Raw genomic sequence first — 70,343 nt, 5'->3', positions numbered from 1 at the left:
TAGAATATTTTAGACTTTTAATATATTTAGACTTTTTTACTTTCTATTATAATTGTTTTCGATTAAGATTTTTTCTTTCCTTTTTAATTCTATATAAATGTATGTTTAATTGATGTTAGAGAAATTTTTTTAGATAAATAATATAGTGTCATTTGTTTTTTTATTCTTAATATTTTTCTTAGAATCAATAATTTATAGAAGATTATTTTCGATATTCGTTCGTGAATTAGCTAATTTAATAATTCATAGAATAATTATCCTATCAGATGATACTTTTCCACTGATTTAATAATACAATTTTTGTTTAAATTTATTTTTTCTGGGTGATCAGTTGATTATTATTATTATTTTTAAGTGAAAGTTTTTGACCTACCGAAAGTCAGCAAAACGTTTTTCCAATTTGGCGTATTGATTTTTGTCGATGGCTTTGACTATCTTTGCTTAACTCGCGCGCAAACCTTTTCAACTGTACAAAGATAAAGAGAAAGAGAAAGAAACAGGAAAAAAAACACACAATTCAAAGATTAATTTATGGATCCAAAGTGATGCTCGATATGTAGTTGATGTTGGAGATAGAAGAAAAGAGAAATAAAATTCTGAGAAGATTCAAATCTATTTTCCTAACTTTGGATCTTTTTCATTAATTATACCAACAAATATGCAGTACAGAGAAATGCTTAAGAATTACATTGATAGCATAGAAAATATAAGCCGCAGCTAAAATCAATTACAAACTATCATCCCAATTAATATTTATTATATGTGTTTGATCTCTATATATCTCCTCTCACTCTTCTCCTACTTGGAGAGTTGTCCTCCTTACAGTAGCTATTCAGAAAATTAATACATATACATGCACCTGGGAATCCTCCCTGGCGATTAACTTGAGCATCGGAGGACTATCGTCGATGAACCTTTCTCAGGCTTGACACTAACGATTTGTAATTGCAGGCTTAGCTCGTTGGAGGTCTACATTATCTTCAGCCTACATCCAGTCAACTTGAGCGTCATCTCCCCAATGTCTGTCAACTCGACTCTTGGACATGATCATCAAGTATACGACCAATTTAATTTCATCGACTACAAGTGCTCGTAGTCTATTAATTTAGTCCCGAAATTATGATATAGTGAAAGAATGTCTAATTATTACCCAATCAGTTAGTGTTTAATTCTCTAATGACCATTTAAAAATTTTAATGAAGTCAAATCAACCATCGAGATTCAATATTAATTAATCATGTTTTTTCTAGTCCAATAATTCATTGTTGAAAAGTCTTAAAATTCATATACTTATGATATAGGACTTATGAGTCGTGCCCAGTGAGCTCTTGTCCTTGGTGGCGCCCACTGGACCACAGTGAATGAGTGTAAAACTCACGTGCAGTCCTTTCTTTCGGATTCTCCGCGAGGAATCGTTTAGAAGAATGACATATGGATTTGCATTTTCTATACTAATTCTAATGCACCCAATTTTATTTATTTATTATTATATTTTACTATTGGTAAAATCATGCAGTTCTATTAATAAAGTGTTATTGTTCTATCTCACAGCATGCCTAAGCCAAAGATAGGAAGGAGAAGGGACCATTCCCCATTTTAAATACTTCAACCCACCAGAGAAGAAGAAGCGCCAATGCCTCCATGAATGTGCACCATTTTTCAAAGCGTGATTTGTCATTTGTCGGCAAGAAACTCCAAGTTTTATTCGAAGACGAGTAGATCGTAGCATTTTTAAAACGTGATTGTCAATTTTCCGAAATAGAATTAATAATAATAATAATAATAATAATTGATACGGTACATAAACGTAAGGGCCGATAAGACCAGACAGTCAAAGATAGACTAAGGTCATGGGACGTAGTGGTCAGAAGTCAAGGTGACATGACAGTCAGAAGTCAAAGGAATGTGATAGTCAACGGTTAAGAGAAAGAATGAGTTAGACCGCCTCATGTCACCAACTCAATAATTTCCGGTCAGGTACAGACAGAGCAAGATCTCATATCTGATACATAAAACACAGCCTGGAGTAATACCTAACCTCCCCCGACTGGTCGGGTTTCTTTAACCCGGGCCGCATAGTTAGGCTTGGTACTTTCAGTAAGACAACTCTTGGTCAGCCCTTCAGCGATCTAGGAGTGACAGACGGGATTCTCGTCATAGCTCGTCTCCCTCATCAAGACTCAAGTCAGGTGGCTCATCCGAACGGTCATCCCGAGCTATTTGTAACTAAACCCGAGCGGGATAAAAAGCACTAGGTGATAACAATGTCAGAGAATCATAATCTCCTGTTAGGGGATAACTGTCATACGTCAAGGAATATTCCAATGATTCACTATCATCTACGAATGGAACCTTCCTTCAACCCACGAGAGGGCACCACATGTCCTCCATCACCCGATATTCTCTGACATAAGTCAGGTTCCAGAGGTACGCATTGTTATATAAAAAGGAAGGTCCTCTCCTTTAGCCAGGTACACGCACTACGCACTACGCACTCGTCTTCCACAATTCTTTTTTCCTTCGTACACTGTTCTTCTGGGAAAAAAGTACCTGACTTGATTGACGCCGGAGACTTTTTCTCTGATTTCTGGTCTCTAACGTTTTGTGTGCTTCTCTAAATGTGCGCAAAGCCTAAATACTGCCAATTTCATCACCATCGTCCTTCAATTCCACGTGGGGATCAGTTTTACGATGCATATACGCGAGGTCTGCCCAAATCACCTCTCTGTCAATACCGACGCTGTCTCAACCGATCTTCGTCTTACTCATATTTCAGACAGTAATAATAATAATAATAATAATAATAATAATAATAATAATAATAATAATAATGTCTGAATTCCAAATAATTGCGACGTCTTCTTAACTTCGACCCTTTTACGTCTCACAGGAATCTCATCGTCTAGTGTCCTGCCAACCAACAGTCTTCCGGCGGTCAAATCTCTGCTTTCTTTCCCACTGCCCTAACTGAGGCTTTTATCAAGTAGATGTGCAGAGTGAAGAGAAGAGGAAGAACAAGAGATCAATGGTTGTTTCCAGTTCATCGAGCCATTCTGTGGGTCCAATTAGGAGACGGATTGTTTTTATAGTAGTATTCTAAGCCAACTTGACACAAAAGCACAGAATTCAAAGCTTAAGTATGTGTACTACTCCTCCTCCATTCGGCTTCACGCGGAGCAGCAGGCTGCCGGAAAAGATGGGGAAGAAATTGAGATGGTCGGAGTGCCGTAGCTTTGCAATAGGGTTCATCTTCGGTTGCTTGCTGGTCTCCATGACTTACCTTTCCATGTTCAAGAACGACATGGACCTTCTCTCCAATTTCTGTGAATCTCTTTTTCACTTCGACTCTGTTTTTTTGTTCTCGATCTTAATTCTAATAAATAGCTAAAGCTTTGATGGATAATCTCTCTGTCTCTCTTGTCGATTAATTAATTCGCAGTGAAATCGTCGGCATGGCCGTCGTCGGCTGCAGCTCCGGCGAACCAGAGCCTGGCGCTGTTGCTTCCTAAGTTGAGCGAGAGGACCAGTCTGATGGCAGCAGAGAGGAAGCGTCAAGCCTTATGCGACCTTTCTGCGTACAGAACGGACGTCTGCGACATCCACGGCGATGTTAGAATCGTCGGCAAAGGTTCCTCCACTGTGCTGGTCGTTTCTCCCTCCGGCGAGAACCAATCTTTCGAGATCAAGCCTTACGCCCGCAAGGCTGACCACGTCGTCGTCCGCCGGGTTCCGACGGTTCACGTTCATTCTCTGACGCCGCACCGCGACGCGCCCCCGCCCTGCGTGGTCACCCACGATGTCCCCGGCGTTGTCTTCGCCACCACCGGGTACTGCGGTAACATCTTCCACGACATATCCGACCTGCTCCTCCCCCTCTTCCAAACCACCCGCCGGTTCCGTGGCCGAGTCCAGCTTCTGGCGGTCAAAAACGAGACGTGGTGGCTCTACAAGTACCGACACATCATCGCCAAGCTATCGGACTTCCCCGTCATCAACTACGACTACGACGACCGCGTGCACTGCTTCCGCCATGCCATCGTCGGCCTGCGCGCCGACAACGACCTCACCATCGACGCGTCCAAGTCGGCCGAGGGGGTGACCATGGTCGACTTCGTCGCCTTCCTGCGCACCGCGTACTCGCTGCCTCACGCCCGGCCGTCGGGGGGCGGCCCCGGACGCCGGCCGAGGCTGCTGTTCATCTCGCGGGGTGGGTCGAGGCGGTTCGTGAACCTGGACGAGGTGGTGCCGGTGGCGGAGGAGGTGGGGTTCGAAGTGGTGATCGCAGAGCCGAGCTTCATGGACGTGGCGGCGTTCGCGGAGACGGTGAACTCGTGCGACGTGATGGTGGGGGTGCACGGCGCTGGGCTGACCAACATGGTGTTCCTCCCCACCGGCGCAGTGCTGATCCAAGTGTTGCCGCTGGCGAAGCTGGACTGGATCGCGGCCAACTACTACGCGAAGCCCGCCATGGGCATGCAGCTGAAGTACCTGCAGTACGACATCCTGGAAGAAGAAAGCACCTTGATCGATCACTACCCGCGTGATCACGCAGTGTTCAAGGATCCAGACGCGATACACAAGCAGGGATGGCAAACGATGGGGCAGATCTACCTGGTGGAGCAAAACGTGAGGCTCCGTAAGGATCGATTCAGAGGAGTGCTGGAACAGGCCAGGGAGCTTCTCGAACAGTAAAACAGAGTACGTAGGTAGGTAGGTAGGTTGGTTAATTGAATGCTAGATTTTTATTTTTCCATTTTGCCGGATGAATAATTCTTTGTTGTTTATAATATATATATATAATTCTGTATGTATGTATGTATGTTTTACTGCTGCATCATGTACACCTGAATGGAAGGGGGAAATCATTAAAATGTCCTCGTCATTTTCAACGTCAATGAATCCACAATCTGCAAAGATAAATGAAACCTTTTTTTATTTTTATTTTATCTTTTTTTCTTGCCCGTCGAATTTGACTCCAGTGTTGGACTCATTGAGGATTATTTATTGTTTGAATGTTGGACAGCAAGTATAGTCATAGATAGATAGATATGCATGGACGAAGCTTGTTTCTTGTTTGACGTTTTATTTTGTTTCAGGAAGAGTCCTTATCTAAATATATTATATATACCTTCGTAATCAAGTAAAATACGATTCATCAGTTTCAAACTCTCTCATCCGGTTTCGTAATATAATGTCTTTGCTTTTATACATAAAAATGCTATGGCAAGTCAGCAGCTCAATCATTCAATAATTTAGTTTCCACGACAACGAGAATCTCTTATTTTTATTTTATTATTATTCCTTTTAAAAGAATAAATAAATAAATAAAAAGAGGGGCGGCCGTGAGGATTAATGTGGTGCCTGCATGGTGGTCCTGTCTCATGTTACGTCGCGTGAATGAGGCATCAACCAACGACTTGCAAACAGAATATTGCTTCAATAATGGTGCTTTCAGAAAATAGTTATTCTATTCACTAGGAATTTATTCACAAGACAAGATCACTTCGATCGTTCGCCCGACCCACTTGCTTCAATAAACAAATCTGTCTCACCCGATTAATCGATGGATCAATTTGATTGACTTTCCTAATATGTCTAAATCATCCAATTAACCTACCGAGTGCGCTAGCAAGATGCTTGATGTGGCGATAGAAGGAGATTCATCTAGTATGAAATCAACTCTTAAGGTGATGGTCAAAATTAAGATGATAATATCCAAGTGTCAAAAAGCCGAATCGAGGACAATTATAATGGTCAATTGGGGCAGTCAATGCTCGACCAATGGGAGGCATGTTTGAGCAGACCATACGTCCAGCTCGGGATGATACGTAAGATAGTCGACACTCGATACAGAGCAGCAGGACGTCGAAGGAGATCATATAACTTGTCCGAATGGGGGAGGGCATATTACTACACAATCACCGCACGGAAGAGCAACTGAGGTTGACAGAGCGGAGGGTCCCGGCCAAGCGACTACCCCGCTCGGCCAAGCAGCGGGACCTGACCATGGATGGAGTGAAGTCCCAGCCGAGCGGCTATCCCGCTCGGCCAAGCAACAAAACCACTGTAGTATCTCTCAACATCCTTTTGGGAGATAGTACCACTAACATGAGACATGGTCGATAGGCGGATCGTACGACAGAAGCTTCTAATATCTTGTCAGAGATATACATGTCCTGTTAAGATATGTTGTCAGAGGTACTTTCCTGACAGGTCCTTTCATAGGATATATTGGAGAACACGTCCACACCTTGAGAAGTGTGCACGTCGTCCACTAGGGCTCTATATAAAGAAGGGTCCATCACCGGCGGAGGTACGTGTTACTACTATTTGGTGCTAGTTCTTTTGTTGCTCTGCTTCTTCTACAGTTCCGGTGATTGACTTGTGCATCGGAGGGCCAACGCTGGGGACCTCTTCCCTGGCTCGGCACTGACATTACTAGTTTTGAAGAGCGGAGTGAGATCTACAGCGGGTCAGTGAAACCACCACATCCCCAGTTTTCCATCATCCCGCTTTCAGACAGGATCATTTTGGCGTCGTTTGTGGGAACGTAGCCTACATCCGAACGAGAAGATGGAGGACGCTAGATGATTCGCCACGATGATGTTGGCACAAGAGGAGCTCGACATACTGATACAAGCCCGAGATGCCAAGATAGTGGAGCAGCAACAACAACAGGTGTTGGCCGATCGCCAAGCGCAAGAACCTGTAGCATCAGTCGTTGGTCGACCTACTGAACGAGGTAACCGAGCGGACCAAATATCCACTCGAGGGAATAACAAGAAGCCAACCGACATGTATAGGGAAGTGCACAATGCACTTATCTCCTTCCACCGAGCGTTGTTCAGGACCCCATCGGAGGAATGGGGTTGAGCTGACAAGGAGCGGGGATCTTCATCGGACGATGTACCCGTTCGGGACGCAAGAAAAGGGAAGGTGCCGAGGGACGATGATTTGCCGTAGCAGATCAATCGACAATTTAGCAAGGGATTCTGGACGATCCCATGCCCCGGTACTACACTTCGTTGGCGATCGGAAAGTACAACGAAACCACCGACCCGGATGACCATCTGGCCAAATTTGATAACGCGACCATACTTCACCAGTACACCGACAGGGTGAAATGTTGGGTCTTCTTCACCACCCTCTCTGGATCAGTGCAACGTTGGTTCAAGAGACTATCGATCTGCTCCATCCACAACTTCAAGGATCCTGGACGGCGTTCCTACATCATTTCTCCAGCAGTCATCACCAACAAAAGACGAGCGTAAACTTGTTCTCACCGAAGCAAGGGGTCCAGGGAAGCATTGAGGGCCTACATCCAGCATTTTAATCAGGTGGCAATGGGCATCCCCGCAGTCTCCTTAGATGTATTGGTGATCACTTTCACCCAGGGGCTCACCGAAGGGGAGTTCTTTCGATCGCTCATTCGGAAGCTATCGAGGGGACTTCGACCACTTGCAAAGGAAGACCACAAAGTACATAAACGTAGAAGAAGCTCAAGTGGCCAGAAGAAGAGAGGTGTCGGCCGAACCCGCAACAGTGCCTGAGCGGCGTTCATCGAGAAGCCATCAGCCTCGTAAGGGGCCTCGATCGGGGGGAGGGTAGCCATACGAGCCCAGGACACATGTCGTGCAGCATGTGGCGGTCAGTCGCCCAAAGGTTGCAAAAGGCAAAGTGTGGATGCCAATATTCTATTCGTTCCACTAGTCAGTGACACACGACACATGGGACAGCTACCACTTGACGCCAGTTGCTAGCAGGTCGGCTCTGCCGGGATATCGCAGCCAATCCCCATCTCCTGATCAGCGACATAGGCGTCCATCAACTGAGAGAAGGGAGGTGGAAAGGACGACAATCGAACCATGCCCTCATCAATCGCAGAGGAGGAACAACCAGAGTCCAGCTCGAGCCTCTGCTGAGTGGAGAAGACCTTCAACTCGAGAGGAGGAGAACAAGAGTAACATTGCTCGAGGAGAAATAGGAATGATCGCTCCCCCCAGACCGACAGTGATTCCAACCAGGCGAAGAAGTTGCATGCTTGGCGATTTGAGATCCATGCCATGGACTACAGCAAGGAGAGGGTCGAAGGACCCGAGATAAGTTTCAGCCCGAGGGACTTAGAGGGAGTGGAGATCCCTCATGACGACGCGTTGATCATCCGAGCGGTAATTGTTAACTACGTTATTCATTGAATCTTTGTTGACACAGGAAGCTCGGTGAATATCATATTCAAGAAGGCGTTCGATTAGCTGCAAATCGACTGGAGCAATTTGCTGCCCATGATGACTCCACTCTACAGATTCACAAGCAACAAAATGTTGCCAATCGATCAAGTCCGCCTTGCCGTCTCGCCCAGGGAGGAGCTGCTAAAGAGGACAAGGTCCACAAATTTTATTGTGATGGACGCGCCGTCGGACTACAATGTCATATTGGACCGACCAACACTCAATGAGTTCCGAGCAGTGGTATTCACCTTCTGCCAGAAGATCAAATTCTCGATGGACGATAAGGTAGGCAAAGTCAAGAGCGACTAGTTGGTGGCTCGACGATGCTACGTTGAGATGGTTAAATCCGAAGCAAGAGTTGTTCGGAAGAACCCGCGCTTGGAGGTGAACGCTATCACAGAGAAACTTCCTACGCTAGTCTATGATGAAAAGGAGGAGGTGCAGATTCACCCAAGCCAGTAGGAGGCAACTACCTTTGTCGTCGCCGACTTGGAAAGTGAGAAGAAGATAGCGTTGGTTGCCTGCCTCAGACAAAATCACGACGTGTTCGCCTGGTCGACACATGTGGTCTCTTGGATTTCGCTGAGCATGGCTCAGCACGAGCTTTATGTCCGATCGGACGCTAGGCCCATGAAGCAAAAAAAGAGGGACTTCGGTGTGGAGTAGAACTTGATCATCCGGGCGGAGATTGAAAAATTTCTGGAGGCCGGACACATCCAGGAAGTCCAATTCTCGAGCTGGCTCGCTAATGTCATGCTAGTCTCCAAGCCAGGCAACAAGTGGAGGGTTTGCATCGACTTCCGCGACTTGAATAAGGCGTGCCCGAAGGATTTCTACCCGCTGCCAAGGATCGATCATATGGTGGACTCTATGACAGGCTGTGAGCTAATTTGCATGATCGACGCATACCAAGGATACCACCAAGTGTTGCTGGATCAAGAGAAGGTCAGCTTCATCATGACCGACGAACGTATTGCTAAATAAAGTATTTCATCGGCAGATCGACCTTAACATGGAGGTATATATCGATAACATATTGATCATGTCTGAGTGATGAGTGGATGGACGCTGGGAACGTGGTGCTCTCCGCTGTCTCCGGCTGATGATGTGGATCTCCGTCGCTACCTGCAAAGAAGTCGGGCCGGGAGGAGTTTCCCGACGACGACCCTCCGACGCTCAAGTCAGGCAAGAGGCAAGCGTAAAAGTGGCTCCCAAGATGATAGATTGCGTACCTCCGGTGAAGTTGGTGGGCTCTTATATAGAGCTCTAGGGAGGCTTGTGCACACCTGTCGAGGCGTGCACGTGTCCTTTACCATACCTCAGTATGGGCTTACCAGAGGAGCATGCCTGACACCATACTGCTACAGTCTGAGCACCTCTTTGATGGGATAGCAGAACCTTCCGTCGTAGGATTCTGCGTATGGCCTGGTCACCAAACATGCCTGTTGTCAGAAGATGTTCCCCAATGTTCCCTTGTCCTTGTCTCTTTTTTCCCCTAGCCAAGCGTCCATTCGCTCGGCAGAAATTGGTCCGACCGGGAAGATTCCACTCCATCGCGTGCTCGGCTGAGATTGTTCCTTCACAGTATTGCTGTCTTACGCCTCGGATGAGCGGTCTACCTGTTCGGCCCGGTGACCCTGTTCGCCATGAGCGTCGGAAACTCAACTCCCCGCCGGGTTGTCTTTGATTTCGCTCGGACTCGCTAGGCCGGTCGGCCGATCGGCCAGACCTTAGGTTGACCATTTTGCCCTTTGACCTCCACGTGGCGTTGACTCCCCTCAAAGGGGGTCCTCCGTCCTTACCGTCGAATCACTTGCCTCCCTTTCAAATCTAGTCGAAGGAGGCGATTAGTCCGACTGACTGGACCGCTAGTTAAGCCGAGCGGCGTCTCTGTGAAACTATCCTCCGCTCGACCCCCACGGGGGTAGCTATAACGTCAGTCAACGCCAACATTCCTCGGATCTCTTCGAGATTTGTACCAATCTTCGATATTAAGGCCGGGCATGCGCTCATTAAATGCACTCCAGTGGCCGAATGCCACGTGTCACTGCTGCCGTCATCGTACGGCGGTGGCGTCGCGAGAGACGAGATCGAGGCGGTTTTAAATGGACTGCCCGATGCGTGCTTCGGTTCCCGTGACCTGCATCCGACGGCGGAGGCCGCTCGGGCTCAACCCTATAAAGCCTTCGCCTTCTCCCTCTACTCGCCGCATTTGTGCCTTCTCATGCTCCACAGCTTCCTCTGGCGTTTTTGCTCCGGCAGCTTCGGTTCTCCTTTTTCCGGCGATTCCGTGTTCCTCGTCAATCTTCATTCTTCTCTGTAAGGTTCTTCTTTTTTTCTATCTTTGGTTCTTGTGTTTTCTTTGCGTTTCTTTCCCGAGTTTTTGGTCCTCTGGGCACTGTTTCGTTTGTCATCTTCTTCCTTCTATCATCTGCCTTTCTTCGCCTTTTGTGGTTTCGCCCGTTCGGACAATGGCCAAGTCCTCTCAGCCTCAAAACCCAGCCCTCGGCCCGTGGTATACCACCATGGAGTCGCGCTTCGATCGGCGCGACGTCGATATTCTGATGGACAATTTTGACATCCCCTCTGACTTTGAACTTATCTTACCCTCCCCCCTCCGCTCGGCCACACAAACCGTCGCGCGGAGCTATCTGTGTTTTCCGCGACCAGTTCATAGCCGGTCTGCGCTTTCCAGTCCATCCCTTTATCGTAGAAGTCTGTAATTTTTTCGGCATTCCGCTCGGAAGCTTAGTCCCTAACACATTCCGCCTTCTATGTGGGGTTGTTGTCTTGTTCAAAATCCACAACATTCCCCTCCGACCGGAGGTCTTCTACTATTTTTATTATCCTAAACAGTCCGAGCTGGGTACTTACATGTTCCAGGCTCGGCCCGGTTTAGTCTTCTTTAATAAACTGCCCTCTTCCAATAAACATTGGAAAGAGTACTACTTCTATCTTCGTCTTCTCAAGCGGGCCCTTTTTCGAACCCAGTGGCAGGTCGGACCACCAATCTCCCCTGAGCTAAAGACGTTCAAGACCCGACCGGACTATCTTCACCCTGCCAACATGCTAGCCGATCTGAAGTTTGACATCAACAAGTTCTTACCCGAAGGCGTGATGTACATATTCGGCCTGAGTCCGATCCGGACTCCCCTCCCGAGCGGCTTCGGTAAGAATTTTACTTGTGCATTCGCCTTGATTGCTAACTGATTTTCTCCTTTTTCCTTTGCAGCGGACATTGTCATGGAGTCTGTGATGGCCAGGATTTTGAAAAGGAAAGCGGCGGCGCTTGAGGCTGCAGCTGCCAAAGAGATGGAGTCGCTCGGCATTGAGTCGGTCGGCTCACACGAAGGGGAGAGCGAGACGAATGCGGGGGAGTCGGCCGCTCAGGCTTCCCTCCCGGAACCAGCGGTTGACGCAACTTCTGTCCGAGGGCCTTCCGTCCGGGAGGAAGGTTCTATTTAGGAGGAAGAGCGTCCGCTTCGACAAAAGAGGCGTCGAACGGAGACACCACTTCGGTCAATCACTTCCGTGGTCCAGCCGTCCGAACGGACCACCACCGATTCTCGCGGCAAAGCCCCAGAGGTTGAGGTGATCTCGTTCGATCGGACCCCATCCCAACTGGACGCGTTCGCGGACCCCCTCGAGGCCATACCTGTCAGCGCCCTTCCGCCCTCTCCTCGCCGAGTCCAACCCGGCCATTTTGTCCCAGTTTTCTGCACCAGCCTCCGATCCTTCCCCAGCTTCCGCTCAGACGACTCCCGGTCGGCGCCGGACCATCAGGGCCACACTGCATCTCCCCACCGCCACACTGCATCTCCCCACCGAAGAGCTTATGGCCGAGTCCGCTCGGCCAACTGTGCCCGAGCACATGATTACTATGAAGGGACCCCTAGCCGAGATGTGGGCCGATGCTAGGGCTCGGGTGGCCTTGATTCCACTCGGCAACTTGGCCAATAGTCATATGCAGTAGGCCACTGGGGTAAGTGTGTTTTTTTCCGAAGTTTTTTATGCCGTAATTCCGATCGGCTGTTAATATTCCTGCTCATGCCAGAGATGGGTGGAGGAGATTGCTGTCTCCAATCGCTTGGCTATGGCGGAAGAAGAGATAAAGAAGTTGAAGGCTTCGGGCGGCCCGTCCGGCTCCCAAGGCCCCTCATACGCCGAGTACAGAAAGAGCTTAAGAAGACCCAAGATCTGTTGGCGGCTGAGCAAAAGAAGACGGCTGGCCAGGCCCATACTCTAGCCGAACTCGAACGATAGGTCAAATCACTGGACCACAAAATAAGTCTGGCAACCGAGCGGAAGAAAACGGCTATCTCCGATCTGGAGAAGAAAAACGTCGAGGCCCGGGGCCTGGAGCAATGAGTTAAAGAGCTGATGGAGCAGTTGGATGGCGAGAAGGTGAGCCGCTCGGCCAAGACGATTAAACATAAGGATGAACTGAAGACTTTGCAGGAGTCTCTCGAAGCTTCTCAAGTTGCCTTCAAGGAATATCAAGAGGTGGAACCCGGCCGAGTCGCAGCCTTGAGGTTGAAGCACATCTGCTCGACCGAGTTTTCAGAAAAAATATGCGAGCGGATGTATACTGCTTTTGAGCTTGCCATCACCGCCATGACGGACTATCTGAAGTCCAAGGGTCAGCTCCCTGACTCCGCCAGCATCCCAGCTCAAGACTATGCGGCACTCCTTAGCACCATCCCTAAGGACCTTTATGATTTTCTAGAATAGAAGTCTTTATGTAATTCGGTCGTTCGGCCAAAAACATCCTTTTTTGTAATTTGGCTGCTCGACCTTGATTTCTCTAATTTCAATGAAAAATTTATTTTTGTGCAACTTCGTTTTTACTTTGCATGCTTGTGAGTGATTGGTCGGGGCCTATGACACACAACTCGGCCAACTAGGCCTCCCGAACGGGCGTAGGTGGCTTACGACTAGTCACTACTTTCCCTTGTCGCTTATCTTCAAGCGTCTTTCGTTCCGGCCGGGGGATTTATAGTCGCCGGTCCGACTCTCGATATTTAACGTCGGAGCTCGACGGTCTTCCAGCCGGGGGGTTTATAGTCCCCGGTCCGACTCTCGATATTTAACGTCGGAGCTCGACGGTCTTCCGGCCGGGGGGTTTATAGTCGCCGGTCCGACTCTCGATATTTAACGTCGGAGCTCGACGGTCTTCCGGCCGGGGGGTTTATAGTCGCCGGTCCGACTCTCGATATTTAACGTCGGAGCTCGACGGTCTTCCGGCCGGAGGGTTTATAGTCGCCGGTCCGACTCTCGATATTTAACGTCGGAGCTCGCCGGTCTTCCGGCCTCAGGGTGTATAGTGGCCGGTCCGACGCCTGATATTTAACGTCGGAGCTCGATGGTCTTCCGGCCGGAGGGTTTATAGTCGCCGGTCCGACTCTCGATATTTAACGTCGGAGCTCGACGGTCTTCCGGCCGGAGGGGTTATAGTCGCCGGTCCGACTCTCGATATTTAACGTCAGAGCTCGACGGTCTTCCGGCCGGGGGGTTTATAGTCGCCGGTCCGACTCTTGATATTTAACGTCGGAGCTCGATGGTCTTCCGGCCGGAAGGTTTATAGTCGCCGGTCCGACTCTCGATATTTAACGTCGGAGCTCGACGGTTTTCCGGCCGGAGGGTTTATAGTCGCCGGTTCGACTCTCGATATTTAACGTCGGAGCTCGACGGTCTTCCGGCCGGAGGGTTTATAGTCGTCGGTCCGACTCTCGATATTTAACGTCGAAGCTCGACGGTCTTCCGGCCGGAGGGTTTATAGTCGTCGGTTCGACTCTCGATATTTAACGTCGGAGCTCGACAGTCTTCCGGCCGGAGGGTTTATAGTCGCCGGTTCGACTCTCGATATTTAACATCGGAGTTCGACGGTCTTCCGGCCGGAGGGCTTATAGTCGTCGGTCCGACTCTCGATATTTAACGTCGAAGCTCGACGGTCTTCCGGCCGGAGGGTTTATAGTCGCCGGTTCGACTCTCGATATTTAACGTTGGAGCTCGACGGTCTTCTGGCCGGGGGGTTTATAGTCGCCGGTTCGACTCTCGATATTTAACGTCGGAGCTCGACGGTCTTCCGGCCGTGGGGTTTATAGTCGCCGGTCTGACTCTTGATATTTAACGTCGGAGCTTGACGGTCTTCCGGCCGGGGGGTTTATAGTCGCCGGTTTGACTCTCGATATTTAACGTCGGAGCTCGACGGTCTTCCAACCGGAGGGTTTATAGTCGCCGGTCTTCCAGCCGGAGGGTTTATAGTCGCCGGTCCGACTCTCGATATTTAACGTCGGAGCTCGACGGTCTTCCGGCCGGAGGGTTTATAGTCGCCGGTCCGACTCTCGATATTTAACGTCGGAGCTCGACGGTCTTCCGGCCGGAGGGTTTATAGTCGCCGGTTCGACTCGCGATATTTAACGTCGGAGCTCGACGGTCTTCCGGCCGGAGGGTTTATAGTCGCCGGTCCGACTCTCGATATTTAACGTCGGAGCTCGACGGTCTTCCGGCCGAGGGGTTTATAGTCGCCGGTTCGACTCTCGATATTTAACGTCGGAGCTCGACGGTCTTCCGGCCGGAGGGTTTATAGTCGCCGGTCCGACTCTCGATATTTAACGTCGGAGCTCGACGGTCTTCCGGCCGGGGGGTTTATAGTCGCCGGTTCGACTCTCGATATTTAACGTCGGAGCTCGACGGTATTCCGACCGGAGGGTTTATAGTCGCCGGTCCGACTCTCGATATTTAACGTTGGAGCTCGACAGTCTTCCGACCGGGGGGTTTATAGTCGCCGGTCCGACTCTCGATATATAACGTCGAAGCTCGACGGTCTTTCGATTCGGCTGACGATGTCCTATACTTGCGCTAATTTTCTGATTTTTTACTCCTGCATTTCAAGTACACAGCCAAACGGAAAGTATACAGCATACATTACATTGGCGCACCTTTCACCCCGCCCGCTAAGGCTGGAGGTGGTTCGCGCTCCATGGTCGATCCAGTTGTCGTCCGTCTTCATCCTCCAGATAATAGGCACCCGAGCGGAGCTTTTTGATGACTTTGAAGGGGCCTGCCCAAGGAGCCTCTAGCTTGCCAACATCCCCGACCGGCTTTACTTTCTTCTACACTAGGTTGCCGACCTGGAATGCTCTAGGGATTACGCGCCGGTTGTAGTTCTGCTTAATTCTTTGCCGGTAGGCCATCAGCCGGACGGACGCCTTTGCTCGCTCTTCTTCGATCAAGTCCAACTCCATATTCCTCCGCTCGGCATTGTCATCATCATAGTTCTGGATCCGGACGGACTCTACGCCAACTTCAATTGGGATAACTGCTTCGCCGCCGTACACTAAATGGAATGGGGTGACGCCCGTTCCCTCCTTTGGAGTCGTGCGGATAGCCCATAGGACGCCTGGTAGCTCGTCCACCCAGCTTCCTCCCATATGGTCGAGTCGAGCCCGAAGAATGCGAAGGATCTCTAGGTTGGCTACTTCGTCTTGACCATTGCTTTGGGGGTACGCCACGGACGTGAAGTGCAGAACGACGAAGGAGATTAGCTAGCTTGTTCGAACGAGGGAGGGCATGTTGCTACACAGTCATGCATGGAAGAGCAACTGAGGTCGACAGAGTGGAGGGGTCTCGGCCGAGCGGCTACCCCGCTCAGCTAAGCAACGAGACCTGGCCATGGATGGAGCGGAGCCCCAGCTGAGCGGCAATCCCGCTCGGCCAAGCAACGAGACCACTGTAGTATCTCTCAACATCCTTTTGGAAGATAGTGCCGCTGACACGAGGCATAGTCGATAGATAGATCGTACGACGGAAGCTTCTACTGTCTTGTTAGAGATATGTATACCCTGTTAAGGTATGATGCCAGAGGTACTTTCTTGACAGGTCCTTTCATAGGATATATTAGAGAACGCGCCTACGCCTCGAGAAGCATATACGTCGTCCACCAGGGCTCTATATAAAGGGGAGTCCATTACTGGCGGAGGTACGCATTATTACTGTTTGGTGCTAGTTCTACTGGTGTTCCGCTTCTTCTATAGTTCCGATGACTGACTTGAACAACTTGGTACTAACATTACTTATAAAACATTACTTATTTTATAAAGTGAAGCGAGATTTATAATTAATTAGTGAAACCACTGATTATGGCCCAATTTTGTCGCGAATTGGGCATCAAACAATAAAGTACCAAACCCCTCATACGCTAATATAGCATAGGAATGACTCGGGTCGTCCGCCAACGAAAGCAACGATAGGATGATAAACTTAGGATCGAATGTTATTTCTATTTTTGGGATTTTTAATATGAAAATGGGGATTTGAGTTTTGATTCTAAATCTAAGAAATGAAAAGCAGAACAAGAAAGAAACTAATCTAATATTGCAATGAAATCTAACTAGGTGCCAATAATTAATCCACAACGTATTGTCACTCTACGCTATGAGTTAATCATCATCACGATTAATCTAGAGAATGAAATAGCGAAACATCAAATGAAATCTAATCTAAATAATGGAAGACAATGCAAGTAATAAAGCAATGTCTACCCTAACTAACCATTGAAGATTTTCCTACATCGCATTGTCACGCTACGATACAAGAATATCTATCAATGGGAATAACATGAAACATAACAAAGAACTCAAACATGCATAAAGAAAGCAACAATCAAACAAAGACAATTAACTAAACAACTTTGTAGAAATTAAACAAAACCTAATTAGGCATAAAAGTTAAACTTGTACCATATTGTCACACTATAAGACAAGATTAACAATCATGCATAAATGAAATACAAAACTAAACAATCAAACATAGATAAGAAAAGAACACCTAAGTTAAACAAGAAAGTAAACTAAATTAACTGAACATAAAACATTCAAAAGGAAAGTAAACTTAAACTATCCAAACCACTCTCCTGCGATCAACCATCAATCGACTACCTCCGTCGTCACACGGAGACCCAGATCTGGAACGCCATCAATGGTGAACAGCAAACTCAATGACTGATCTATGATCGGATGTAAATTGATACACAACTGAGATGCTAGAGTTTGCTTCTCCTGGAATTGGACACACTGAGATGCTAGAGTTCTGCCCACCTTCGGAACACCGTCCGCGGGAAGTCCACAGCAACATCAGCCTTGGGATTCAGATGGGAAGCTCGCCGGAGAAGTAGAGCAACACGGACAACTCAGCTTCTGTCGGAATTTGATACATTGAATTGCTGGAACTCCTGCCTTCGGAACGCCGTCCACAGGAAGCCACAACACTAATCAGTGATGGAAGAAGAAATTCGCCGGAGAAGAAGAAGGATCGGCCGGCTGTCCCTATTGGAATCTTTTGCTTTCGGAACGTCGTCCACAGGAAGATCCGCTGAGATAGGGATGAAGAAGGACTACCTTGCCGGAGGAGAACACTCCGCCGTCAAGAGAACCCTAGACCCAAAGCCGCTGTCCGCTCAAAGAAGTCGCCGAGGTTGCTGCCGTCGCCGCTTGGAGCAGATTGGAGAAGAGGAGGTTGGGTCGGCCGGCCGGCGGCAAAGGAAGAGAAGAGTAGCCGCCGGCCGGTGGTGAGGAGAAGAAAGGAGAAGGAGGCGCGGTGCCCTAGCTCCGCGCGAGAAAAGGATCGCGAGAGAAGAGGAGGGACTCGGCACTGTGCCGTGCGGGTGAGAAAGAGGAGTTTCTTAACGTGTTTGGATCTTGGATTTTGAGTTGAGAGTTTGAGTGAGATCCGGATCCGGATCCATTAAGAGGATGAAATTGGGCTTTTATAATCGGGCTTTAAGAGTGGCTTGAGAATTGGGTTGGGTTGTTTTGAAATTGGGTTCCTCTCTTATCCAAATTGAATTGAAGCTTTGAATGAACCCTTGGATGCCTTGATCTTTATGAACGGCCCAGATTACTTTAAATCTTGATGGAGGACTGGATGATTAGATCTGAGTGAAGGAGCAGGATCTCACTGGACCAGGATCGACGGCTCATATTAATTCAGCTTGATCTCCTCCGTTTAACCTCCAAATCAAGTCAGATTTGATCCGGCTCAACCCTAATCCATGGCTCTTTGAATTTCCTACAAAACCAAAATAAAAACATGCAATTAAATTCCATAATTGTAGAAAATTTACATTTAAGTCCAAAATAAATCCTACTCACAAAATATAATATAAGCACAAAAATAAGCATATGAGAAGGTAAAAACGCTAAGTATAAGAGCCAAAATAATACACAAAAATACCCATTATCAACTCCCCACACTTATTCTTGCTCGTCTCGAGCATGTAAATAAAACAAGAAAATAACTAAGATGCATTCCCTAGCAATTCTCAACCATATATAGAAAATAGTGAAAGAAAGTTACCTAGGATTGTCCAATTCAAATGACCAAAGCAATCATAGATTCAATTCATACACTAATTAACAAACATGATAACTTCAATCCACAATGAATAAATTGAGAATGATAATAAAATAACCTCACAAGGAAAGTAATGGTGGCTCTCATCTCAAACACATGCAATAGTGGAGCTCACTCAAGCTACTTATGATTCGTGCACTACCATATGCTTGCTTTTCTTCTAATCTCCACCACTATAAACATAAGAGTACATAATAAAATAATAAAGGCATTATTTGAAATGTAAGGGAAACATGAATCAAGCAAATGATAGTATAAGAGAAGAAATAAGGAAGATTAAGCAAGATAAAGGTGGAAGACATGGATATAGTAGAATGTTACATAGATGAGTATAAGAGAACAATGCCCAAAAAGTATCTCATCCAACTTTCAAGCTAACTTTCACAACTCCAATTCAATAAATATGTGAACAATCTCTACTCTAGCATTTCAATAAAAATATCACTCATGATATACAATAAAATCTAAATGTTGCTAAAGTAAAGATTATCACTAACAAAAAAATTCTACCACAAAGACGTATGAAATGACACAATGTCAAAGCACCAAGCTAACTTTTCACAAATCCAATAAATATGTAGACAACCTCTACTATAGCTTTTCAATAAAAATACCACTCATGATATACAATAAAATCTAAATATTGCTACAATAAAGATTGTCTCTCCCAAAAAATTTATCACAAAGGAATATAAAATGACAACATGTCAAAGCCTTTTTTTTGTTTTTTTGTTGTTGTTTTTTTTATTGTTGTTTTTTTTTCTTTTGTTTGCTGATTTTCTCCTTTTTTTTTTCCTTTTTTTTTTCAACATGGTGTGCATCACTATACAACATCAACAATAGCTCAAATAAAAAGATAAATAGCATGGCTCACCTATGGTGATCAAGCATGGTTTACCTATGCTTTCCCTACATTCCACTAAGCTATTTCTCTCTCCCACACTTAAACTTTTGACCGTCTCGGGCAAAACACTCATCATGTAACATCCAAAAATATCCACATCCCAAGAGAGTAAGAGAGTGAAATAAATGGAAGAGAGAAAAAAATGATATGATGGATGATATGGATTTTATTCAAGAAACATGTGATAACAAAAGAAATGAATACAAGAAAGTGAGATAGCCTTCATAAAAATCATGCAAACCTATGATAATGTGGTCTCGAAAGAATTAAGCAAGTTCTAGAGTAGCATTAACCACAAGTGCATCACACATCAATAGGAATAATAAGCTCAAAAATATATCCTCACTAGGTATATCAAAAATTATCATCTCAATCTATCAACATAGAATCCATCATCAAGTTGTAATCACATGCAATCCAAGAATCCAATCATGACAATAAATCATCAAACTTGACAATCAAATTTAACTGGCTTTCACAATTTCTAAAATGATAAAAAGAATGCATAGGAAATTTATTATGAAAACTCGACTAGACAAACTAAAACTGAACTACCAAGCAAAAGCAAACCAAGCTAACAAAGCAAAGAAATATATACAAGCAAAAAGGAAAATAAAAAAATAAGATGGAACAGACTCCCCTGAATTTCTGGCGGTCGGAGCCGATTCAGGTCCAGAAGCCAATCTGGAAGTGGAATGGTTGTAGGTGAAGTGAAGAATGCTTCCTCCACCTTCGTCTCCTTAAAAATTTTCTCCGGTGACCGAAGACAGTTCAGTTGGAGTATCCACTCCAGAAGCTTCATTATTGCATAAAATGTTAGGGCTTTCTTCAAGTAGTAGCATGAATCCTTGAATGATTTATTGCAAATGAAATATCTGTAGAAGTCCTGCACGCTAAAAATAAAAAGATGCATTCCCAGCACACATGCTGTGTGAGAAGGACTAGAAATATTAACAAAATCAACAGAGCATGAATCACAAAATGCATCACATCCACTACAATCAAAATGAACTACCTCCATGGTATTTCCTAAAAATTAAGAAGAAATATCATCCTTACCATTCTGAAAGATACCTGAAGGCTCTAGTATAATGAATGTGGCATCATCTCGATCAGGTAAAGGTACTGGCTCTGGATCAGGTTCAATCAACAGAAGTAATTCTTGAGTTTCCCCTACACTTCCATCGTCACTAGGTACAATAAAAGGCTCAATTGGTGGTAGAATAATCGAAGGAAGTGATTATTATGCCTCCCCTACACTTCCATCATCACTAATAACAAAACCTGCAACATCAAGACTATCTAAAACAACAATATCATCAACAAAAATATTATCAGAATCAACTACAACATCACAATGTAAAAAACTAGAAGAATCATGCAGAGTAGCAGAATCAAAGTCAGGAATATCACAAACTCTACAATCCATCTCCTCGAGAATTAATGTAGTAGGTTGATCTAATAGCAACTGTAACTATGTCGATGAATGTGTTCTTGGCTGAAATTGTGTTTCTTGATGTTGTACAAGTTGTTGTGACTGCCCCCTAAAATCTTGCTCAGGCTGATGCTGAAGATATGACTGATAATGTTGAGGCCACTTAGAAATCCCTTGTTGTGTATTCCCATACCCGAATCCTACAAATGAATTATACCTGTCCTGCTGATGAATCTGATAAGACTGAGGATCAGGCTGAAAATATTGGATCCTGGTAGGGAGTACATTAGCAAAGGAATGAACATCCTCGGTAATCGCCGGTCTAGTCCCATATTGCTGATAATTTAAAGCCATAATCTCGATAAGTTCTCTGGCCTGAGTAGATATCTTGTTAACTAGAGCCCCTCCACTAGCTGCATCAACCATACTCCTGTCCATGGGACACAATCCCTCATAGGAGTACATAATCAGAAGTTGATCGCTTATCTGGTGCTGAGGGCAACTAGCAACAAGCCTTTTAAATCTTTCCCAATATTGTTGAAACGGTTCTCCTATGAATTGTTGGATTCCACAAATACTCCTCCGAATAGCTGCGATCCTAGAAGCAGGAAAGAACCTCGCCAGAAATAATTTCTTCATCTCGAACCAGCTGGTAATAGAGTTGGGTGGGAGACAATACAACCAATCTTTTGCTGAATCTGCTACTGAAAAAGGAAATGCTCTAAGTTTAACATCTTCTTCTGATATGCCATGTGGATTCCATGAAGAACAAACCATCTCCAAATCATGCAGATGTCTGTTAGGATCTTCACCAGAAAGTCCATGAAACTTCGGTAATAAATGTGCAATATGCCATAGCTCGAAGTCTGCCTCTAAATCAGAATATATGATGCAAAATGAATCAGCTGACAAATCTGGTGCCCAAAGCTCTCTGAGAGTCTTTTCAGTGTTCTTCTTCATTTTGCTCATCAAGTCTGAGGTTCTGATCACACTGAAATTCTGGAACTGCTAATGACACACAAGAGATTTTCTGGTCACTCATGCAAATATCATCAAAAGGCACAGGAAAATATACAGGATAGCACACATGCATACAAGAGATGAAATAATTAAGCCCCTAACAATATTTTTGAATTTTTGCAACCACAAAAAATAGAAACAAGAAAAGAGAGAAAATAAAAAAACAATCCTAAGATTACCAAACACCGCTACTTGTTCCCCGGCAACGGCGCCAATTTGATTATGGCCCAATTTTTTCGCGAATTGGGCATCAAACAATAAAGTACCAAACCCCTCCTACGCTATTGTAGCATAGGAATGACTCGGGTTGTCCGCCAACAAAAGCAACGATAGGATGGTAAACTTAGGATCGAATGTTATTTCTATTTTTGGGATTTTTAATATGAAAATGGGGATTTGAGTTTTGATTCTAAATCTAAGAAATGAAAAGCAGAACAAGAAAGAAACTAATCTAATATTGCAATGAAATCTAACTAAGTGTCAATAATTAATCCACAACGTATTGTCACTCTACGCTATAAGTTAATCATCATCACGATTAATTTAGAGAATGAAATAGCGAAACATCAAATGAAATCTAATCTAAATAATGGAAGACAATGCAAGTAATAAAGCTATGTCTACCCTAACTAACCATTGAAGATTTTCCTACATCGCACTGTCACGCTACGATACAAGAATATCTATCAATGGGAATACCATGAAACATAACAAAGAACTCAAACATGCATAAAGAAAGCAACAATCAAACAAAGACAATTAACTAAACAACTTTGTAGAAATTAAACAAAACCTAATTATGCATAAAAGTTAAACTTGTACCATATTGTCACACTATAAGACAAGATTAACAATCATGCATAAATGAAATACAAAACTAAACAATCAAACATAGATAAGAAAAGAACACCTAAGTTAAACAAGAAAGTAAACTAAATTAACTGAACATAAAACATTCAAAAGGAAAGTAAACTTAAATTATCCAAACCATTCTCCTGCGATCAACCATCAATCGACTACCTCCGTCATCACACGGAGACCCAGATCTGGAACGCCATCACTGGTGAACAGCAAACTCAACGACTGATCTATGATCGGATGTAAATTGATACACAACTGAGATGCTAGAGTTTGCTTCTCCCGGAATTGGACACACTGAGATGCTAGAGTTCTGCCCACCTTCGGAACACCGTCCGCGGGAAGTCCACAGCAGCATCAGCCTTGGGATTCAGATGGGAAGCTTGCCGGAGAAGTAGAACAACACGGACAACTCAGCTTCTGCCGAAATTTGATACACTGAATTGCTGGAACTCCTGCCTTCGGAACGCCGTCCACAGGAAGCCACAACACTAATCAGTGATGGAAGAAGAAATTCGCCGGAGAAGAAGAAGGATCGGCCGACTGTCCCTATTGGAATCTTCTGCTTTTGGAACGCCGTCCACAGGAAGATCCGCTGAGATAGGGATGAAGAAGGACTACCTTGCCGGAGGAGAACACTCCGCCGTCAAGAGAACCCTAGACCCAAAGCCGCTGTCCGCTCAAAGAAGTCGCCGAGGTTGCTGCCATCGCCGCTTGGAGCAGATTGGAGAAGAGGAGGTTGGGTGTGGAGGACCGGCCGGCCGGCCAGTGGCAAAGGAAGAGAAGAGTAGCCGCCCGCCGGTGGTGAGGAGAAGAAAAGAGAAGGAGGCGCGGTGCCCTAGCTCCGCGCGAGAAAAGGATCACGAGAGAAGAGGAGGGAGAAAGAGGAGTTTCTTAACGGGTTTGGATCTTGGATTTTGAGTTGAGAGTTTGAGTGAGATCCGGATCCAGATCCATTAAGAGGATGAAATTGGGCTTTTATAATCGGGCTTTAAGAGTGGCTTGAGAATTGGGTTGGGTTGTTTTGAAATTGGGTTCATCTCTTATCCAAATTGAATTGAAGCTTTGAATGAACCCTTGGATGCCTTGATCTTTATGAACGGCCCAGATTACTTTAAATCTTGATGGAGGACTGGATGATTAGATCTGAGTGAAGGAGCAGGATCTCATTGGACCAGGATCGACGGCTCATATTAATTTAGCTTGATCTCCTTCGTTTAACCTCCAAATCAAGTCAGATTTGATCCGGCTCAACCCTAATCCATGGCTCTTTGAATTTCCTACAAAACCAAAATAAAAACATACGATTAAATTCCACAATTATAGGAAATTTACATTTAAGTTCAAAATAAATCCTACTCTCAAAATATAATATAAGCACACAAATAAACATATATAAGAAGATAAAAACACTAAATATAAAAGTTAAAATAATACAAAAAAATACTCATTATCAATCACCCCATTCCAACTTTCCATCCTGCTACTTTCGGACATGAACAATGCTCAATAGATTAGTAAAAAAATGGGATGAAAGATTTGAGACCGGACGAGAAGTCACGCTTTTGTTTGATGGGTGAATCAAGACAAAATAATTAATTATGTAAAGATCTGTACATCTGAATTATATAAAAAAAATCATTTAAAATGTATTTGTTAGCCCACTTTGGGATGCAGTCGACCTAACCAAATAAATGGACTTGTAAGTGAATTGGTAAGATGAATAATTCTATTACTCTCTTGCGGATGAATAAACAAAATAATTTACGGATGAAAAATTAACTGAAAAATGAACCCCCCAAAAAAAAACTTTTGTACTACATTTGATTAACAAACTTTATTTTTGTCACTGTCTCATTTTACTAAAAATTTGAAATAACTTTTTTGTATATTTTCACTTATTTAAATATTATTTTTATTCAATAAGTTTTCCAATGTAGATTAAAATATTACGAGTAAAAAATTAAAAAATGCACCTACTTTCAAAAGTTCCCCTTTTATTTTTATCAAATGATGTCAATTTTTTTTAAAATTTTTTTTTTACTTTGTTAAATATTTTCTACAATTATATTCTATTTATATTATTGAGTTTCTATAAAATTAATTTCTCATAAGTTGAAATTATATTTATTTTATGGGCCCTTTTATTTTTATCAAATGATGTCAATTTTTTTTAAAAAATATATTTTTTACTTTGTTAAATATTTTCTACAATTATATTATATTTATATTATTTAGTTTCTATAAAATTAATTTATCATAAGTTGAAATTATATTTATTTTATGGGCGTGTTTATGTTTTATATTATAAAATTAAGATTGTTCAATCAATCATATATAGGTATCTTAAGAAATTATGTGTGCTTTTGATTAAAAAAACCTTTTTACAACGTGATTATTTTTTATATTGCTAAATAATTTATAAAATTATTTTTTTTACGAATTTAAAATTAATTAATTTTGTATAGATATGAATATTTTATAAAAAGTGATTGCACCACTGTGATAACATGGGCCGGCCTGTTTGACCTTTGAAGAAGCCCAAATCCACTTGCATACAATTGCTCGACCTAACGGTGTACTGCCGGAGGGATCATTCTCTTTTATCGTCGGTCTAATGGCAGGCAAGTTGGCGGCGGCCGCAGTGAAGGCGGTGGCAGTGGCCAAGGGCTACCAGTATACGTGGAGGGAGAAGCTCGCCAAGCACAAGGACGAACTCGCCAAAGGGGTATGGGGCTACTGGGAACTAGGCGCCTGGAAGCCCCTAGCGATCAGTGCCCGCAAGCGAGCACGTCTGCGGAAGGAAGTCCTTATCGCCGGAGAGTTCGTACTCCTTTCTTTTCGCTCCTAAAAGGGGGTTCTTGTGTACTGCTGTTGATTTTTTTTTTTTCCGATTTCGGGGTGTGGTCAGGGATTGGCCTTACGATCCGCCTAGGAAGGAGATGAGGAACAAGAGGAAGGGACACAAATGCGACCGCGTGTCTGCGGAGAAGTGCGCTTCCCTTCGAGATATCCCTATCATATAGTTGTGTTTTCATTGTTTTCGTGATGCTTTATTTCCTATTTTATTTCACCAGGCGGGCGCATACTGCTGAATTGATGAAGAAGATGCCTGACATGCTTCTCGCTTACAAGGTCAGCATTCATACAGAAAATTGGTTTAGTGATTTATTTTGCTTGTCGCAGTCCTACGAGTACCTTTCATTAGTTGCATTGTGAGAAACAAGGATTGAAGTTTTGCTGGTATTGGCTAGCACGAGCTGGACTTTACCGGTGCTTTCATAGATTCATAAGTGCATAAGATGATAATAAACAGCTTCTTTAATCAAACATTTTTTATGCGTGAGAATCTTTGATAAAACTGTTTTAACAAGAGCTTGCTAGAAATGCAAACGAGATTGTGGAGAATTACATAGAAACTCCTCTCTTTCAGTCAAACTACTTTTTTTTTCACAAGAAAAATTAAAACAAATCAAATTCACACCACTAGGTTATACATCTATTTTCGACAATGTTACACTTGCTTCTAATTTATACTAAAAAACACAAGGTGCTTTTTTTTTTCATTATATTGAATGGTAATTAATGATTCTTTAAGGCTGTTTTATGAAATAAGAATGCAGTCTTGGTTAACATTGAAAGTAAAATACTTTATATGCAAATTGCCTTTCAAACAACAAGAAAAGCACTATGTCTGATGATAGATTTACCATCTTCTAACTTGCAACCTCATGGCTAGTGAAATTTACCAAGTCACTGTTTTGAAGCAAGGAAAATCGTTGGTTTCTATAGGGATAGTGCATGGTGAGCTGGTAACAGCCAGTTAGGCAGTTAAAATTTAACTTACAGAGTTGAGTTGTTTGGGCTTCACTTTGTTGGGAGGGTAGAGGCTGTCTACTAGAGGAATGGTTGGGTGAAAATATACATCTTAGTCTGGATGACTGCCTAGGAATTGCTTCTTTATGCTTTATGATTACTTGGTTAATGTTTCAGTCGTGTCTTACATAGAACTCAATGGAGAGATAAGATTCATGTAACTGATCCAAATAGTTGGAAGAAAAATGCCATGATGATGGTGGTGGTAGTGGTGGTGATGGCTAATGTTCCAATCATATAGCTTGCTGAAACTTATACTGTAGTCCCATACTTTTATTGGTGCATGAAGTGTGACGAATTCTAAGGGCTTGCTCACAATAATGTAACTGAAATTGATTCTGTAGTTCCATAGTTCTATTGGTGCTTGAAGTGTGGTGGACTGTAAGGGCTTTCTCATAGTAATCTAATTTTGGATTACCAAGTGAAATCCTTCTATGTTTCCTCAAAAAGAAAGTGAAATAATTTGGTAGGTTACCCAATAACTCTCACTGATCAATTGGCTTAGCTGATTCTTCATAGGAGAATTTCATGATTTTTACCATCGATATTGTGAGTAATGTTTATCCAGTGAAATCATTTGACTAGTGACTTCCTATTGTATAGTCTCAGAGAGTGTTTGACCTTATGTATCTACTGCATTCATATCATTGTATTGAAAACCAAGAGAAACCATATTGCACCTGAGATTGCTCTGTCCTTCCACAATAATGCACAAACCACCGAAGTGGTGCTAATAATCGGACATTGGCACATCACGTGAAAGGTCATCTAGGATTCACATTTACTCTCCTTCCAACTGTGTTGTTAGCCTATCTGCAAAGAGTAGCCAATAATATTTTTAATATATTCTGTGCAAGTTTTTCACTTTATTTGTGATAAATTGATTTATCATGTGCAATTTTTTAATACCCTAGTTGGTCTGCATGACAAGTTGTGAATTAGTTAAGAGGCTTTATAAGCACAGATGAATGCATTACCATTAACTTTGACTGAAGAATTATGGTTCAATATTGAGCCTGACAAAGTTAAGTTCTCTTCTAGAAGAGTTATGTCAAAATGGACTTATTTATAGACGTGGTGAAATGTTTGGCATAGGCTGCATGTGCGATAGCAGAGCCTTTTTTGGGCCTTGTATATGCCTCTGGTTAGAGATAACTTTAAACTATGAGTTGGAGATTGGATTATAATAGGGACAAGACATAAATAATGAGAGATTATGACGCCTAGTTTAAAAAAATTGTGGACTAATAAAAGGGTTCTATATGCTTTAATGAACAAATTACTATTAATTTGGTCCTGGTCCTAGGCATTTTAGTTCAGAAATTGGGTATAACAAAGTTATTCACTGTTATATATTGGTGTGCAATTGTTTTTTGATCTGAAGTAGGGTGTTATAAACTGCACATTCAACGCTTGATGTTGCTGCCAAGATCCAAGTAGAGAATCACTTCCAATCTGCAACATGCAAAGTTCAATGACGCCTCCACCAGTATTATATAGACTATTCTTTCCAAGCACCTTTAGGATAAAATCTGCTCATTATAACTCATCCAAATAAGAAAATACCAACTCGTTAGGCTGACCATTGACTTAAATGCCCAATCTTAAGTTAATTGTAGTTCAATTCTGTAAACCTATAAATCCTCTTCAATGGCTCACATCTGTGTGACCAGACTAGGGTATCCTAAATCTTGTAGAACTTCACTCCCATTATTTCTCAATTTATTTAAGAACTTGCTTCTTGATAGAGAAGTGGTAAGCACATTATACTCGAACAAAGTTGTAGGCAACTGAACTTGCACGCTGTTTCTATTTTGCTTTGAGTTACTTCTAGTAGAAGCAAAGTCCCCTGAATTACTTGACGTCTGAATTTTAGGGCTATTTATCAATGTAGTGGCATAAGCATAAATAATTTTACTCTTCTTATTCTCTTGGGAAGTCATGTAACTGAATTTATGTCAGTGTGGAGCTTTTATGTATGATCACTTGCATATTTGAGCCCAAGGATGTCACAACACAAATGCTTGTAGTGTTGAAAAATCCTTTCATTAAAGAAAGTGTAAGGCCACCACAACTTAGTAGTGGCGGTAGCCATGTCTCTCTTACCACAAAGTGGAATTAACTATTAAGTCCCCACATCTCAGATTTATACGATTTAATGTTTAATGCACTATATAATGCATTTTTTTTTAAAAAAAAAAGATTTTCTTGATCAAATTCTGACCGACCCAAGCTGTTGGGACACAAGTTTTTTTTTTGGGTGTGTTGTGGTGGTTGATATTCTAATCAAATGTTAATCTTTTTTTGTCTTTTTCATTTTGCAGAAGCGTAGATGGGAAAAGAAGATGAAAGAGGAAGAAGAAAATAAGGGAAAGACCGCCTAAAATGCCTTTCCGTGTAAGCTTCTGTCAGGGAATAAAATCGTGTGATCCTCTGCTGCAGCACAATCTCTCAGAATACCTCATCCATGGGAATATTTTAATGGAGTTCTAAGATCACGCAAGAGCTGCTGTCTTTTTAAAAACATTAATTTCCATGTATTGGTTCAGAAAACTTGGCAAATGATCATTCTGTTCATATGCAGAATTAATTACAGAATGTAGAATCGCATTGTTGTGTTATGCTTCCTTAACAAAGTTTTATTTTTACGTCTATGCTTTTTTTTTTTCACACTATTGTATATAAGTTTATGTTCATAGAATTGAACATTTTCACAAAGTGTTATACTTCGCTGCAACAAGTTCAGTCATCGACACTGCATTTAACATCATCGCAAGGATCATAATGTCTTCAACAAGGCACCAATTACCATCTGCTGCATACATTAATAGCAGTATTCATACAAGTAACATGGTATTCGTCTTTTGTCCCTAGCATTTCCGTCAATCCATTTTATGGTCAACACGGAGAAGATAAATCATGGACGGTTACTAGTCTTTGGAATAATGACTAGTACACAAGGGAGATATTTATCTCGATTTTATCGAGATTCGAACCCTAGACCTCATGGTGATAACACTTCATGTGCTAACTATTAGACCCATCCGAGGATACAATAGTAACATGAACTATGCAAAAAGAACATCATTGTAGTCGAAGAGGACCACAAATTATAGAATCAATTCCATCTCTTGCTTTCTTTTTCCTTGCATGTGTCAATTTATGTCACAAAGAAAACATTTACACTTTTTATTCTTCACAAGGTGCTTCTTCTTTTCTATCCTTGCATGCGATGAATGAGATTTCCCTTTGTAAGTTCTGGACTTACGTACACCATATTTTCTTTCCGGTATTTTGTAGTAACCAGGGATAGGGATTTTACTGCAAAAGGATAGATCTTTTAGAGCTCTTTTGAAGGTTGTGTCTTTGCATTCATTCTCCAGATATCTGTAGGCAAATAAAATTCTGGGAATTACTCCAATAGTATTTCCTTGATATTTATTCTCAAAGACTGCTTTGATTCTTCTCCCTAAGTCACCAGACATCTTTGCCCAAAGTTTCTCAGATAATTCAGGGCTTGTGAATAGCCGCCCTGTTTTTGAAGCTAGTCGCCAATAGTCATTCAAAATTTGGAGAATATCTTTAAAGTTGTTGCAAGATAAATGTTCCAGATCCTTATAGGCTTCTTCCTGGATAAGTGTGGATCCATGATATGGATCTTCAAGTATGAAAGCAATCCTTATCTGTGAAATAATATTTTGCGTTCCTGAGGATCCATCAGCATTATTCAGCAGCTCTTGATATTCATTATGGTAAGACATCCGCCATTGGATCCAAGGTAACTTTTCTGCTTCCCCCAATAGGTTCTCTATAAACTCAGCTTTGCTAGTTGTATTAGTGAACCCCTGTAGTGAAACTAGATTTTTTGTAATTGACTCCCATCTCATGAAAACTTCATCAAATTTTCCAAGTTCAGATGAGATTAAGAACATAGCACCAGTTTGGTGCAACGCGGAAGGTAGATTCCATTGTTCCGAATAACCTTTAGATCTGAATTTACCATTCCCTCGATATCCTTCAAAATTTGGTCTTTGCTCAGAGCCTGCCCCTATTTCTACCGCCGGGGGCAATTAGGCGGTCCCATAGTTGTATCAGATGGGGGTCTATATGTTGTAATAACTGAGGAGGAATATATCTGTTATGAGAGCTTTGCCAATTGTGGGTATTCTAGCTCCCAGTTTTCCTCTAACTCTTGACTTGCTGTATAATTTCTGGAATTTCTGGAATAATTTTGGTAGGGTATGGTAATTCCTTCCCACCACCTTCCATTGCGTCTAGGAAATAGGCATTCAGGGAATTCTGGATATTTTCTGCTTCAGAGTTGGAAGTATTCTCAAAGAAGGTTGCTAGAAATTCATTATCCTTTGTCATAGGGTATTCTATGGACCGGTGTACAGAGGGCCCTGGCCTTGTATCACCTGCATAGGTATCATATGTCGCAGGGTGATGACTAGTAACCCCAGAAGGGCAAAGAATTTTGATTATATTATCTGCCAGCTGCTTGCTTTGTGGTGGTGGATTATCATCCCATGAGGGTTCTGGTAGCTGCAAATCCGGTGCCTCTTCTGGTATCGCATAGTTGACATAATAGTCAAACTTTCCACTTGGTTCTCCCAAAGTATCCCATCATTGCTTGTTTTTTATCTTTGGCCATGTATATGTTAGCTGTTGTTGCAATCCCTCCATATGGTCTTTTGATGTGGATCCAAAAGCACCATATCCTCGGGCTGTGTCATCCAAACTTTCTACTTCATATACCTCTGGCGTGGAGATATTTTCTAGGATCAATTGCGCAATACACTCATGTTTCTGCAAAAATATACTTTGGTTAGTGGTATTAAATGCTAGAATTTTGACTTCATCTCTGTAATCAGAGTCTATTATGCTCGCTCCGATTAAAATTCCCTTTTTGAGTGCTGCGCTGGATCGTGCTGCAATTCTTGCATAAGTTCCTCTTGGTGTTTTGATGCTAAGTCCTGTTGTTAATAATGTTCTTCCTTTTGCAAGAATGTCTTGAGCTCTATTTATTGGTAAATCATAGCCAGCCGCTCCTTCAGTTGCTCTTCTGGGTAGTGCTATTGAGGGGTATATTCTTTTAACTAGAAGTCCTTCTTCTTCTATTAAGACTACTACTGTGTGCAACCTTAATTCATCTTCATCACTTTGAACTTCATCATCATTTTTGTTGTAGGTAGCTTCTTGTGGACGTGATGCTGCTTTATAATTTGAAAAGCTAATAGATAATCTTCCATCCAGTAAGTTGCTACTTGATACTTCCCCAGGTTGTAGAGGAACAACTATATTTGTGGGGCGTACCACCCAGTTTAGGCCTTGTAGTTGTCTAGCAGAATATCGTCGTCCTGGAAGGGCAATCACTCCATGACTTGTTAAATAATCAACAACACCGCTTACCTCATAAGCGAAGGCAACATTTGGTGTGTTAGAGAGTCTTCCGATTAATCCTCTGGTAATAAGGAAATTGGCTTCACCATTCTACCATGTTTCATATCCCCTTGTCACTATAGTTAATTGGATATTTCTAAAGAAATCCCCAATTGTCATCATAATATCTGGAATAACATAAATAAGTTGGCTTCCTCTGGCTAGATCTACCTCCATTGTTGCTATTATTGACCTGTCATCTTGCCACCGATTATCTCAGAATAGGACGAGGGTTAGGCTACCTTCTTCTTGTCAGTGAAGGATTTGAATTCGTACCTGAAGGACGCGCCTAGATGAATATACTGCATCCTGCTTCTTTGTAGTTGATGAAAGCTTTCTTCTTGAATAAACGTCCGGTCTATCTGATGATTGTCCGTGCATAAGATTGCTTCCTCTGATCGGTGCACATATACACGATGATTTGCGTCATTTCTTCGAGAATGATATAGCACTTCAGCTGGAGCTATTGCTGCCCTTTCCCTCATGAACAACCTCAGTTGTTCTTGGGGATTTATTTGTTGCTCTAGTGTGTGTTGCGTTGCCACTCCTCCCATTATTCTTTGCCTCATTCGTCGGGACGCTTGTTGTAAGTTGTAAAGACGTCTTTGATTGTGCCTGTACTCCCGTATTTGATCCTCCACCAGGGGTGTAGTGGGTACTTCTTGGGTTACCCTGGTCCTGGTTGACATTTTGTACCTTTTCCTGTTCTTGCTGGAAGATTTTAAGAGGGTCTTTGAATATTAGAAGCTTCCCCTTCGATTCCTTGGGTCTTTCTCCCGGGCCTAAAGATAAATTGGAGAGCTTTGTAATTAATTCTTCAGGTAAAGTGGGTGTACCTTCCTTCTTCCTTTGGTAATTAATGATGCCTTTTAAATCGTCCCGAATTTCTTGGATGCTTTCTGCAATTTGTATAAGTAATTGAAGTTGAAGATTATTTTGCTTGATGACTGCTACCACATTAGCAATGGTGTTTGAGTATTCACTTGGTTTTATGAACCCAAGAGCAGGAGGTTCTAGGGATTCAACGACTCTGATTGCTTCTTTATAGGAATTTGTATTTCTGGATAACGTATAGCTTATCCAAAAATTTGTTTTTCTATTTTTGATAGTAGCTGCTCCACTTGATGCAGTTTCTTCTCCAAGCTTACTGATAGTTTAAGAGTCCTCTCTTCAATGATTTTTGGCTGCTACAGGACTTCAGAGATTAAGCTCCTGACCTCTTGTTGAGTAAAAGGTCTATTGCTGGCCTATAAAATAGTCAAAGCTTGTATCGCTTTTCTAAGTTTTTGCAATTCTTTTTCCAAGGCTTGATTTTGTTCTTGGAGAATTTTTACATTCTTCAAATAGACTTTACTTGCTAAACAAGTTTTCTCATATAGTACAGAAATATTATGAGCTAGTTCCTTGTGAGATGACTTTTCGATTTTTGCTAGATCAAGGTATTTTAGGTTTGAGGTTCGTGAACTAATATACCAATACTGTATTGCTTCCTCCCATCGCTCAGACATAAGAATTGAATATAGTACCTATCGGTTTTCCCTTCTCAAAGGGTTCACACTTCACCTTTTCAGTGATTTTTATAGGAATTCATCCTTTTGTCACCTTACGTCTATTGGCGTTGAATGAGGCTTACACACTTGATAATACAAATTCTATTTGCTTTGCTGCTTTTATGTGCCATACAAGCCATTGTAAAGGAAGAGGAGACAGCCCTACATTCGCATGAAGGTTAGAACTTTCTCCTCTTGGATTTTCTGAAGAATATTTTGAAGGACAAATGGAAGATAAGAAATGAGGTTTTGGGCTTTGATACACTGCAAAGCAGCAACAATAAGGATCAAAATTGTGCTACAACAATCAAACCTATTAAGAACTGGATGACTTACCATAACCTTGTAGTTTCAACTTTGCCTACAAAGTGCAACAGCTTCAAACGTATCAAAATTTTGACCAAACAAAGAATTCACCTACCTCGGCGATTCCATTGCAGAGGTCCTTGAAAGAGAGAGCCAACTGGAATCCCTTGAGCCTGTAGTTCCTCTGCTTCTTCCTGGATCGCGTCGGCGGGCAGACATAGAGAAGAGTTATGTAGTCTCCGCCGTGAATGAATTTGTTGATCGCACACTAGAGGGCCGAGCGGGCGGTGTCGGCCTCCTCCATCACTACCACCACCTTCTAGCTCTCCATGCCAAGTCCAACGCCAAAGGCCGTTCACAGATGAAGTGAGAGACAGTCGAGGTAAGGGTGAGGAGAATGTGACATGACGAATGAGATCGGGTTTAAATTTCATAGCTCCGACCCGATAGTATGAGAACTACATCGCACTGTCAAGTAATTCCATGTCATCTTAACGGAAACGTGTCGACGTATAATTTAGCCGGGAGGACACCGTTCGACGTGGCTCCAATTCCCACGTGGAAGGACCTTAACCTAAACTTAAAGCGAGCACTGTGGGGCATGCGACGACCGTTGTCGCTGAAAGAGATCGCCGTCGTCGGAGACTGACTCGGTTGCTCGATCTCGACTCCTCGCTGCTTCGTCGGGGCATCCTCCGCCTCCTCCTCGACGCCGCGAGACTTGTTCTTCCACCTTTCTCGGAGTCTTCCCTGTTTTTGGTAGCGAAGCTGGTTTCTAGTCCGTATCCTCCTCATGGCCCTCCCTTTCGTCGCCCTTGCCTTCTTCCTCTACCTCACCCTTGAGTTTCCTGCCGGATCTCCTGGCCCAACCGTCGTTGCCACCGCCGAAGAGAGCGTTCAGGTCGGTGGAGTTCTTTTATCCTCTGCTCTAGACGTAGGCATCGGTTTCATGAACAAATTATAATCCTTTTTTCTGCAGATTACATATGGAAGTGTGATTAAGTTGATGCACGAAAGAACAAAGTTTCGGCTGCATTCGCACGACGTGCCCTATGGCTCAGGGAGTGGGCAGTAGTCTGTCACTGGATTCCCCAATGTTGATGATTCAAACAGCTACTGGGTATGTGTGACATTATCGGGTTTATGTCTTTTTTTTTTCATTATTATGCATTTAAGCAAATTTCATGATTTAGATTGTTTTAAAAGAAAAATTAAGGAGGGTGGCATAATAATTTCTACTTTTTAAAATAACACATTGGTGTGTGATCATCGTGAAGAAAATTAAGCTGGATGAAATTTGGATTCATATTAAAGCTGAACTGTTTGAGATTGCTTTAACAGCCGATCCAGATGAACTTGACCAGTGCTTTTGGTGGAAATGTTGTTGCCCCTTCCCTGCTGGCAATTGTGTCAACCACAACATCAACATCCTCAAAGCTTGTGACCTTTCCCTCTGCAAAATTAGGGTAGCAACTGCCAGTGGATAATCAAGTTAGAATTGGTCTAAAAGATAAAACCAACCAAATAGATAGGAATAAGAATTAGTCTTTCAGACTGAGTAGAAAGGAGCATAATTCAAATCCTGATAAGTCTAAATATACATATTGTAATCAATCACTTTACTCTAATAATTTATTCTTTCATGATTTTTAACATGGTATCTCAGCCGCCACCAATCCTTTAGCATTTTATTTTTCCTTTTTTTTTAAAAGAAATCTTTTGGCATTGCTCTTCTTCTCGTTTCCTCTGTCATCTCATTTATTCGTCGCTTTATAGTTCTAAAATAATCCATCACTCTCCACTCATTACCTGAAACCCATTCTCACTTAAGTGAAAGACTTGTAGGTTGATTTTCCCTCTCTATGATCTTGGCCAAAGCCCTAACTTACCTTCTCACCTTCATTGTTACATAGAGATTCACCATCAGATTGCTAACTCCACCACTTCCTACTAGAGGTCCCAACGACTAGCTCTATTGGTGTTCTGCCGCTGTGGCACCTTTATCTTTGATCGCAACCATTCTTTTCACATTGATTGATGCTCTGGACTTGCCAATTGGTTGCTCTTGCCTTTGCCTTGCCAATTGAAGTTGATTGATCACCACCCTTGCTCCACCAAATGATCAAGACCTCTCTTTGTCTTACTGTAAAATGCATATTTCTGATTATTTCTTGGAAGCTAACTCATCATCTTGTAAGATGTGCAGATCGTCTTTAGACAATGTGGGTTTTCTGATGATTGTTATTATTTTGTGTATATATCATTCAAAGCAATTTCATACAGATATCTACATGATTGTTAATCCATTTGAATGTAGATTGCGAAGTCTCCACCTGAGTCTTCTGCAAAACAAGGTGATGTTATCCCGAATGGAACAATCATACGACTGCAGCATATGCGAACTCGAAAATGGTTACACAGCCACTTACATGCTTCACCAATTACTAGTAATTTGGAGGTTAGTATTCATTTGATTTCTTATATGGTCTCTGCATATCGATCCTTACATTAGGCCTTTGTTGCTGAATCTTGCATGTTGCCTGTGCATATTTCTGCTAATGGAAAAATGACTATTGTGTGCTGCTTGTTTTGGAATGCATTGCTTAAAGAACAATATGAATGGATATGTTAAGATAAGGGATTACTTTTGTCAGTTATCTAGCTAAGTCTTTATACACTGTCCTTGCAAGATCAACCATTATATATGCAGCTGCTATGTTGGCTACTGCATTAACAAAGAAGACAACTGAGCAATCACCATCGTATCTGTAGATATCACACTAGTAGATGGGATTCGTCTTGCATCATCAATAGATTATTGAAATTTTCAGTATGATAAGGCTTGTTTATGGCCAAAAAACAAATAAAAGTAAACCATTCTACTGTTATTTTTAAATGTAACTTACATCAAGTTTGTTATGATCGAGTGTTGGTTTATTGATTGATCTCAACAAACCAATATAAATACTATATATATATATATATATATATATATACAGTTTTGATACTGTGCGCGACGCGCACAGTGCGCGACTGTGCGCGTCACGCACAGTATCAACGTTTTTTTTTGTTTTTTTTGTTTTATTTTTTTATTTTTAAATTAAAAAATAATTAAAAAAATTCTTTACGATTTTATTTATAGGGTTCAGGCTTTGGGTATAGTGTTAAAGCTATTTTTTTTTTTAGATTTTACCTATAGGGTTTAGGCTTTCTAATTAGGTTATAGTGTTTGGTTTAAAAAAAAATTAAAATAAAATTAATTTAAGTATTTATTGAGTATTGTAATGTGTTTAGGGGATATATCTATATATTAAATTTTAAATAAGGAAATATTGAATTTTTAAAATTCAAAAAACTAAAAAAAAAATAAAAAGCGCTGATATTGTGCGCGGCGCGCACAATATCAAGACTCTATATATATATATATATATATATATATATATATATATATAATGATTCTTCATATTTGAAATTAAAAAAAAAACAGAAAATATAAAGTGAGGAGACCTTTGGATATCCTTTTGCAAACTTGACCCTTATTGTACCTTAGAATAGAAAGTCTTGCTTATTGTGTCAACAAGGATCAGACATATGGTGGCGGCGGTTCAATTAGCATTGAACCTAACTTTCAAGTACTGTTTAGACGTTGCTTGTAGTTAGCAAGAGCAAAAGCATGAAAGTGTGACCAACAGCGAAGGTTTTCAAGTGATCGATCATAGGACAAATGTGAATCTTTGTTCGTTGCTTCAGTTTTTCCTATGACTACAATGGAATCAAATAGTAATACTCATAAAAGGTTTTCATCTTGTCTTTCCACAATAAAAATTCAACCTTGTTTGGATTGCTGAAACATATGGCTTTTTGAATATTAGACTTGCTGAATTTTCTTGTTTTCTAACCTATAGGTGAGCTGCTTTGGCGGAGAAGAGCAATCTGATACTGGAGACTTTTGGCGGTTAGAACGGCTTTGGAGCTACTTGTCCTACTTTCGCATCTTATGAGCAATACAAGAGTTCTTGATTTTAGCATTCTCTTTATGTTTCAGATTAGAGATTGAGGGAAACGATAAGACATGGAAACCAGGCGAAAGGATAAGGCTGCAACATATCGATACTAGTGGTTACCTACACAATCATGACAAGAAATATACCCGTATAGCTGGAGGACAACAAGAGGTAATCTCAATGTTTATTAACTAACATCCAACCAGAGTTCTCAAGATAAGAAAAAGACATTATAGAAGAATGTTCTACTTAGACCACAACATCTACTAATGCTTAAGTATTGATCCTAAAAATAGAGACTCTAGCTTACATTGTAAGCATTGCCAATACTAAAAAGATGAATCCGACGAGAGATTGCGTTATCTTAGTCTGAAATGTTAACAGTTAAGTTTACTTGTGTGCAGGTTTGTGGAATTCGTGAGAAGCGTCCTGATAACGTTTGGTTAGCAGCAGAGGGTGTCTATCTTCCAGTCAACAATAGCAAGTAATATGTGAGTTCGCAAGCTTTGCATTATATGCTCGACTTCTCTGTAATATTTGTAGTAACCAGATTATTTCGAAGAGACTTATTCATACAACAAGCTGCAAATTTCTATTCTTTTCATGCCATGAAATTAAACTATAGGGAAACTGTAAATCACAATTAAAAATTGCTCAAGCCGGTGGCACAACTGTAACTTTTAAAGATTCCCACTGCCTATGGTGGAGTTAATTATGTCCGGGAAAGCAAAGGCATCTTCCTCTTCAGTGCCTATATGATTGAGTAAAAGATATCTCCACAGCTGCTTGGTTAAAGGGTTGCATCCTTACTATAATGGGATAAAGGATCCATTTCCAACGGATGCATATTCTGGGGAAAAAAAATCTTTCCACCCTCTAATCATTTGGCGGTCGGCTATAAGCTGATCCCATGATTTACCTTTCTTCACATAACTTGAGAACGGACTGTGGGAGACATCTTGGGTGAGCGTAATCACTTGACTAAACATAAAAAAAAAAGATAGTCGGATGGGTCTTTCCAAGAACACAGAGATTGGTCATATGTAAATCCGGCCTTCATAGATTTGCCACTAAGTAAATCTAAGAAGCACAGATGGATTTGACGGGTGATCCGTCATCATGAGTGGTTTGATCATTCTTTCTCAGGAGATTTGATTAGCCCAAACAAAGTAAGAGAAACATAAAAAAATCGCTTAGAAATATTACGTGTAGATCTTAATATATTTCTTGGATGTGAACAGTGTTCGAAAAATCGACTTAGGAGGCAGCCGCCTAGGCGCTAGGCGCCCACTATCCGTACCGAAAACATTCTAGTCGGTCAGCTTAGGCGGCCATGGCGCTTAGGCTAGATTAGGTTGGCCATAGGTGCCGACTAATCGGTCAAATCGTCTAGGCGTCACAAAAATAGTGTAGAGTTGACATGATTTATTTTAGTTGGAGCTTTTAAATTTAATGCTTAATTAAAAAAAATTTGAAATGTAACCTTGAGTTTGTGTACGATGATGATATTGAGTTTATGTTCGATAAAAAATAAGTTAAAAATTATGACGAACAAGAAGTAGAATAAATTTATAATGTTTTATTAGTCGTGTAATTTTAAATTCATTTTAAATTTAATGTTATTGTATTAGAGTTGTAAAATACGATTTATTATTTAATTTATGTTGATATCGTGAAATTCACTTGTCCCTACCTAGGTGCTAGGTGCTAAACCAGTACCTAACTAGCGCCTAATGAATTATAGAATTTTCTTATATGAATGGCAATTCGGGAAGACCTCCCACCCTTCACTGAAAAGGATCGGCTTCTCGTTAAGCATTTCCATCCGCCCCGGCACACTTTCCTCCGGAAGGAAGCAGCACAGCCCTAGGCGGAAACTGAAGCAAGTAAACCTAGTGATGGAGAATGATTGCCAACATCAGAGAGATGCATCGAATTTATGCTGAGAAGGATGAGAAGGAGCTGCGTTCCATTAGGAATTTTAAAAAGAAAAAAATACAAAAAAAGGGAGAAAATTGCCTATTAAAATCTTATGAATTTGTATACAAATCACTTGCATATTTTAATAATAAAATTATTTAAAAAAACAATTTTGAAAGAATTATACTTTTAATTAAAGAATATTTTAGTTGTCTGCTTAGGATTAAGATTAAGAGACTAGGCGGCGCAAACATATTACTCATGTTTGTTTGATTACACAAGGAAAATAAGTCATGTTTGGTTGAATAAGCCACATTAGTAAAATAAGATTAGATGATTCAAATGATCAATTATGCTAAAAGGGCTTATGAATCACTTAGATTAATGAATCACTAAGATCGTTGCATCTGGATGACGACAATATCACAATTTTTTTGTCGCTTTTTTTTTTTCCAAACTAGTTAAATTTGGATTTTAGAAAGGGAGCAAAAACAGAGACATGAAAAGGAGATCCTATCGATCCAGTTGTCGGCACGTGACCGGTCCCGGCGCATCACGTGTGAGACCAGCCGTCTCAACCTCCGGCGTCACCGGAACCGTTGCTCACTCTCCGTATCGGCCGTGGGCAGTACACCACCCACGACTGCTGGTGGTGCTCCTGCGAGCTTTCCTCCTTCGGCTCCGCCGTTGGAGGCTCGCGCTTGTCCTTGTCCTCCTCCAGGTCCCGCTTCCTCCCGATCGTCCCCCCAAAGAGCCTCGGGCTCAGCCCCAGCCATGGAACCGCGCTCGTCGCCTTCATCGCCGCATCCTCTTCCGTCGACGTGTCGTCCTCCAACTCGTCGTTCTCTTCTCCTTCCGCACGAGCGGTCGGCATCAGCTCCAGCACCGTCGAGGGAAGAGACGCCGCCTCCTGGCCGACGCCGTCGCCCGCGTGCTTGGACACAAGGGCCGTGATATGGTTGCACAATCTCTTCATTTTGGCGAGTTTGCGGGAGAGCCGGGCGTTCTCTTTCCTTAGCCGATCGTTCTCCTCCATTAATTCAACCGAACCGCTAGGTCCAGATGACCCCGTAGGCGTCGTGGGCGACGGCCCGGGAGAGGAGTTCGACAAGATGACCTGCTCATCCCCCGAGTTCTCCGGCGTCCCCGGCAGGTTTAACGAAACATCTACCTGGATCGGCGCCGCAACGGCCGGAGCAGATGGCACGATTTTGCGGCGGTGGATGTCGCAAAGGAGGCGCTTTTCGCCTCTGCGGAAGCAATCGTTAGCGAACTCCCACCGATCAGCGACAATCTTTCGAAATCCCTAACAAAAAAAAAAAAATCACTAAAAATTCAGGAATAGGAAGCAGAGTAAAATATCGAACCTCGTGATCGGGAGACACCTACGTAAGTGTTGAGCTGGCGTACGAAGCTGGAGAAATTGTTGTGCTTGAAGTACTTTGGAAGCAGATCCCTCGCGAACTCCGCTGGACGCCACACCACGAACGTCGACCCGTCCTCGCCCCACGAGATCATGTCATCCACCGACGGATCGTCCACCAGCTGATACGTCTTCGTCAGGAACGGCGTGAGCAGCGGCCTCTGCCCATCTGCCGCCGGGGGCAGAATTTCCTCCACGCCGGAGAGCTTTTCGACGGCCGGAGGCACGCGGTTTGTAGTCGCCATCACCGCCTGCTCGACGGAATGCTCCGGGCTTCTGGATTCCTCTGGAAGAAAGAGGTACAGTGGAGGAATGAATAAGAAAGAACTAGAAGGAAGCGTGGGACCCTCCTCCCCCAACCCAAGTTCTAGAATTTTCTCGCCTTCTTTTATATTCGATCATATTGCTGCCTTTTATCTGATTGACAAGTGTACGGTTGGATGTGAGTATAGGAAGGATTCTGAAGGGACACGTGTTGACAAGAGTGTCGTCGTAAAGAAGTGCAATTTGGAAAGAGAGCTTTACGGATCTTTTACACGAGCTTAAAATAGTGGCGTAAAATCGTAGTGATTTGCCACAAAGGTTGTTCGTTTTTTCCTACTCTCCCTCTATTAGCTCAGACAGGTTAGCAATCTCACATGAAACACATTTGTTGCTAAGAATTTACTGCTGCGAACAACATTTTGGCTGTAATCATCCTATTGTTTTGTCCAATTGCCCCACCAAAATCGTAAAGTATGAACTTGGGAGAAAGAGAGCCTTAATTTTACACAAAATGCCCGGTTGGGTATTCTTGTTCGCTGCCGTTGTAGTCGTAATACAGCCGCTCGCCCTTCGTTATATCTCGATTCGCAATCAGAAGAACGCGAGACTCGCCATTCACGCTGAACCGGACACATTTGAGATTCTGTTTCTTCTTTCCATCCCTGCTTGACAATGAACATAATCAGTGCATTAGGCGCTGCTGCGCATGCAAGAAGAGGAATTGGTTAAAATTCAGTGGAATTTAAATGACCTTGTGTGGTTGTTGATGCCATTGATGAAGCGGGCAATGTTGCTTCGCTGATCAGGGCATATCACAAGGCTCTTTGAAGGATCCTCGGCTGAAAGTAATGTCATCATGCTATCGCCATCGTCGTGTTCTCTATTCTTCAGGTAATCAACGTCGCCGACATACTCTGTTACGATGGTTAGGTCCCTGATGAACCTATCAGCCTCCACTGTGAATCTGTTGCAGGCAACGATGATGGACAGAGTTAAAGGTGGCATTCACAGAGATTGCAAACATAGAATATGATGCTTATGAGGAAGATGCTAACCCTTCAAGAGGATCATAAACCACCATCAGAGGAGGCCATTCTCCCTTCTCCATCATTTTCTTACACAGGTTCAAGGTTTCAGTGTCTTCCTTAGACAACACCTGCATTTATCATGCATCTTTTAAACTTGGTGGAAGGAAAGATTTGAAAAATAGAATTCATCAATCAAAGTCATAATTCATAGTTGATCTGGCCAATCTTACATTGAATTCGAATCTATAATCTATGTGAATGGGATCAGAAGGAATCTAGGAATCCATTACCTGCATCCCTCCTTTCTCAGAGCATGCGAAATTAGCTGACCTTGGAGCCATTCCGAGGCGGTAGGTGAGCTCATTGCTGAACACGGCCCCGGTGGCCGTTAAAGCAGTGGCCAGAGACGCCATCTGCTCCAGCCTCCGGTCCGGATCCTCACTAGGGTTGAAAGGTAGAAGCTTTCTCTTCTTCTTTGACATTACCAATCCTCCTGACCGCTTCTTCCTCTTCCTGGACCCGAAATCTTCTGGTCCCGAGGACCGTTGTAACCGGAAGAAATCAACGATCTTGGTCTGGACCAGAGGGAATTCTGCAATCGAAACCGTCAGATCGACTGAGCGCGATGAAATATAGTGTCGGAGGTAGTAGAAAAGAAGAAATGACAAAAAAGAATAACTCACGCTTGGGTTTCCTGTCGGCGGAGCACAAGGGGCAGAACCAAAGGCCCTTAGGGACGCAAGCGAGGATGGGGCGGAGGCAGAAGGTGTGGAACCCTCGATCGCACTTGTCGCAGAGGAGGAGCTCGTCGTCGTTGTCGCCGGAGTGGCATTCCTCGCACAAGATGGTTTCGAAGCGACTCGCCTTTGCGCAGGACGGAGGGGAGGTGTAGGGGGGAGCGTGGGTCCGCCTCCTGAATGGGATTTTGGGAGCCATGCGAGGCGATGGGAATGGAAGGGGAGTGAACAAGAAGGCCCGGATGTATAACGGAGCGCAGAAAAATGGCGGGTACTATTGGTTTTGGCGCGCAGAATTGCGGCAACAGGTTGCAATTTGGCGCCAAGCTTTTCTGAGTTTCTGTTCCCGCAAATAGAGTAAGGCTTCTTCCCGGTTAAATATTCTGAAATAAAATCTAATTCGAAAATATTATTCTCTAAGCTTAAACATGACAATTCAATTAAATAATCAATTTCAATTTTAAATTTATAATTAAGTTTACTAATTATCCTTTTTTTAGTCGTTGAAATTTGATAATTTTTTATTTAATAGTCTCTCCAATTTCAGAGATTTTAGAATTTGACCATTTGTTTTTTTACCCATTTGATAAACCTTTAAAAAAAAGGCTAACTCTTTGTAATCCATCTTTCAATCAGTAATATTTTCTATTTAATAAATTTATCATCCTAATGTTTGGTGTTCTCTCTTCATTTTTTTTTAATTGACATCAAAAGTATCAAATATTCATCTTATGTCGATTAATTTTAAGAATGACTACTAATTTTAAGAATGACTGATCCTAACCCGGCCCATAGAAGATTTTATTGACCATCATGGTAAATCCTTGGTGTTCAGTCTTCATGTAATCTTGTGTTGTTGCATCATTGGGATATGAGAGTTTTGTTTGTGAGAAAACACAGGATGGATTACTAATGCATGCACCTAAAAACAGCTCCGGAATAGTACAGCTCGCAAGGGATTCATTAGCAAAGGAATCCTAAGCCATCTACCTGAATCAAACTACAAAGGTAATGCAACATTAGAGGCTGACAGCTGAATTGCCCCCTTCATCAAGGTTGACCAACAATCGCCTTTTAGCTGTTTTGGCCCTGTAACACCACACTTCAAATGCCTCACTCAGATCCGGATAACTCGACTGCTCATTTCTCTTCATCCAGTCAGCAAGTATATCAGCTTGATCGTTTGATGGCAAGGCAAGCACAAGTGAAGTGATTGCACCTTCTATGTTCTGACATAAATCGCTGTCCATCTTGTGAGGAAATGAGTTGTCCTCCACGCATTTTGAATCAAGTATAGGCTTCAGCTCCCTAATATATGGGAGCCATGTCTTCAAGAACTGGACTCTGGATGGTGTTGGAAGAACCACGCTGCCGTATCCAATAGCATCCAACACTTTCCCAGTCACTTCGATCAACTTAGCCTTCACAGACCAGAAAGTGGAGTTAAACTTCTCATCTTGAATGACTGCTAACATGTGATCAGATATAATAGCCCAGTTAGAAACAAATTCCTTCATCATTTCCAATTTTGGAAGTATATTGCTCATCCACTCGACGTCTGATAGGGTTTGGAAGAGGCGTTGTTCAGCTGCTTCTGGGGACTGTTTAAAACCAGAGGGCAGCCAATCCAGTGTGGTTGCTAGTGTAGTGAATATCCTGGATAGGCATCCACTTACCTCAGATTTTACATCCTCATCTGTGACAACCAATGGAGTGTCTTCGTCCTCCATAAGCATGTATTCAACTTGTTCCTGTGCAGAATTTTTTAGATCATCTGTGAATGGAGGAAAGGAACATCCGACGGTCGTAGCACAATGTAAAGCCGAAAGGAACACATTCTTAGTAGCATTTGAATCAACAGGTTTTATCCGGGCTATAAGAGGTTGAGCTTCGGGACCTAGAGTGGAAACAACTTTAACAATTTCTTCCTCTTCCTCTTCCCCCCAAGGCACAGCCTCCAAGTAATTGATGCAGCTCTGGCTGATTGATCTGCACTCAAGAGCAACTGAAGCTCGAAGAATACCAAGCACAGACATGACAGAATCCCATGAGTCTGAAACTGATTCTTCAGATAAATATAATAGCTTCAAGAGCTTAACATAGTTTTCATACTCGCCGCTTTTGCAAGGAACTTCAATGCAATTCTGCGATTCAAGGCTTGGATTACTAAGATTGTTCTTGGAAAGCAAATCTGAAAAGTACTTGCTTTGTCTCCTTAGAATGGATGAATGGCAGCGGAACCACTCAGGCTTCCCATCTCCATTCCTTAAGCGAACGGTAACATCACTAGTTGCCTGGTCACCAAGACCATAACTTTCAGCTGAACTGGATTGTTCCATATGCACAAATAACTGCTTTCATTTCATGGTTTATCTCGGAACAGGTGAGGTTTAGAGATCTGTAAATGAAGAAAAAGAACAATTTTTCAAAACCCAAGTCTAAAATACTAAAATTTGAACAAAGCTCTTATCAAACTAGCCTAGCTAGCACTGTTTTTAGTGTGTTTTGTTGTAATTTTCTTACTTGTGGACTGATATTAATAGCTGATTTTGGTTTCAATTGAGTCAAACTAAATAACTGGAACCCAAAGTGTTTAGCCAATGCAGTGAATGAATTGAATGAAGACATCATTTCATTGCAGCAAAGGTGATAACTCTCACCCCGGGGCCCCTTCAGGACTTCCCACACAATTTGGAAGAGAAGTAAATTACGAGAGGCTGGGTCAGGCAACCAGTGAGGCATTGTGCACACGTTGGGGATCGACTCTGTGACCATTACAGTAACACCATATACAGGTATCAACTGTAAAGACATCATTTCATTTTTGCAAAAGGTTATACGTTGACCCTGCAGTCATCTGTAAAGAGGTAAGAAGGAAACTGAGCGGGCCACCACATGGGAGGGTATTTTCCCTTGGCTTTGCAGGGAATCAACCTTGCCCATTTATGCAAATCTACCATGTGGCAACCAACTTCTGATGGATGGTTGTGTCGGCCTAATACCCTAATAATTCTTTGTAGGAGAGTTGTTTAGGACTTTACATCTACAAAAGACAATTAGATCTCCTCTTTACTCTCGTGCTGTCTGCTTGATCCATAAAAGGGCATCAAAAGGAGCGGAGAAAGATTAAGACTCAAGCCAGGGAGAATAATGGTATATTTTTTATTTTGCAATTAATTTCTTGCTCGATTTACAAGATGTATGGTGGTAGAGAATTTTCCAACTTGTGGCATCAAAACCTCCATCTCCATGTAGAGATATAGAACAAACTGATAGATTCATATCATTTACTAGTTAAATGAGTCCAAAATGACACCCTTTATTCTATCACCACTATATACTTTCATCTGAAGATTGAACCACCAACAGTAAATTAAAATTTTCTTGTTCACCCATGGAGATCTCCAACTGTAATGAAGCCAGTAAGGATAATCTGTATATGTAATTGGTGTTAGAAAACTATCTTATTTGCTATTGGTTTATAGTGTCATCCTTGAAGTTGTTTTGTATTCTCAAATATGAGAAAGTTTTTCTGCAAACCAAATACATTTCAAAAATTTCGATTGATGAAGCAATAGACACAGAATCACCGATCAGTAATGTCAGTACCTAAATTTGTCAGTCCAATTACAGAAATTAATAAGCAATCTTATCAAATTATTTGAGGGTATCATTCAGAAGCGTAAAGAGAGTACAATATTATTGGACAGCAATCAAGGTAAGAAAGTACAAAAATCCACATAGAAATTACCTGATGCGGTCGAGAGTTGTCGCCAGTGCTTCTGCAGTGGAGGAGGAAGAGCCGGTAAGTTGCCGAGAGGTAGAGGAGAGGCCACGGTGGCGATCGTCAAGGGGATCGACGACACCTTCGCATCCTCCATCGGTCGTCCATCGGATCCTAAGCTGGAGAAGCAGCAGAAAAGGGCAGAGGGGAAGAAGCTTCCGGCGTCGCGATGGAAGGGTTTCGCCAAGGAAGGGACAACAACGTGGCACGCTCTAATCACCATATTTATTTGACCTTTGACAAAATAACTCTCTTTGTGCTACAATTTACAACAAGAGCCTTCGTACTTTTCGGAGAAGTCCTCACCCCCTTGTCCTGAATTTTCCCTATTCCCGTGTCATACTAGTCTCTCCAGTCCAACTCCCAGAACTTGGCCTGACTAAAACTATAACCTAAAAGGAAGATGAATTTAGAGGGATCATCACATGCGTGATCGACACGGGAATTCGACCGGATTTGAGCAGGAGCTTAGATCGACGACGGAGAAAATCTTGTTCAGATTCGGCTGGATTCTGACCCTAATCACACCGACAATGATCCCCCTAGGTTTACCTTCCCCTTAAGGTATAGTTTTGATCGGGTTAGCGCAGAAGGCCATCGGCGGTGGGCTGGGGCAAATGAGTGAGACACGGGGATAAGAGCTTTTGGAGACAGAGGATCCGATCTCCCTTAATTAGTATTATGAAATATCCTTGAAGTTGATGATTAACTTGGGTGTTGGTCCTTCCCGACATAAAGAGACATTTTGCTAGGATAAATATCTTCTATAATTTATCTTCTTTATGAGGTCTTTCTGAAGGGATCGCTAAGATAATAATTTCAGCTTTTGCTCCAATGTACAACGTGCTTAGGCCCTCATAAGTCGGCACAGTTAGTATCTATATGTGGTGTTACTATAATAGGTCACAGAGTCAATCCCCAACGTATGTGCAATGCATCCCTAATCACTTGATCCCATGTAAAGGGTTGTTGTGTTGGGTGAAGCCCTCATGATTTACCTTCTTTCCAAATCACGTGGGGTAGTCCTGGAGGGACCCTTGTGATGAGTGTTATCATCTTTTTTACTGCAATGTATAACGTGATTAGCCTACCGACATAACTGAGTTATTACTTGGGTGGTAGATTCTCATATGAAAGTAGAAATCAAATCTCTGAGGAATAATCCCTTTGGGAATAAAATCCCTCCCACCTAGAAAGGGTGCTTGTACCATGATTTATTCCATTCATCTTGTTGTGGGACCGGTGGTGTGGGATATTTAGGATGAACAAATTATTTTTTACCATATGCATAATGTACTTATACCTTCGGGATTACGGTGTGATGGTAAATGGTAGAATGAGCTCTCTGAATGATTCGAAATCCCCGATCATATTACAGCCGAAGAGTTCAATTATTTATGACGCAAAAACTCAAATGTACTCCCCTATGATGAGAAACTTTTGTGACTGATCGTCTCCAACATTAATTGCATTATTAAAAAAAATGTACAGCGTGCTTATTTTGTTTTACGGTTTGATTCATTCATCTCATTTGGATCACACTGGTTATGCTTCTCAGATTTGTGTTCTTTTTCGGTTTCTATATATATATATATATATATATATATATCCAACATAGTTTAAGAAATTTTTTTATGAAATTGTTATTTTGCAACCAACATGGCTTCAACCTTTTTTTATGATTAATATTTGAAGTCATCACACGTTGGATTGGAAGCCTTCGCTATGAAATTAACTTAATTAACATATGGGAAGAAAGTAAGCCTAACTTGCTAGACTCATACATGGGAACTGAGAGCAAACAAAATCCTAAAAAGAAAAGTCACGGGCAAACACCATGAACCAAGAGGACCAATCAAAGAGTAGATTAAGAACTTCCGTTGGACTTAAAATTTGATGAGCAAGGAAGCTCAAGAACTAAATAATAGTAGGAAGCATGATAGTTTCGTAATTACATATGGCGTACTGGTAAACAACCTTGTACAAGGTTGCAATCTATTTGCACAGAAACGAAGCACTATCTAACTTCCTCAGTACTCTGATTTTAGTTTCACATCTCCATTCTGTAAAGTTTGCAGGGACTGTGCCGGCCTCCTCGATTCCTTCAAAAAAAGAACTCATATGATCAGTAAAAATTGACTCTATTTTTTTGTCTGAGCAAAAACAATTAGACCAAACAATTGTCACTATGAAATGTTTTGGATCTACAGTTTTTATGCACAAGTAGTTTGGATGGTAATCTGCCAAAAGAAATGTGTTTCCAAAACTCATATAGCGAACACTTAATAAAATATTGGCAACTGGTCTGTTAATATTCTATGTTTTCAAACCTCATCACTGCAAGTTAATGCACTCCATGGCTGACGAGCAGTATTTTCTGAAGCTTTACATCCTTCTTATTTATTTCAGACACAGTATGGTTATATGATTCAGTGTCTGGCTAGTTATAACTCGCTGAAAAAGATGAACTGAAATTGTTATCTGCTATTCATGCAATTGTACAAATTAAGTAGTTGGATATCAGAGCAGAAGCACAAAATTAGCATTGGTTCAGGATAGCAAAAGAAATGTTGGATTTTTGCAAAAATTTAAGGATGACTCTGAAGAATTGAGCTTTTGACTTACGGCAGCAGAAGAGCGGATCTCCCTGTACATGTCTACTTCATCTGGGAAAGCATGATCAAGTTCCTCAAGAAGATGCTTTCGAAGACTCTATTGCCATAGTAATGATCAGGAACCATTGCAATGATATGAAACAACACAAGGAAAATGGCTAATCAGGGCATGTATAAAAAGCTACTGGCATTAAAATTATTCCAAACTAAGAAATTATAGTTAGTTACGCTCTCAGTTGAGAAAACATAGTACACAGATCAACAAGATTAATGGCATTCAGGTTAAGAAATGCTGGACAGAACAAGATTGTTTGATTCCTTAGCACAATAATCTATGTGAAGCTTGTCCTAGCAAACACCCAAATGTATATATATATATATATTCTCTAGGAAATAAAGGATTCTCAAAAGTACTTTTGAATTAAAAAAAAAACCTCCCTTCCAAGGTTCATTGGTGTAGAAAGGACTAATAGAGACTAATATCGCAATATACAACGTAAATACATGCATCTTGAATTATTCATTTTGTGGGAAAAAAAATAAAAATGTTCAGTTTTTTTAAAAGTAGGGAATTAAATTATCAAATCAGTATTGGACAAGCAGTGCAGTAAGATTGAAATCAATGTTCCAATTTTAGAGGTGACTTTCATGCTAAAAAAAGGCCGACTCCTTGGGATTAAAGGTCAGCAAACAAGTTATTTACTCAATATGTAGATAAACATGACAAAGCTTCTGTTAAATGAACATAAATATGAGGATTAATGTGAAAAATTATACATTCGTTTAGAGAAATATTGCTTAATCAAGGTTCATATCATCAATAATTTAGGATAATTTTGAATTGTAAAGTGCATTAAATCATGAATGTGTAAGGTTCATCTAAAAAATGTAAAATAGGACGAAAAGGTTTCCTCACATCCTATATATGTAGTGTATTTGCCTTATTTAAGAGCATAATAGCATACAACCAATGGAAATATTGACCATGATTTATAACAACAAAAAGAAGTGTAGGTCTATATATCATGTCGATAAAAAAAAAAAAACTCAAATTATCTTATTTTATTTTATTTAGAATCAGAATAAAATGAGTTATATTTCATCATCAATAGCTTCTGAAACAAGATAATAATCATTAGCTGTACTCAGTCTGTTGACTTCAAGTCTCTACAATTTCAATTTGAGAAGATTTCTTCTCAATGATTGACAACTCCACAATGCCCATCAACTTTGATCTTAACACAACAAGACTGGTATTTCTACCCATCAACTTTGGTCTTGGAGCAACAAGACTTGTTCTTCATAATCACCAGAGTCAAGTCTACACTCACCGTAGACTATGGGACTTCAAGCAACAAGATTTATTCTTCTGTGTTATCAACAACTCTAATTCCACCCTCCTTGTTCTCTGCTTCTATAACATAACAGAATTTAATTTTTAAATAACGTACATAGGCATGTTAATTTTGATGGCTTGGGTATATTTTCTGATGGGCTTTCCCACTTGCATCAAATATGATTTGTATAGAATCATGTGAGATCATCGTGATTCTTTATCAACTCATGGTGCATGAGACAGCAGAAGCAGGGAGAGGAAGGAGAAGAAGATGCTATGGCTGACGTTGCGAGGAGAAGGGAGAAGTGCGGCGACCGGTCTGTTCGGCGGCGGCATTGTGAGGAGGGGAGGGAGAGGAAAAGGGGTGGCGACCGACGGTGAGGAGGAGGAAGAGGAGGGGCGGTCGTCGCCGACGTGGATAGGGAAACGACTGTGGCCATGGCGTCGAGAGGAAGGCGAGGGAAAGGAGTAGTGGTCGTCGCCGGTGTCACGTAGAGGAGAGGGAGAGGAGCAGTGGTGTTTCTTTTACATCTGAATCTACCCAAATTCATATGATAGAAAACATGATTTGTGTGATTCTAACAACTACGGTGACAATTTAAGTGTTCAATTGCATTGCAACAGATCTATGTCAACGAAACAAGTTTTTCTCTAGAAAGGAACTTTAGCTCTCCACTGCTTTAATAAGCCAAATAAGACAAGATCCACAACTTCACAACATAGAAAAAGATAAGAAAGATTTAAGCAATAGGCATATATTTGTGTCAAATAAATCCTAAGAACAATGGAAGCATGGCAATTTACCTTAAAAGCATCAGTCTTTCCTTTGGTCATCTGGTTTTTGGCAACACAACTATTTATCACATCCTTAGTGAACTCATCTGGATTCTTCCCATCATCTATCAAACTTCATGGAAAAAGTGAATCTTTTTAAAGCTATTCAAATACGGACAGGAAAGAAAAAGAGAAGCACAAATTAACGGAGATCAGAAACCGACTTGACGACCTCCAAAGGGATCTGCACGTCACACTTGTCCGCCATCTTCTGCATCGCATCGAGCTCCGATACCAAGGCGTTCCTGGGGTAGCCAAAAGATCACTCAAAAACCCTAGAATAAGAGGCACTAGCATCTCCGCGGCCAAGGGAAGTGAAGAAGAGAGAGGGCGAGAAGGGGCAAAAGCCTTACAGTCTTTGGAGGAGAGGAAGTTGCGAGGCAACGCTGAAGGAGGATACCGTTACGTAGAGCTGGTGGAGGAGACCGAGGGTCTTGTCGATGGAGTTGATAACCTGATTGAGGTTCTGCTTCGCCTCGTCCACTGGGGCGGAGGCGACGGCTGAAGTCGGGTTGGGGGCCGGGCTGGGTGTGGCCGAGGCGGAGGTGGAGAGACCGCCATTACCGGCGGCGGAGGAAGAGTTCTGCGGTGACGGATCCATGGAATCCGTAACGAGGTCGCAAGGATCAACACGACTATCGGAACGAAACCAGTCAAGGACCAAGAGCAACTTGATTAAGTGGCCCACTAGAAAATCTTACGGGCCGTTATTGGGTTTACAATCACAACACAAAATACACATATTGAACGAGAAAAAGAGAAAAAGAGAAAACCTATATATATCTATCATTCTTGAATAAAACAATCTATATCAATCTTGTATCTTACTTTTTGTCCCATTCTCTACTTTCAATCGAAGTTGCAGAACTAAATGCCTCCGAGGCATTCTGGCACTCTTGTTCTTTCACCTTGCCACATCTGGTGATGTCCAAACAGCAATCTTTTTTGAGCCAATTTGGCAAAGACTCCAACGTGCCCAATCCAACGAGTGTTAAGTGGTCCACCATCTGTTCGAGTATCTTCATGCTTTTTGGCAAATGCTTCACACCAGGGCACCCAACTATTTCCAACTCTGTAAGACCGCTGAACTTGCTCCAATCCCACGATTTAGATGTTAACAGAGTTCCATTGCTCAACCACAGACTCAACTTCTTGACGGCTGTGAGTTCCACCTCCAATTGCTCCAGTCTGGGGCACTGAATGATCATCAATTCAGTGAGCTTGGGGAACAGTTGGAATTTCCTTGTCACCTTCACCCATTTCTGTAGCTCAGGCATTTCAGAGAAAGTGAGCTTTCTCAATGAAGCAAATGCGCCATTTAGACCATAGAATTCATCATCCACTTTACGCACTTTGACCATCCCACTTATCTCGACAACCTCAAGGCGAGCTAACTGCCCGAGTGGGGGCAGACTAGCGCAATCCCGGAGGTTCACAAGCTTGATCTCTGTCAAAGTGTAGTGATATGGTTGCCCATCTTTCATCCACTTTGGGAAATCCTTGCCTGAGTAAGAATTGATCTCCAATGTTCGCAAAGCCGTGCTGGGTTGGAGGCATTCAAGTATTTCCAGCAATGAATCAGAGCTTGCACCATCATCCCCATTCCAATGCAGCACCAGATTCCTAATGAATCTTTTGTTCTTCAGCTTCATGGCTTCAGCATCATTCGTGCTCCGCACTCCTTCAAGGCCTCTTAAGTGCAAGTCTTCTAGATACTTTAGCGGCCCTAACTCAGTGACCGTGCAACTTCCACATTCTTGAAGTGCAACAAAGCCTGACAACTGCCTGAGCTCAGTCAGTTGCCGCATCCCACTGGGCATTTTAGTTAATGACAAACACCCAACTAGACTAAGGCTTCTCAAGCTTTTCAGATTGCCAAACTCATCTGGAAACTCCACTAACTGACGACAACATTCGAGGTCTAACTCTTGCAAATCTATAAGGTTCGTCACTGATTTAGGCAGTTTTGTGAGGTTTTCACAAAATGGTAGTTTCATTACCTGCAAGTTCTGGAGCTTGCCGATTCGATGGGGTAGTTCAGAGAGCTTGTGGCAATGAGCCAACTTCAAGATCTGCAAACTGCCGAGGTTGCAGAAGGAATCAGGGAGTGTAGCGATGTCGGACCAGGAGAGGTTGAGGTATCTCAGGTTGACCAACCCGTCTACAGTGTCAGGCATTTCCGCCATTTTAGTAGCTCGTAGATCCAACACACGCAAGTGTCTGAGGTTTGAAAATTCGTCTTTTAGCACCGTTTCAATTTTTTGGCCTTCCATCTTCTTCTTCTGCTCTTCATTTTCAGCAACAAGCATGGTCAACTTCAAAGTTCTCAACTTGGAGGGCAAGGTCACCGGTAGCGTCAAATCTGTACTCGGATGAATAAGCACGGACAAATGCAGGCATTGCAGTTGGTGCGTTGATTTTGGAAAACCCTTCGTCTTCCAATAACTTAGAACCTTTTTTTCGCTTTCAGAAGATGGTTGTGTTGCTTCAAGGATGGGCAAGCTGCGTATCAGATCGTTAGTCAGGCTTTCCTGTTGGCGCGAGTCTTTAGTGGCGAAGTGGCGCAACGAGCGCTTCAGATTGCTTATTATCAGTGCTTTGTTACTTGAATCTTGGATGAAGCCTTGAGCCGCCATCATGTGGAACAAGTCTTCGTAGTCATGCTCATCATGATCCTGCTGAAACAACGAGGAGAACAAGTACAAATGTGCATCTTTAGGGATAAGATACTGGGACGACCACGATCCAAAATGCTGCTCGTCCTGCAGTGGTTTCGGCAGCAGATCTTTTTCTATTTGATCTTCCCATCGACCCACTTCGGTGCACTGGAGAGCTGAGCCCCAAACCTTGGCTAGCGACGGGCTGCCTCTACTCTTCTCGTGCAATTTACCAGCGAATCTGTCCAAGATAGCGGAAGAGGATTTGCGAATCTGTTTGCCCTCGTCGTCATCTCTGATTAACGCTGATGCACGCCGCCGCAAGAGACTTGTCCATGAATCCCTCGATAAGCCCAACACGGGGGGTAGTTTTTTGAAGGTAGGATTCCCTTCGGGAAAATCAGAATGATGCACCGAGGTTACGGCGACGACTCTGCTCCCCGGCGACCCCAGGCGGAGGAAGACATGCCTCAGCTGCTCCCACTTGTCCCTGTCCTTCATCAGGACGGGGACGTCGTCGAGGACGAGAAAGTATCGGCCGACGTTGAGCTTCTTGCTGACGTCGAGCCACAGTTGTTGCAGATAACCCCGGTGGCCGCACGGCTTCTTGGTTACGGCCTCTACGAAGGAGCGGGCGACGGTCATGGGGTCGAAGGAGAAAGAATCGGGCGAGTCCACCCAGACGTGGTGTTGGAAGTAGTTGCGCACCCAGTCGTGGTGGAAGACCTTGCGAGCAAGGGTGGTCTTCCCCATTCCTTCATGGCCGACGATGTAGAAGATGGTGGGGATTTCCTCGTACAGCTGCTGACTCTGAAGCTCTTTTACGATTTTATTTGTTGTATCTTCTAATCCCTGCACCTCGTTATTCAGGACGGTGGAGAAATCTTCATGGTCGGCGTCAATGGAATCCATCATCTCCGCTCGGAGGCCCAATGAGGAGGCCCCCCCGAAAGCTAGATGATTCAACTTGCTAGCCGTCTCCGTCAGCCCCAGCAGAATATCACCGCGAACAGACGGCGATTTCGCCGCCGTCTCCGCCAGCCCCAGCAGAATATCACCGCGAACAGACGGCGATTTCGCCGCCGTCTCCTTCAGCCACAGCAGAATATCACCGCAAACTGACGGCGATTTCGCCGCCGCCTCCTTTGGTAATCGGCAGCGGAGAATTCTGCCGAGCAGTTGGTCGACGTCCAACAGGGCCTCTTTGACGTCGTTGGTCCATTGCTCGACGTCGGGCTTAGTGATCGCCGTCATCAGGCCGTGCATGTACATGGAGTTGATCTTCCACAGGCTGCCTTCGATCATCTCCAGATGGTTTTGGACTCTCAGCAGACCTGCCTGCGCCTTCAACGAAGGCGACGGCAGCACCTGCGACAGGATGCGCTTCAGATCCGCCGCCGCCATTCTTCTTCTCGCTCTCGCTCTTTCTTTCTTTCAAATCGCTTGATGCTTGAAGCTGTACATGTTTGCCGACTCCATTTATAGGATTGCATAATGCTTTTGAGATTGTGCCATGCCCACTGCGCGCGCTTGGAATCCAATACCTTTTCCATTTTTGACTGCAGCACGCCAAGAACAACCTTTGCTGAAATCTTAAAACTAATTAGAAGCTGTCCCAGGACGTAGCATAGATGGGGAGTGCATGGTTTGATTCTGTGGTTGAAAGGGTCCAGGGATCGATCCCCGGGGTGTCACTGTCTGGGTTTAACGTCTCCGCTATGTACTTTCTATCTGTGTACCTGCATTTACCTCCCTCCATATCCGTGGGACCGGCTCTAGGGGGGCCGTTGATGTGACGGTTCCATATATTTTTTTTTTTAAACTAATTAGAAGCTTCCCTGGGAGTAGCGCAGACGATGGGTACATAATATTTCTGATGTAATGATCAGATATTGATTATGTACCCCTCCATATTCATGAGATTGATATTAGAGGACTGTTAAGATAACGGATCTATCTTTTTAAAATTAATTAGAAGAGGAAAGAAAAGCATAGCTAGTCCGGATATGAATTTATACTTACCGATTCTCAAGTTTGGTAGATTCTTTTTTTTTCGCCCTTTTTTTCTCTTTATTCTGTTCATCCTTTAGATCACTAAGCTAAAGCGTGGTATCTTCCACTGAAGAAAGGAGCTACAAATAGAACTGACCGAGTCACCGTGGACTGGATCCAAATCGGACCTAACTAGAAATGGGAACGGGTTAACCGATTGATTATCTATTGACCCAGTTTAATGGGTTCATCTGTAATCGTCGGACCGAACTGAAGGGTTTCACTGATATTTATTTTTAAAAAAAATCAAAAATTTTAATTTCATCTTAAATTTTTCAATGAATTTTTTTTATTTAATGATATTTATAATATTTTAGTGATATTAATGGTATGATTAAATACAAATCAACTCGTTATTTTTTAATTAAGCTAATTAATTGGACTTATAGTTAAACTTGTAGCTGTAGGGTTGATGATACTCCTAATATAAGGGGAGTTTAGTGGGTTCATCTGTAATCGTCGGACTATTTATTTTAAAAAAATCATAATTTTTAATTTTTTTTTAATTTTTCAATGATTTTTTTATTTAATAATATTTATAATATTTTAGTGATATTAATGGTGTGGTTAAATACGAATCAACTCGTTATTTTTTAATTAAGCTAATTAATTGGACTTATAGTAAAACTTGTAGCTATAGGGTTGATGATACTCCAATGCCAATAAAAAAAATGATTTTCTTATAAAATAATAATTTGAATAATAAGAGGATCCACAGATATGATCATAAAATATTTTTTTAAAATAATAATCTATGCATAAAAATAGGACGCATAAATTGTACTTCTAATTTATCCGATAACTAAAAAAAATCTAACACCAAATTAAAATTAATCGGACGAAGTCAGAAAAAAATGATTTGAATAATAAAAAACCAAAACACTCTTTTATTTTAAATAAAAGGATTAATTACTTTTTGCATTTTTTTTTATCAACTTTTGTATAATATTATCATATTAACTCTGAAAAATTTAAAAACAAAATTTTCTAAATACTCAAACTCACCTCTCACCCCTTATCCAAATAACCCACGTTCACTCCTCGCTCTTTCAACCCTTCTCTCATCATCTCTTACTCATTTAACTTTCATTTTTTTTTAAATTATGTTTATATATATTCGATTTGAAATTGAGAAAATTAGAATGCAGTTGACTTTAAAGTTGATTGAAAAAAAATCGTCAGAGCAAGAACACCTACAAGCTAACACAGAGGAGGAGAAAAGGAGTGCCAGTAAGTAGACCCACGTTCAAGTTAATGAAGTAGAGGAAAATTGGAAGAAGAACAGTGCAAAAAATGAATACAAAATGTACACATAATAAAATGTATCTTTACTTTTGGGGATAGGACCCTTTTATAATATCTCCCTAACTTCTCTCTTAATAATCTTTCTCATTAATCACGTGTCTTATCGTGATATGAAAATATCAAATCACTATATTTTTATTGAATTGAGCTATCCCATTGCCCATGAATCTATCTGAAATAAGTGAAGGCGATGTGTTAGACACGTGGCTCTGCTATTGACTCGATGAAGATTTTACATTATCCTGTAACACAAGGAGTATTAGTGTTTGGTCAGAGAAAGGGTCCCCGGCGTTGACTCTTCGACGCTCAAGTCAGTGCTCAGTTTTAGAGAAGAAAATAGTGAACTGTAGCAAATGATGTGTGCAAATAACAAGCATCGCATACCTCTGTCTGTAAATGGAAACCTCCTTTTATAGTGTCACTATTGTATTATGCACGCCCCCACGGGCTGGATCAGCTGGAGAGGTGTCTGATTCTTGCAGCTAAGGTTCTGGGGTCAAAGGTCGCCAGTTGCACACGGGGTTAAAATCCTAGTCTGCTGTGCCAAAAATTCCTGCGACCCTCAGTCACCTCTCTTGTCCAGCATTAACCGTGATTTACTCCCTCTGGAATCCTGGGGGGCCAGGCCCAGGGGGCCGCTAGGGTGGCGGTTCCACCTTTTTTTGCAACTATTGTATTATGCACGCATCTCAAAGAATTAGCATGTTTCCCAAAGCTTTCCTAAGAAAAGGTAGGCTATAAACTATCTCTAACATCTTTCCTTAAACGAGCCCTCCAATTTCTGTGACTTAGCATGTTGAAATCAGCGGGATATTCTTTGGTCTTTCTGGCTCAAACTTTCAAAAGAGTATGATATGACAGGTAGCTGGGTCCCGTTGTAGGTCGACAGGTAGCCGCTCGACCGATATATCACCAGCTCGGTCATATAGAATGCAACTATCGACCTGTTCTTCACTCGACCTTCGTGTTATCAGAGAGCTGCGCTATGTATGATTGACCCTTAGGTCCGATTGGTAAGGATGGTGGGCTGGGTAAATTAGGACTTAGTTCCAAACCTCATCTGCAAGTTGCAGAGGACGCTCGTTCGGATGGTCTGGTCGACCCTTCTCGTCTGACCAGCGTTGCAAGCCCACTTGGCCAACCTTGCCTGGTCAGCAGTCTCCAGGTCCATATGACTTTGAAACTTTGATCGTTTAACTTTGACCTCTATGTCAGCCGGTCCTCATTACTTTTATCCGCTTTTCAGATGGCCCATCTTTATCACCATATCATAAATCTTTCCTTCAAGTCTAGTCGAAGGAGGCTACAAGTCCGATTGACAGGACACTTAGTATTTTTTTACAACTCTCCTTTCCGACTGATCACTTTGCTATCTGGGCCGCCACTCGGTTTAAACGATCACGACCCTTATTTACAGATCCTAATGGAACTCTTTTCTTCCCGATCGGGCGACTTCGAGGATCACGCCGCTCGGATCAAATGTTGGCTACACTTGGCTGGTTGTTATATCTTTTCTCATCTTTTTCCCGAGTGGCCTCCCATATTCATAGTGTCTTTTAATTACTGCTGATGTCATCCTAATTTTTTAGAAATCACTCAAATCCTTTGCCATTAATGCAAAGCATGCCGAACATGACTTTTTATCATGTGTCTGCTGATCGTTTCCATTCCTCATTAATGTCACATGTGATTGACTGACACGTGTCACACTTTCATGCAGCTAAATGTTTGATGTGATAGGTGATTTTTGGGATTCGATGTGACGGCTATTTTTCAAATTTTGACGGCCAAGATCAAGTCTCATTTTACTAAACTCTTAATAGGACGACTCTAAAAAACTGACAACGGGGTTTTTAAGGCCTTCGTTTCTCCTCGCACTGTGTTGCCTCCGTCTTCAATTTTGTTTGCTCCTTTGCTTTCTATTTCTCGTCGCCGGCAATTCACGCCCAGTAAGTTCTTTTCCATTCCACTTTCAATCTTCGATCTTCATCTTTCTCCATATGGCCTGCTCTCCTTCTCCCCCTTCGGTTGTCCCCGGATTGTGGTACACCTCCACTTCGTCAGATTTTAATGGCGATGAAGTGGATTAAATAACCATGACCTACCACATCCCTCCTGATCATAAACTTGCCATTCCGTCTAACTACGATCGTCCCCACACCCCTCTTGAAGGGTTTCTAACTTTTTTCAAAGACTAGTTCTATACCGACCTCCGTTTCCCAGCCCATCCTTTTTTTGTCGAAATCTGTAGATGCTTTCATATTCCGTTACAACAACTGGTGCCTAACTCTTTTAGGTTACTGTGCGGAGTGGTAGTATTGTTCCATCGGTATAGGATTCCCCTTAATCTTCACATTTTTCATTATTTTTATTACACTAAACAATCTAAATCGGGCGTCTTCCTCTTCCAAGTTCGTGTTGGCACCGTGTATTTTGATAAGATGTTGTCTTTCAATAAGGGTTGGAAGTCTCATTACTTCTATGTCCAACTTCCCGTTCTCGACCAGCTGGCAAAGGCAGCTATCCAATTCCCCCGAGCTGGGAAAATACAGGTGGGAGCTAACCTACCTCCAAGCCGCGGCGCAACTAGCCAGCCTGAAATATCACATACACAAACTGTTGTTGGAGGGTGTTTTGTATATGTTCGAGTTGAGTCATGTCTGCGTCTGGCTGGCCTACACTTTTGGTGAGTAGCCTTTCCTTCTCTTGTTTTTGGATCTAATTGATTTTTTTTTCTTTTTTGCACCTAAAATGATGTTTAGGGCTCTACTCAACGATTCCACTAAGTTAACTGATGGGGAGCTAGAAGCTTATGGAGTTGCCAAGCTGGAGAGCCATTGGCATTTGCTGGTCGGGACCTTAGAAGCATCGGCTGGAGAAGAAGAAGTGAGCAGAGTAGCGGGAGTGACACCGCTGCCAACATTAGGGAGCTACCTCCCGAGCGGCCTTTCTTGGTGCTCATAGTGGTGCCTCGAAGTCGACTACTTCTGCTAAGCCATTGGTTCAGCGACAACACCGCAAGAGGCTCTGAATGGAAGCTGCTGCCGGCTCGACAACTTCTACCGCCGCGTCTACACAGTGACCACCTTTCGAACGGGGAGAAAGCTCCACTTTTGTCGCCCCCGAGAGAGCCATAGGTGGACTAACTCCCCCATCCTCTGACCGAACACCCTCTCTATCATAGCTGCCATTCAGTGCCATCATCGTCCAACCCCTTTCTTATCTGCTACCTACGCCGGTCGACCCAACGACCCCTTTCTCCGCCATTCACTCCACTCTAGTGTCAAAATCAAAGGGCAAGGCTAGCTTAGAGCTAATCAGCTCCAGCTCGCACAGGCATATAATGACCATCCTTAGATTGCCAACCAATGAGTGGCGTTATCCCATTCCAAAGGAGCCACGCACCCTTGAGTACAAGATAAGGATTTAGGGTCCTTTGGCCCAGACTTGGGCGAAAGCCAGAGATAGGGCGAAGACATTCCCCCTGATGAGTTGGCTGATCGGTTCAACCAAAATTCCATAGGAGTAAGTTCGTGTAATTTTTAAACAATTATATTTTTTGCTCAGCTCGACCTAATCAATTTCTTTATATACCAGTTTTGGGTGGACAACCTGGCTATTTGCCAAATGCTGGCCCAGTTAGACCATGAGCTTAAGCAGGCGCAAACCCCGGTCGGGGATGCAGGCGCTTCCCACTCCTTGATCGAATGCTTAACTACAGAGGTGACTCAATTAAAGGAGGACTTGGAGAAGCAATCTGAGCAGCTCATTGGGTCCGAGTGGGCTAGGGGTGAGCAAAAGTTCGATTAAACCGAATAAACCGATCGAATTTAAAAATTTAGTTCGATTTATTCTGAAATTCATTTTTTTCCAAAAAATCAGTTAATTTGGTTAATTCGGTTTGGGTTCTGTTTTAAATTTTTTATTCGGTTAAACCGAATAAACCGAATTTTTGAATCAAATCGGTTTTTTTAGACTATAAATTTTAGATCGAACCAAATTTTTATTAAGTCAAACCAATTTTTTTTTTAAAAAAAAAATCGGGTTGTTGGGTTTGATTTTATTGAAAATTCAATTCAATTCGGTTCTGTTTTTATCAAAAATTGGTTTGATTCAGTTTGTTCGAAAAAATCGGTTCAGTTCGGTTTTAACCGAATACTCACCCCTAGAGCGAGCCTTGACTGTGGAGAAGGACAAAAATCACGATCAAGCCATCAAGTTGGAGAAGCTAAGGTAGCAAGCACATAATTTTGCAGTCCTTTGTGTTGTGAGACCGAGCGGTGGTAGGAGTAGAACATTGGGATCTATGGTTGGGGCTCGATGGATCTCATCCGTCAACTTCCACATGCTAGACTGCATGTGGTCGAGACTCCTGATGTTGCTATTGAGGGCCTGCTTAGGGTCCTTTTGGGGGCGCATTACTATGAGCCACTTAACGCTCGTGAAGACAGCAGGCTTAGGAATCACTTCTTTCTTCCGAGCTAGCTGAGCTTCCTCCACATTGATATATTTTGTAGCCCATCTGAGTAGGCGATCAAAGTCCCTAGGAGACTTCTTGATAAGGGATCAGAAAAAATCATTATCTGTAAGTCCTTGTGAAAATGCACTTACTAGAATTTCCTGAGTGGTTGAATGGACGTCCATAGCCACTTGGTTGAATCTTTTGATGAAGGCCCGTAATGTCTTCATGGGTACTTGAGTGAGAATAAATTTATAGTCGTCTTCTGATAGCAACAACTATTGGAGAAATGTTGGAGGAACGCTGCTTGAAAATTCTTAAAGCTGCAAATGGATCCGATCGACAGTCTTTTGAACCATCTCTGCACCGAGCCAAACAACGAAGTGAGAAACACTCGACATTTGACTCCATCAGTATATTGGTGGAGTCTGCTGATGTTGTCAAATTTGAGTAGGTGATCTTCAGGATCAGTCGATCCTCCATACTCTCTGATCGACAAAGGTCGAAAGTGAGCCGAAAGCTAGCCATCTAGAATTTCTTGGGAAAACTATAGATTTACCCGCTTGGGAGAATCGTCATTTTGGGTGCTTTGCCCTTACGGGCATCCCGAGCATGTGCGTCCTCGGAGGACGATCTTTGTGTTCTTTTCGCCCAGCCATGCTCTTCTGAAGACATTCTGAATAACACTCTGTGGTATGGGATTGACGCATTGGGCACTAGCGGTAAGTTAGTCGTCGGGACGGGTGCCTAGTGGAAGGCGTCCGTTGGCTGGTGGTTTAGTTGCCGCCCGATGTGACCCTCCACTTGAGTCCCATGTTCAGCATATTGGTCAGTAGCGGACATAGCTAGTTTGTTCAACTTTTAGCACTCGACTGTTATTTCCTGTTGTTGTTGCACCATCTTTACAACTCGAGCATTTATCAGCATCTCCAACTCTTCTGGGGTTAACGTCACTATGGTGAGCCGACCAGTGTCTTCCATCTTCACGTCTCGGATGCAGGTGAGATTCCTACAAATGACACCAAATATGATCCTGTCGGAAATCGGTGAAGGCAGTGAGCTAGACACATGACTCTGCTGCTGACTCGATGAAGACTTCACATTGTCCTGAAATACAAGGAGTGTTAATTTTGGGCCAGGGAAGGGGTCCCTGGTGTTAGTCCTCAAACGCTCAAGTTAGTGCTTGATTTTAGAGAAGAAAGTAGTGAACTATAGCAAATGACATGTGCAAATAAGAAACATTGCATAACTCCGCCTGTAGATATAGATCCCTTTTATAATGTCACTATTGCATTACGCATGCATCTCAAAACATTAGCACATTTCCCAAAGTTTTTCTAAGAAAGGACATACCATAAAGTGACTCTAACACCTTTTCTTAAACGAGCCCTCCAATCTTTGTGACTTGACAGACTAGAAGCTTCTAAAAGATGATTTGTCAATAGGATATTCTCTGTCATTTCTGGCACAAACTTTCAAAAGAATACAATATGATAGGTAGCTAGGTCCCTGCTGCTCGCATATTGAACTATCACTATCCATGAGTGATTGAGTGGGAGCACTACAGGTACCCATGAGTGGCCGAGTGTGCAGCGCTAAAATTGACTGACGACTCTCTCACACAACAAGGGAGACAATGGTCCTCGGTATGCATGCAATGATATGTAGTCAACATATATAAATAAACAGTAATTAGGTATGCTACATGAAACCCGCATGCTCGATAAGATACATGAATAAACAACAATCAAAGCAAGTAAACATGATATTTAGTATCTGCTAAATATTATAGATGACAACATGAGACTATATAGATATGGAAACAAGTATCTCAAACATCGAGTGGATAGGCATCAAGCACAAGAAAAATACTAGTGGAGTCAAGGTAAATACAGTAACTATCCGAATATATAGCTCATACACTAAGGTCAAAGTTCTAAAGAATCAAGGTAAGAAGGACCCACCTTTATCGTAGCTCGTATCAACTAACTCCCATGTCGAGATGCCCGTCTCTAATCAGAGTCCTGCAATAAGATGTACGGTTTGGCTAAATCTCATCATGTATTAACTATCTAAACTAAATCCAAATCCAATTAGGAAACCATAATCAACGTGATCATTAATTATCCTTAATTAATGATAACTTCAATTACTGTCATCCATGAATCCTTTAATATTTCCAATCCTAATCTACAATCCATTAATCAATCCAATACAACTTAATCAATTTCTATAATCAATTAACCAATCATTCAATCCAAGATCTTCCCAAATCAACTACTAACCATGATAGAGAAATGAATGAACCAAACTTACCCAAATCTAAAGACTTCGATGTTGACCCAGCCAGAGAAGCTTGCTGCTGGGGATTCATGGCCGGAGCTATAGTGCAGCCGCAGATCTCTAAACAAATCCTAAAACATAATCAACACATCCACAGCTAAGCATTAAACTCTAATTCTTAATCCACAACATTTAAACTAACAACTTACTACAAATCAGAATTTGAAATTCCTGTAGGACGAAATCCAATTGATGCTGTGGTGAAATTTTAGCTCTCCTCTTCGGATTTGATGAGGAGATGGTGTCTCTATCGATCATCCTCCCCTCTGAATCTGGACAGAGCACGGATGGGGCTTTATGGCACAGTAGCGAGAGAAGATAGCAGTGATGAATCGGAAAGAGGAAGGCCCGCTGGTGGCTGTTGTGGTGTCGAGTCAGGGCAGAGGAGAGAGATGGCGACCAACGGCTAGATTAGGTTGAAGAAGAGTGATGGTGCTCTCTCTCCTGACCGAGGGTCATAGTATTGACAAGGTGGGTAATGGTGATGATGGGTCGACACAGGCAATGCAATTGAGAAGAAGGGTGTGACTATGAATCGATAGCTCCTTGCTCGTGGACGGAGAGATCAGCAGACGATTCGTAGAAGGTGCAGGATCTGTGCCGACAATGGTGGATCGACGATCCAAAGGGCAGAGGTGCGTGAGGAAGAGGGCGGCGACGTTGCTCGGCCATCAGGAGTGGTGGATCTGGAGGAGACCATGAGGTTAGGGCTCGGCGACATCGATTAGTGCTAGGGCACCACTCGAGGTTAAAGATGAAGAATCTGTGTCAGCATTAGGGCACGTCGCTAGCTAGCGTTTGGCATCGGCGACAAGTCAGGAAAGAGGAAGGCGCTCACGAGGTAGCTGCGACATTGGGACTTCACCGGCGACGACAACGGGTGGCGCGACATCGGTGGTGGCATTGGGTGATGAAGAAGAGAGTCGGGAGAGTAGGGAGATCAGGCGGAGTGAGGAGGAAATAAAGGGAATGAACTTAGGTTTCATTCATTTATACTTAGGTTAATTATGTAACCTATTTTAATTAAGGTTTAATCAACTTAGCCAACTCCCAACTTAAATGGTATTCCAAACAGGCTTTCTTTAAACCTAATATATCTACTTCTTAAAATATCTCCTCCGAACTCAGATTATATCTAGAAAAATTTCTAAAAATCTATAAAAATTACTATAAGATTATTTTCTCAAATAATCTTATAATTTAATTATTATTTGGGTACTGTATTTTATATGACTAGTACCCGAGGTGCCTTCCATGCTAAGGAAGGCGCCTTAAGCTAGGTGATGGAAGACGCCTTCAGTCAGATAAAATTAGATTTCGTCAACGATGAGAGGTGAGTTGTTCATGATAAGAGTTAGCAAGTTGAAGGTGCCTCTAGTACTATGGAAGGCACCTTCAACACTTAATAAAAGGACGTCTCACCCAAAGCTTCAAGATGACTCAAGTACATCTCTTCTACAAGCTTCTACATGTTCGTTCGATGTTCCGACTGCTCCAACTTCGTGCTACTACTCAGCTATGATGCTGCTGCGTGTGATTGTTGCTGAGAAGTCATCTAACACCAAGCTCGATCTGACAATCTACAAATGTTGGGTAACTAAATTTTTTTTGTGTACTTAATTATTTCTTAAATGAAAAGTGTAGCTTGTTACACTTATCCTATCTTTTCTATTGTACTTGTTTCCCTTTTCCGATGGTTCTGAAAGAGGATTATAATGAATTTTCCATTGATATAGTCCACGAGATTGTGGGTCTTGGAGTAAGAGTCGTCAAAGGCTCCGAACTAAGTAACCGATCGAGTTCTTGCTTTTCGTTTCTATTTTTTGTTCCGCTGTACTCACTTTGTTTTGAAAAGTTTAAAAAGAAAAGTTTTTAAAATCACATGATCCACCCCCTCTCATCTCATGTGTGTAATGATCCAACATGGGACACTTTCTAGGAAAAGTAAGGGGACTGAGCCCTAGGGTCCGCCCATCTTTTGGACCGGTCGGGAGTAGACTGGAGAAGTGCCTAGGAAAAGTGAGGGAATTGAGCCCTGGTGGTCCGACTGGCTTTTGGGAAGGCCGGGAGTAGATTGGGGCAGTTTCCAGGAAAAGTGAGGGGATTAAATCTTGGGGCCGACCAGGAATAGATCAAGACAATACCTCTAAAGCTAAGTTTGGGAGGAAATGGTCGGTTTGGACACGTACTCCCCAACCTTGACTATCATCTCCTTTTGACTTTTGATCGCCATGTCAACTTGACTATTAGCCTCCCACTATTCCTGAGGTCATCCATTATACACCATGATACGGTGATAAAGATGGGCCCTCCAAAAGTGGGTCAAAGAAACAAATACTAGCTGATGTGAAGGTCAAATTCAAAGGGTTAAAGTGGCAGGGTCGGGTGGACTACGAGACTGTGGATTAGGCAAAGTTGTCCAAGCGGGCCCTCAAAGCCGGTCGGATGTAACAAGCTGACCAGACCGTTTGAACGACCATCCTCCGTAACTTGCAACTGAGGTTAAAAGTCAAATACTAAGTTACTCAGATCATCGCCCTCACCAATCAGTCCGATCAGACACAATGCATTTTTCCAACAATAGTAAAACCGAGTGAAGAATAGGTCAGTAACTTCACTTTGTACGACCAAGACGATGACATCCCAGCCAAGTGGTGCTCTGTCGGTCTACCGCAGGATCCACATACATGTCTTGTTGTACTCTTTTGAAAGTTTTAGCCGTCGATAGCAAAGAATGTCATGCGGGCAAATCGTACTTTAGAAGCTTCTAGATTGTCACATCACAAAGATTTGCATGCTTGCTTAAGGAAAGGTGTCAAAGACACTTTCGACTTATCTTTTAATAGAAAGGCTTTGAAAAATGTTCATATGCTATAGGATGCATGCACATACACTATAAAAAGGGGGCCTCCATTCACAGACGGAGGTATATGATGCTTCATTGTTTCACACGCTCTCTACTACTATTTGCTGCTAGTATTCTCTTCGCTATAACCGAATACTGACTTGAGCATCGAAGGGCCAACGCCTAGGACCCCTTCCTTGATCTAGCACTAACACTCCTTTACAGCAGAGCCACGTTCTCAGCCAACCATCTTCTCAGCTTTCGGATAGGATCATATTTGACGTCATCTGTGAGAATTTCACCTGCATCTGAGACATGAAGATGGAAGACGTTGGATGACTCACTACAGTGACGTTAACTCAAGAAGACCTAGAGATGCTGGTAAACGCTCAGGCTGCAAGAATGTTACAACAATAATAGCAAGCAGCGACCGATTATCGAAGGCTGAATGATCCAGTTGTATCGACGATAGGTTAACATGCTGAACAAGGAATATGAGTGGAAGACCCTGTCGGCCGGAAGTCGAACCACAAGCTGACAGGCGCCTTACACCAAGCACCCATCCCACCAGCACCGAATAGGTCGATCCCATACCATAGGGTGTTATTTCGCACGCCCTCGGAAGAGTATAGCCAAGCTGAAAGGACACAAGGATCATCTTCAAAGAACACACCCATCCGGGATGTGCGAAAAGGTAAAGTACCCTGATTTGATGACTCTCCCGAGAGGATAAATAGGCAGTTCTCCCAAGAAATTTTCAACGACCAACTGCCACCTCACTTTAGATCTCTGACAATCGGAGAGTATACAAGATCGACTGATCCTGAGGATCATCTTCTCAAATTCGATAACATAGTCATGGTCCACCAGTACACTGATGGAGTCAAGTGTTGCGTGTTCCTCACCACGCTATATGAATCGGCGTAGAGGTAGTTCAAACGCTTGTCAATCAGCTTTATCTGTAACTTCAAATATTTCTGAACGACTTTTCTTCAACACTTTGTTAGCAATCGCCTCTATCAAAAGATGAATGTGAACTTGTTCTCGCTCAAACAAGGGTCCAAAGAGGCATTACAAGCCTACATTAATTGATTCAATCAAGTGTCCATGGACGTCCCATCGGCCACCCATGAATTTTGTTAAGTATCTTCTTATAGGGACTTACAGATAATGATTTCTTTTGCTCACTTATTAGGAAGCCTCCAAGAAACTTCGATCACCTGCTCGAATGAGACACGATGTACATCAACATTGAAGAGGCCTAGTCAGCTTGGAAAAAAGAAGTAATCCCTGAGCTCGCTGTTGTCCTAGAACACCGAATGACCCACACCAATTTGTAACCAAAAGGACCCCGAGCGCGCACACCACAACAACACTAGGAGCCTCGAGCCCATGCGGTCTATCATATGGAGGCCAAGAGGGCAAGATTCCCCAAGCCCCAATAATGGACCTCGTTGTTCTTCTCTTACCACTGTTCGACGACTCACAACACGAAGGACTATTACCATTTCAACCCAAAACAACGCCAACTGGCCCCCAAGGATTTTGCCATCGATCTCCCTCTCCTGAGCGCCACCATCACCGTCGATCGGGCAAAAACATGATCAGGGCAATGCACCTATCAAGTAGCACCAACCATAGCCCAAGCAAAGAGATAATCAAAGGCCTACTCGGGTATCTATCAAGTGGTCGGGACGGTCAACTCGGGAGGAAGAGAATCACGACAATGCTGCCCGAGGGGACATCAGTATGATAGTGGGAGGCTCGACTGTTTATGACTCCAATTGGGCTCAGAAGCCACATGCTAGGTGGTTGGAGATTCACACAGTCAGGTGCAGTGAGAAAAAAGCACAGGGACTAGAAATTAGTTTCAGTCTTCGAGATTTGGAGGGAGTGGAGATCTCTCATAATGATGTCATCAAGGTTGTGATTGCCAACTACAACATCCATTGAACCTTTGTTGACACGAGCAGCTCGGTCAATATTATATTTAAGAAGATATTTGATCAACTCCAGATAGATCGAAGTGAATTTTAGCCCATGACGACTCCGTTATACGACTTTATGGACAACGAAGTGTTGTCAATTAGCCAGGTTCGGTTGACCATCTCTCTTGGGGAGGTGCCGCTTATGAGGACATGACAGACGAACTTCATCGTGGTGGACGCGTCTTCCATGTATAATGTAATTTTTGCTTGGTCGACACTGAACTAGTTTCAAGCAATCATCTCTATGTTTTGCCAGAAGATTAAGTTTCTTGTTGACGACTCGGTTAATGAAGTCAAAGGTGATCAATTGGTGGCGCACAAATGCTACGTGGAGGTGGTAAGAGTTGAATCTCGAGTTGCTTGGAAGGCTCAATACCTTGAAGTCAACATAATTCGGGAGACTCCCCAACTCTAGTTTATGGAAAAAAAAAAGAAGAAGTACAAATTCATTCTAGCCGATCAAACTCCTCCATATTCATTGCGACCGATCTAAGCCCCGAGAAGAAGTCCAAGCTGATTACCTGCTTGAAGCAGAATCACAATGTATTTGCATGGACAATTCATGAGCTCTCAGACATCTCCCCAGTAATAATACAACATGAGTTGCATGTGTTAGGGACGGTTGGTGCTAGAGAGGGGGGAGGGGGGGAATAGCTCATCGCGCTTTGTTGTCTTGCTTCATAATGATAATATGCAGCGGAATGAATATGAAACACA

The 70,343-nt window shown here is 42.5% G+C and overlaps 7 protein-coding genes and 1 pseudogene across 8 annotated transcripts; 3 read left to right on the top strand and 5 right to left on the bottom strand.

Annotated features, from left to right (window-relative positions):
- The first annotated feature begins 2,891 nt into the window (after window positions 1-2,891).
- On the top strand, window positions 2,892-4,918 carry LOC121971144 (alpha-1,3-arabinosyltransferase XAT3-like). Its single transcript, XM_042522282.1, has 2 exons — window positions 2,892-3,323; window positions 3,440-4,918. Exons 1-2 carry the CDS (start codon window positions 3,140-3,142, stop codon window positions 4,690-4,692), a joined length of 1,437 nt encoding a protein of 478 aa, XP_042378216.1. The 5' UTR covers window positions 2,892-3,139; the 3' UTR covers window positions 4,693-4,918.
- A 20,495-nt stretch (window positions 4,919-25,413) lies between these two features.
- Window positions 25,414-29,388, top strand: LOC121971135. The gene is made up of 4 exons (XM_042522270.1): window positions 25,414-25,681; window positions 25,770-25,850; window positions 25,936-25,993; window positions 29,059-29,388. The coding sequence occupies exons 1-4, from the start codon at window positions 25,476-25,478 to the stop codon at window positions 29,116-29,118; spliced, it is 405 nt and encodes a 134-aa protein (XP_042378204.1). The 5' UTR covers window positions 25,414-25,475; the 3' UTR covers window positions 29,119-29,388.
- Window positions 29,389-34,634: 5,246 nt separating this feature from the next.
- LOC121985366 lies at window positions 34,635-38,683 on the top strand (annotated as a pseudogene).
- Window positions 38,684-40,306: 1,623 nt separating this feature from the next.
- On the bottom strand, window positions 40,307-41,725 carry LOC121971127 (heat stress transcription factor B-2b-like). Its single transcript, XM_042522259.1, has 2 exons — window positions 41,346-41,725; window positions 40,307-41,262 (listed from the first exon to the last, which is right to left on the bottom strand). The coding sequence occupies exons 1-2, from the start codon at window positions 41,622-41,624 to the stop codon at window positions 40,531-40,533; spliced, it is 1,011 nt and encodes a 336-aa protein (XP_042378193.1). The 5' UTR covers window positions 41,625-41,725; the 3' UTR covers window positions 40,307-40,530.
- Window positions 41,726-41,859: 134 nt separating this feature from the next.
- On the bottom strand, window positions 41,860-43,916 carry LOC121971116 (histone-lysine N-methyltransferase ATXR6-like). The gene is made up of 5 exons (XM_042522246.1): window positions 43,355-43,916; window positions 42,962-43,263; window positions 42,699-42,799; window positions 42,395-42,607; window positions 41,860-42,305 (listed from the first exon to the last, which is right to left on the bottom strand). Exons 1-5 carry the CDS (start codon window positions 43,605-43,607, stop codon window positions 42,146-42,148), a joined length of 1,029 nt encoding a protein of 342 aa, XP_042378180.1. The 5' UTR covers window positions 43,608-43,916; the 3' UTR covers window positions 41,860-42,145.
- Window positions 43,917-44,169: 253 nt separating this feature from the next.
- On the bottom strand, window positions 44,170-47,392 carry LOC121971109 (BTB/POZ domain-containing protein At3g05675-like). The gene is made up of 2 exons (XM_042522234.1): window positions 47,160-47,392; window positions 44,170-45,806 (listed from the first exon to the last, which is right to left on the bottom strand). The coding sequence occupies exon 2, from the start codon at window positions 45,745-45,747 to the stop codon at window positions 44,428-44,430; it is 1,320 nt and encodes a 439-aa protein (XP_042378168.1). The 5' UTR covers window positions 45,748-45,806; window positions 47,160-47,392; the 3' UTR covers window positions 44,170-44,427.
- Window positions 47,393-49,030: 1,638 nt separating this feature from the next.
- LOC121971100 (mediator of RNA polymerase II transcription subunit 10b-like) lies at window positions 49,031-52,643 on the bottom strand. 2 transcript variants are annotated; one of them, XR_006109070.1, is made up of 6 exons: window positions 52,331-52,643; window positions 52,142-52,222; window positions 51,948-52,050; window positions 49,818-49,904; window positions 49,523-49,646; window positions 49,031-49,294 (listed from the first exon to the last, which is right to left on the bottom strand). XR_006109070.1 is itself a non-coding variant. In XM_042522216.1 (5 exons), exons 1-5 carry the CDS (start codon window positions 52,576-52,578, stop codon window positions 49,223-49,225), a joined length of 591 nt encoding a protein of 196 aa, XP_042378150.1. In that variant the 5' UTR covers window positions 52,579-52,642; the 3' UTR covers window positions 49,031-49,222. The 2 variants fall into 2 exon arrangements, 1 of the variants encoding a protein (XP_042378150.1); XM_042522216.1 differs by lacking the exon at window positions 49,523-49,646 and having other exon boundaries at window positions 52,331-52,642.
- A 158-nt stretch (window positions 52,644-52,801) lies between these two features.
- On the bottom strand, window positions 52,802-56,038 carry LOC122040775 (putative disease resistance protein RGA3). Its single transcript, XM_042600211.1, has one exon. The coding sequence runs from the start codon at window positions 56,036-56,038 to the stop codon at window positions 52,802-52,804; it is 3,237 nt and encodes a 1,078-aa protein (XP_042456145.1).
- Window positions 56,039-70,343: the final 14,305 nt, after the last annotated feature.

The sequence above is a fragment of the Zingiber officinale genome, chromosome 1B (assembly GCF_018446385.1).
Source record: "Zingiber officinale cultivar Zhangliang chromosome 1B, Zo_v1.1, whole genome shotgun sequence".
NCBI lineage: Eukaryota > Viridiplantae > Streptophyta > Magnoliopsida > Zingiberales > Zingiberaceae > Zingiber > Zingiber officinale.
The sequence above is the reverse complement of the archived record's forward strand: the minus strand, read 5'-3'. Positions and strand labels throughout refer to the sequence as shown.

Coding starts and splice junctions, on each gene's coding strand:
- LOC122040775 (XM_042600211.1), bottom strand. CDS start 56,038: ATGGCGGCGGCGGATCTGAAGCGCATCCTGTCGCAGGTGCTGCCGTCG.
- LOC121971100 (XM_042522216.1), bottom strand. CDS start 52,578: ATGGATCCGTCACCGCAGAACTCTTCCTCCGCCGCCGGTAATGGCGGT. Junction 52,223..52,330: donor CTTCCTCTCCTCCAAAGACT/GTAAGGCTTTTG, acceptor TGGCTACCCCAG/GAACGCCTTGGTATCGGAGC. Junction 49,295..49,817: donor AGATCCGCTCTTCTGCTGCC/GTAAGTCAAAAG, acceptor CTTTTTTTGAAG/GAATCGAGGAGGCCGGCACA.
- LOC121971109 (XM_042522234.1), bottom strand. CDS start 45,747: ATGGAACAATCCAGTTCAGCTGAAAGTTATGGTCTTGGTGACCAGGCA.
- LOC121971144 (XM_042522282.1), top strand. CDS start 3,140: ATGTGTACTACTCCTCCTCCATTCGGCTTCACGCGGAGCAGCAGGCTG. Junction 3,324..3,439: donor GGACCTTCTCTCCAATTTCT/GTGAATCTCTTT, acceptor ATTAATTCGCAG/TGAAATCGTCGGCATGGCCG.
- LOC121971135 (XM_042522270.1), top strand. CDS start 25,476: ATGGCAGGCAAGTTGGCGGCGGCCGCAGTGAAGGCGGTGGCAGTGGCC. Junction 25,682..25,769: donor GAAGTCCTTATCGCCGGAGA/GTTCGTACTCCT, acceptor GGGTGTGGTCAG/GGATTGGCCTTACGATCCGC. Junction 25,851..25,935: donor GACCGCGTGTCTGCGGAGAA/GTGCGCTTCCCT, acceptor TTATTTCACCAG/GCGGGCGCATACTGCTGAAT.
- LOC121971116 (XM_042522246.1), bottom strand. CDS start 43,607: ATGGCTCCCAAAATCCCATTCAGGAGGCGGACCCACGCTCCCCCCTAC. Junction 43,264..43,354: donor CGCCGACAGGAAACCCAAGC/GTGAGTTATTCT, acceptor TTTCGATTGCAG/AATTCCCTCTGGTCCAGACC. Junction 42,608..42,698: donor GTTTATGATCCTCTTGAAGG/GTTAGCATCTTC, acceptor TGCCTGCAACAG/ATTCACAGTGGAGGCTGATA.
- LOC121971127 (XM_042522259.1), bottom strand. CDS start 41,624: ATGGCGACTACAAACCGCGTGCCTCCGGCCGTCGAAAAGCTCTCCGGC. Junction 41,263..41,345: donor TACGCCAGCTCAACACTTAC/GTAGGTGTCTCC, acceptor TTTTTTTGTTAG/GGATTTCGAAAGATTGTCGC.